Source organism: Lactuca sativa, chromosome 1 (genome assembly GCF_002870075.4).
Source record: "Lactuca sativa cultivar Salinas chromosome 1, Lsat_Salinas_v11, whole genome shotgun sequence".
Classification (NCBI taxonomy): Eukaryota; Viridiplantae; Streptophyta; class Magnoliopsida; order Asterales; family Asteraceae; genus Lactuca; species Lactuca sativa.
The window spans coordinates 92,667,749-92,724,162 of record NC_056623.2 but is presented as its reverse complement, the minus strand read 5'-3'; the positions used below and the strand labels follow the sequence as shown (position 1 = coordinate 92,724,162).

Here is a 56,414-nt window from a genome sequence, read left to right as displayed (position 1 = left end):
CAGATTTCCATCCAATAAAGGGTCGGCCTTAGTGCCTTAGACCCTGTTGATATAGTGAGAATAACTCACCTGCAACTGCCGACTGATAAGATAAGACCAAGCTGCTCCGATCACTGACACGATCTCCACCACTAGCCAATACCAAATAACTGAACTCAATAAATACCAATAATTACTAAAATACCCCTGGAAGACAACTGGTCAACTCTTGGTCAAAGTCAAAGTCAAAGTCAAACTTCTTGACTGACTCTACTCGTCGAGTCAACCCGCTGACTCATCAAGTCCCTATGCTCTGAAAACTCTTAGAACACAACTCAACTCGCCGAGTCACCCCAATACTAGCCAAGTCCAACAATCATCGAGTCCCATCCTGCTCAACTCACCGAGTCGTCCCTCGACTCACCAATTCACGACTTAACCATAAAAAGGTTAGGGTTCCACGACCAAACTCGCCGAGTCCAAGCATAGACTCGCCGAGTCCCAGGTGATCTTCAACAGACCCGCCGAGTTGTTCTTCCAACTCACTGAGTCCATGCACATATTCATACAACTCGTCGAGTGCACCCATGTGACTCGCCGAGTCTCTTCAGTTCTCATTCCAAACAGAGGCTTTTCAAGCCATGCAGGGACTCCAATCCATAGATCCATTCCTTTACAGCCTAACCCTCACATAAAGTTGCAAACTTTACGTGAGAGCAAGGAGATATAAGCCCAAAACACTTCTGGGGCTAGGGTTCAAGACAAAGGGTTTCACCAATGGCTCCTAGACAAGAACTTTATGATCTTCTGGACCATATCAAGTCCAGATCTGAGGTAGCAACCTCAAAATCCAACCTCCAAACCTGAAATAACTCTAGAAATGCCCCAAAACTCAAGCAACAAAGGATCTATACACAAAGGAGCTTAAGCAATAGGTTATTACCTCAAATGAAAACCCCCACTGAAGTAGACCTCGGATCTATACCACTCCATTGATGTAATCCCTTAGTCTTCAAGTTCCCTTTTCAAGATTTCCTTTCTCAGAGCTCCTATTTCACTATCAATGGAGTTCCACTCGATTTCTAGGGTTTGTAGGCTCTCAAGGGTGGTAAGGAGGCTGAAGAAAGGATGTTATGTTCTTTATATAGGGCACAACCCCCGAGATTAGGGTTTTCTCTTTTCATCACCAACTCACCGAATCCAGCCACCGACTCGCCAAGTTGGTCACTTAACACTTGACCAGAACCGCGACTCGACTCGCCGAGTCTCTTCATCGACTCGCCGAGTCGACCTTCCTTATTTACACTAAGAACCCTAGACTTGCACCTCTGAATTCGGGGTGTTACAATTCTCCCCCACTTAAATTAGGCTTCGTCCTCGAAGCCTGCAGCAACACATCCCAGATGATACTCTCACAATACATCCCCTGGTCTCAACCGACCCAGGTTCCTCCAAACACTGCTAGCAAACCCCTATAAAGTCCAACTCTTTCTCACAGAGTCACGACAACTGCTTCAAGCCGGCCACCGACTTCCTTATCTAACAACAACACTTACCAACCAATAATCACTCGATGATACTTCCATCGTTCTAAATCACATAATCACTTGACTCTTACAAACTAGATATCACCCTGAGCCACCGGGTCCTGAACCGGTACCAACTATCATCCCTTTCCTTGCTTGTCACAACTCTATCGAATTTACTGTTGTGACTTATCCCGCTTCCTTTCCGAATCCAACTATTTTATTTCCGTGTTGACCGGATGACACATCCTTCAGCTCCTGAGCAACTCCCATGAGCTCTCCTCTGCAATCACATACACATGTTGAACCTGCTCTAACATCCTCGGGCTGGAAAAACCCGACACGCTGACGATACCTCCAAACATCCCCATGATGAATTACCGCTACATACATAACCTCCTGATTACAACCATACTGAAAATTAAAGTCTCCATCCTTGCCTCCCTTCCGTACTCCTCTGGTTCTATACCACCGGAAATTCATCCGCAACCTCAACAGACACCCAATCCGGATGTGCTTCCATACCACTGGTATTATCACCGTGCTCAACAACCATAATTGAAATACTCTCAATCATCCATTCTCACGACTGCTTTCACTTCCATGAACCAATACTCCCTCCCGGAGTTATATACCTTTCCCTTTCCTTATCCAAGGAAATCTACTTGCCAACCTTACTACTTCAAACAAGTGCCACGGTGCTCACACCCCACTCTACACTATCCCTTGTAGAGTAACCGCTACTCCATGCATCGCACATGCTCTGAATCTGCTCGCAAGGACTCTCGGGTCCATGCACTACCTTCCACTAACATGATCAATACCCGGGGCCAGACCCACTGCTTGCTACTGCATAGCAGCATACTCAAATCACTTTCCGCGTATAGGTCTATCAACACTAACAGAGTCTTCAGCATGACTGGACTGCCTTACCAGGCCTTCAGCCAATCTGGACCACTCCCAGAACCTTCAGCATGTCTGGACCGCCCTCCAGGGCCTTCAGCCTGTCTGGACTGTTTTTCGAGCCTTCGGCCTGACTGGTACGCCTACTGGCCTTCAGTCTCCCTGGACCTCAAACTATCATACTTCATTCTGAACTATTCCTCCTGGGAACCTCTCCCATACATACTGTTCTAGCCCTTCAGGGATTCCGAACTCTAACTCTATTTCATATACTTAGATCTCGGCCTAATCCTAGGCCTCACAACAAGAAATCACCCTTCCTGAAATCCTTGGTATGTACTCCGCCCCATCGGTCTGTCACTTACTCATACCCGCCCACACTCTTCGCTGACTAAAACACTGTTGGATCCAAAATAGCTAATCAAACTCTAACGCTTATCGACCTTCCTGAGAATTTTCCAATTCTCCCCACCTAGAGCACTGACTACCAACCACTGGTGACCCAACCGGCATCACTTAAACAACCCTAGTCAACATATTCCCCTTATCCATGAACTGATTCCCTCTAAAACGAGTAACCTCCACAAAATCACTCCTTCAACATCGCACATCTTGAACTCTAAGGGAGTTTGACTCTTCGCTGAGCACTTCTCAAATCGCAATTTCTATATCCGGCAACAAGACCATACAACCAAATTCTGACCATCAATCCCTTGGATGCTAACCATTTACAACTCCTTACTACTATCACTTTCAACCAACCCATGAAACACACGGAACGGCGAATAAAATACAACACCACAAAATAACAAGATAACCAGACAACAACAAAACGAAAACATACCCGCAACCGCATTCGAATCTGCTCTGACCTCCTCTGCTGTGAGCTGAAAAGCACGCCCCTGAGCCCTCGGAGGCTCCGCTCCACCATGAACCCTGCCAGTAGTCCTCAAAGTGGCCGGTGTTGGGACCTGCACTGGCCTGGAAACAAGTTGTGGACAGTTGGCCCTCATGTGACCAACCTGATGGCACTGATAACAAATCCGCATATCCTGAATCGGGTCTGATTGATGACAATCCCTCGCATAATGGACCTCTCTCCCGTACTTGCAGCACGCACCACCGGTCCTACAAACTCCGGTATGACCCTTCCCGTACTTCTCACAAGTGCGGCTGATCTGACTGCCCAACCTGGAATCAACGGTCTTGGAACATTTCAGCGTCGGCTGCGACTGCATCGGGGCCTGCCTCTGCTCTCTCAATTGTAGCTCAATCTCCAACTCACGCCGCCGAGCGGCCTCCTGCAACTCCATTAAGGTCTCGCACCTCTGCGTAGACACAAACTGCCTGATATCCCTCTTGAGCATACTCAGATATCGGGACATCTGAGCCTGCTCTGAAGCAAACTCAGGACAGAACATCGCCCTCTCAGTGAACATCCTGGTGATCTCCGTCACCGACTCTGAATCCTGCTTCAGCTCCAAGAACTCCTGAGCCAACCTCTCTCTCTCTCTCTCTCTCTCTCTCTTAGCCCGTGGAACATAACGAGTGCTAAACATCTCCCGAAACTGATCCTAAGAAACCGCAGCCCGCTGCGCATCCGAATATGACCCCGTAGTCAACCTCCACCAATCCTTCGCCCCGAGCCTCAATAGGTTCAGAGCACACCTCAACCTCTGATCAGCAGGGCATGAACATGTGAAGAAACATCCCTCCACATCTGACAACCATCGCATAGCAACAATCAAATCCTGAACTCCATCAAAATTAAGGGGCTTCGTATTATCGAAATCCCGATACTGAAAACCTCTACTGGCTCCTCCCCCTGCCGCTGCTACAGCCGCCGTGGAAGCCATCTCTGTAAGAGCTGCACAACGCTCATCAAAATACTCGACCATGGCGGTCTTGATCGACCTAAACAGTTCCGGCAACTCGGCCCGGAACATAGCAGCAACCTCATCATGCAGGATCTCACAAATCCTAGCATCCAACTCGTCTGTGCTTATCTGACCGATAATCTTGGGTGGTGCTGATCCACCATGACCGCCCCCTCCTGCTCCCGATCCTGACCCGGATCCGCTCCCAGCATGCCTCGTAACCACCATACTGAAATTATTGCAAACATCAGATGCTTCGCACTAACCCGGGAACCAACTCCCAACCCAGCCCTAGGGGTTGTGACTTCCTTGATACGCGTATGGGTCCTGTGCTTTCAGTAGTACGGGCCCATACTAGCTTCCACACCTACCCATATTTATATCAAGTATCACCACAACACCCTAGTGATGAACATGCATAACAAGCACTCAACCCTCACTCCTATAGGAACACTGGAAATCTCATACAGAAAGAAACCCTAGGCTATCAGGCATCATAAATCAGACAACTCTATCATGCAATTCCTGAAGATCCCTAGCCTAGTACTAGCATGTTGTTCTATCATATCTCATAAACAAATAACTTGTATGGTATTTTTGGGTTACTTACTGGTTCAGGCTGATCGTACCTCTGCGTCCTCCTTTACTCATTTTTTAAAACCATTTTAAATTCTCTTTTGAAAACTCTCCTTGATTTGAGACTGGATTCACATGAATGCTCCTCCAATTCACTCAAACCAAGGCTCTGATACCAACTTGTAATGCTCTAAAAATTCCAACCAATTTAAACTTTTCAAAAACAACCCAATTTCATTAAGTTATTACAAAAAGGTTTTCAATACATTTATTATCATAGTATTCCCAGAACCATATCATAAAACATAAACATGAGGAGCGGTACGATCATGCCTTTGCCTTGCCACGGTCTCTTGAAGTACCTGAAACGATAAACCACAACTGTAAGCCCGAAAGCTTAGTGAGATACCCCCAAAATACCAACCACATATACCATACACATAACATGTCATATCATAACAAAACAGAACAGCCATGCACTTTAGGTCTACTGTGTGATTGGTCCGCCCGCACCGGGACTTCAATCCACCTAATCCACTCTCTGAGTCTATAGTATGACTGGTCTGCCCGCACCGGGCCTTCAGTCGGCCTGGTCCACTCCCTGAGCCTCGGCATGTCTAGTCCGCCCTCTTGGGGCCTATAGTCTATCCAGACCGCTTGCTGGGCCTTCGGGATAAACGGTCTGCCCTGGGTATGTTAGCCTACATCACAAAGCAGGACCCGCCTCAACCCAACCCTAGTCCAACAACCATGTGCACATAAATATATAATCATACATCAATTCACAACTAATCAAACCGATCTTAGCAGATCACATACATAACACATCCCTACCAGGATTCCGACCTAACCGGTCACTAGCAAAACATCATCCTATAAACCAGGATACCAACCCTAACCATGTCTCTAACATACACCATCCTAACTACCAGGATGCAAACATAACAAAGCAATAATATAACAAACAACTACCCGGATTTCCATCCGATAAAGGGACGTCCTTAGTGCCTTAGACCCTGTTGATATAGTGAGGATAACTCACATACAACTGCCAACTGATAAGATAAGACCAAGTTGCTCCGATCACCGACACGATCTCCACCACTAGCCAATACTAAATAACTGAACTCAATAAATACCAATAATTACCAAATACCCCTGGAAGACAACTGGTCAACTCTTGGTCAAAGTCAGAGTCAAACTTCCTGACTGACTCTACTTGCCAAGTCAACTCGCTGATTCGTCGAGTCCTTATGCTCTGAAAACTCTTAAAACACGACTCAACTCGCTAAGTCACCCCAAGACTTGCCGAGTCCAATGATCATCGAGTCACATCCTGCTCAACTCACCGAGTCGTCCCTCGACTCACGGATTCACGACTTAACCAGAAAAGGTTAGGGTTCCACAACCAGACTCGCCGAGTCCAAGCATAGACTCGCCGAGTCCCAGGCGATCTTCAACAGACCTGCCGAGTTGTTCTTCCAACTCGCCGAGTCCATGCACATATTCATACAACTCGTCGAGTACACCCATGTGACTCGCCGAGTCTCTTCGGTTCTCATTCCAAACAGAGGCTTTTCAAGCCATGCAGGGACTCCAATCCATAGATCCATTCCTCTACAGCCTAACCCTCACATAAAGTTGCAAACTTTACGTGAGAGCAAGGAGATATAAGCCCAAAACACTTCTAGGGCTAGGGTTCAAGACAAAGGGCTTCACCAATGGCTCCTAGACAGGAACTTTATGATCTTCTGGACCATCTCAAGTCCAGATCTGAGGTAGCAACCTCAGATCCAACCTCCAAACCCGAAATAACTCTAGAAATGCCCCAAAACTCAAGCAACAAAGGATCTAGACTCAAAGGAGCTTAAGCAATAGGTTAGTACCTCAAATGAAAGCCCCCACTGAAGTAGACCTCAGATCTATACCACTCCTTTGCAGTAATCCCTTAGTCTTCAAGTTCCCTTTTCAAGATTTCCTTTCCCAAAGCTCCAAGCTCACTATCAATGGAGTTCCACTCAATTTCTAGGGTTTGTAGTCTCTCAAGGGTGGTAAGGAGGCTGAAGAAAGGATGTTATGTTCTTTATATAGGGCACAACCCCCGGGATTAGGGTTTTCTCTTTTCAGCACCAAATCGCCGAGTCCAGCCGCCGATTTGCCGAGTTGGTCACTTAACACTTGACCAGAACCGCGACTCGAATCACCAAGTCTCTTCATCGACTCGCCGAGTCGACCTTCCTTATTTACACTAAGAACCCCGAACTTGCACCTCTGAATTCGGGGTGTTACAAGTAAAGGGTAAAATTATATATAGTGCATATATAATTGTTTTACGACATTTTCGATATTATCCTGGAAAAATGAGATAATTTTATATACAAACGTTTTCATTTCGAAAACACATACACTCATTGAATAAATTTGTGAGACATTGTCTTCATCGTATCTAACTGAGGTATACACGAAAGTCATGTATTATAATCGGAATCTCCGATACGAGAGCGTGATACTTGTGTATAGATCTATACGAGACTGATGATCCCACAGCCTGACTATTAGCTACAGTCAAACCGACATGTTATGGGTGACAAATGTCATAAATATCTCAACGCCTGACGAACGTCGAGGCAAGCAGTTCATTGTTAGCACGGTTATGAAAACTCACATGGGGAAACGACTATACGTATATCATACACAAAAACACATTTCTTCAAACGGTTTTATACATAAATAAAACTATATAATACTACTTTAAGTATGGAAAACACTAGTACATTTCGGTCTTGGAATCTTTAAGACTACAACTAATGTAACACCCGGTCTCAGGTACGCATTTAAATTCAAGTCAAATTCCATATTTTACTCTTGGACTCGGAGAGTTGGGGGCTCAACTTGTCGAGTAGGATCGACTCCGGATTGGGGGATTTAGTGACCTACTCGGCGAGTAGGAGCTGTTTGGGTGAAACCCTAAATTGGAGGGTTTACACCCTATTTAAACATCTTATGAGGCTTCCACCCCAACCTCCATCACTACCAGAGCATTTCACCCGAAACCCTAATCCTCCGTAAGTGATCTTGAGCTTTCTTGGTTGTTTTGAGTGTTTCTTGGTGTATTTTGAAGCTAGAGCAAGAAGTGGAAGATAGAAGACCCAAGGGAGAAGGAGTAGATCCAGAAGCTACACCTCATTTGCCATATTTTCTGGTAATCAAGATTACAACTTGGTCTTTTTCCTCTTAGATCTATTTGTCCCCATATTAAGAGAGTTTTTGCTCAAAACCTTGGTCCTTGATGGTTGGGACATCCCAAGTGGTTCATATATCAAATCTAGGTTCTAGAGAGGAGTACATGGCATAAAGATGCAAGCTTTATGGCCATGATAGCCCCATGCATCCTATAGACCTCATTTTTGGGTCCTTTGAGCTAAAAGTCCCATGCATGTACATGAAGTTCATAACTTTACATGTTATATCGTCTTAAGGAGCCCATATCTACCTTTTGGATGAGATTTGTACATCAGATATCGAGTAATGGATTTGGACAATGGTCGACTCAGCGAGTCGTTCTTGGTACTCGACGAGTCTAAGGCAATCTCCTAACCCATGAAAACGGACTCGGCGAGTTGTTCATACAGAAGATTTATCCAAGACAATGGTCTCCATTTGAGATTCGGAGCTTCCTGGGCTTGGCAGGGTATTACAGAAGATTTATCCAAGATTTCTCCAAGATAGCAGTTCTGCTGACCCGACTGAACAAGAAGTCGGTAGTTTTTTGTTGGGGTCCTGAGCAGCAGACAACCTTTGAGACGCTCAGGCAACAACTTTGCAAGGAGCCGATTCTCACCCTGCTAGAGGGAATGGATGACTTTGTAGTCTACTGTGACGCTTAGATCACGGGTAGGGGAGTAGTGTTGATGCAGCGGGGGCATTTGATAGCTTATGCCTCGAGACAGTTGAAGCCTCACGAGGCTAACTACCCGACACATGATTTAGAGTTGGGGGCGGTAGTGTTCGCCCTCAAGATTTGGCGGCATTACCTCTATGGGGTCCGGTGTACTATCTACACGGACCACAAGAGTCTGAGGTACCTCATGGGTCAGCCGAGCTTGAACACGAGGCAACGGTGGTGGTTAGATGTGGTAAAGGACTACGATTGTGAGATCCTTTACCACCCAGGCAAGGCCAACGTAATGGCCGATGCCTTGAGCCGTGAGGCGGTAGCGGCTCCGATCCGGGATATATGTCTGAGGATGACAGTGATTACTCCACTGCTGGAGCATATTAGAGAGGCGCAGGTTAAGGGACCGAAGGAGGAGCGCCAGAAGAGCGAAAGGATAGTGGGCCGAGTGGCTTCGTTTGATTACAACAGTCGAGGATTGTTGACCCTGCATGGGAAGGTCTGGGTACCATACTGGGGCGAAGTACGACAGGTGTTGATGGATGAGGCCCACAAGTATCGGTTCTCCATCCATCCAGAGGCGATGAAGATGTATAGAGATCTTCGACCTGATTATTGGTGGCCTTGCATGAAGCGGGATGTAGCTTGGTATGTGGAGAGATGCCTGACCTGCAGGAAGGTCAAGGCAGAGCACCAGAAGCCTCATGGAAAGATGCAGCCGTTAGACATTCCACTGTGGAAATTGGAAGATATCACCATGGATTTCATTACTAAGCTTCTCAGGACCGCATGTGGGGTTGATTCGATATGGGATATCGTGGATCGATTGACCAAGATCGCCCACTTTATACCGATCCAGGAGAGCATCTCGGGTGAGAACTTGGCCGAGATATATGTGCGAGAGGTAGTGGCATGTCATGGAGTGCCTGTATCGGTGGTGTCGGACCGAGACGTCCGGTTCACTTCTAGGTTTTGGAAGCGGTTTCACGACGAGATGGGTACTCGTCTCCATTTCAGCACCGTTTTCCACCCCCAGACTGACGGGCAGAGCGAGAGGATGATTCAGACTCTCGAGGACATGCTTCGGGCATGTGTGTTGGATTTCGGTGGTATTTGGGATACGTATCTTCCGTTAGCGGGATTTTCGTATAACAACAGTTATCACTCCAGTATAGACTGACCTCCCTTCGAGATGCTCTATGGGAAGAAGTGCAAGACCCCAATTTGTTGGGGTGCGGTCAGTCGGAAATTCATGGGGAGTACGGAGGTAGTACTCAAGACCACGGAGCAGATTCAGCAAGTTCGGAGCAGGCTCCAGACTGCTTAGAGCCGGCAGAAGAGTTACGCCGACAAGCGGCGTTCGGACTTGGAGTTTTAGGTGGGTGACACGGTCCTCCTGAAAATGTCACCCTAGAAGGGTGTTATCAGGTTTCGGAAACGGGGCAAGCTGGGCCCCAGGTTCATTGGTCCATTTAGGGTTTTGGCCCGGGTGGGTCAGGTTGCGTATCGTTTAGACCTTCCAGCAGAGCTCAGCCAGATCCATAACACGTTCCACATTTCTCAGTTGTGGAAGTGCTTGGTGGATGATTCAGCAGTGATACCTCTTGAGGACATTCAGGTTGACGATAGCCTAAACTAAATCGAGAGACTTATGGCTATTCTATATCGCAAGACGAAGGAGCTGAGGAACAAGAGGGTAGAGTTAGTGAAGGTGCAGTGGCGGCACCGGAAGGGTTCGGAGTGGACGTGGGAGCCCGAGGAGGAAATGAGGGAACACTACCAGAGTTGTTTCCGAAGATAGCAGGCTTCGAGGACGAAGTCTAAGACAAGTGGGGAGAATTGTAATACCCGGTCTCAAGTACGCATTTAAATTCAAATCAAATTCCATATTTTAATCTTGGACTCGGCGATTTGGGGGTTCAACTCGTCGGGTAGGATCGACTCCGGATCGGGGGATTTAGTGACCTACTCAGTGAGTCGGAAGTCAGACTCGGCGAGTCGGAGCTGTCTGGGTGAAACCCTAAATTGGAGGGTTTGCACCCTATTTAAACATCTTATGAGGCTTCCATCCCAACCTCTATCACCTCTAGAGCATTTCACCCGAAACCCTAATCCTCCATAAGTGATCTTGAGCTTTCTTGGTTGTTTTGAGTGTTTCTTGGTGTATTTTGAAGCTAGACCAAGAAGTGGAAGATAGAAGACCCAAGGGAGAAGGAGTAGATCCAGAAGCTACACCTCATTTGCAATATTTTCCAGTAATCAAGCTTACAACTTGGTCTTTTTCCTCTTAGATCTATTTGTCCCCATATTAAGAGGGTTTTGGATCAAAACCTTGGTCCTTGATGGTTGGGATGTCCCAAGTGGTTCATATCTTAGATCTAGGTTCTAGGGAGGAGCATGTGGCATAAAGATGCAAGCTTTATGGCCATGATAGCCCCATTCATCCTATAGACCTCATTTTTGGGTTCTTTGAGCTATTAGTCCCATGCATGTACATAAAGTTCATAACTTTACGTGTTATATCGTCTTAAGGAGCCCAAATCTACCTTTTGGATGAGAGTTGTACATCAGAAATCGAGTAATGGATTTGGACAATGGTCGACTCGACGAGTGGTTCTTGGTACTTGGCGAATCCAAGGCTATCTCCCAACCCATGAAGACGAACTCAACGAGTCACAGTCTAGTAGCACTTATGATGAAGATGAACTCGACGAGTTCAAGGTCGAACTCGGCGAGTCAGTTGAAGATTGTCCCGATATCAGTTGAAGGAGAAATCGTCGAGTTCTTGCTAGACTCGACGAGTAGAGTCGGGTTGGGGGGTAAAGGAAAGAATAAGGATTCGGTGAGTTAGCGGGCCAACTCGGTGAGTCGAGTCAACTGGATGTTGAATTTGACCAGGATGATTGGCTTTGGCCAAACTAAGTGTCTTTATGGAATTTATAAACAGAGAGTCGTCGGAGCAGCAGATAGAGCTATTCCAGGGTCGAGCAGCAGACTTCGAGGATGAAGTCTAAAATAAGTGGGGGAGATTTGTAGCACCTGTTTCCTGGTATGTATTTTATTTAAGTAATTTTGCACTTTTGGCCTGGGACTCGACGAGTTGAAGGCCCAACTCGCCGAGTAGAAGCGGGATGAGACGCGGTATTTAAGTGATGGACTTGTCGAGTCGGGTCCCAGACTCGACGAGTAGGCTTTGTCTGGACAAAACCCTAATCTGAGGGTTTGCACCCTATTTAAACAACCTTATACAGCCTCCATCGTCCCTTTATGCTCCCAGAAACCCTCTATAGAAAACCTTAACCGTTGTTGAAGCAATCTAAGTCATTTTGGTGGACTTTGGTGTTGGTAGTCTTAAGAAGGAAGGAGAAGAGCTTGAGGAAAAAAGAGGAGACCATAGGGGTTCGAGTTTGTGCTTCATTTCCAGTCCTCAGAAGGTATAAAGTTGCTAACTTGCCTGTTCATTTGCTAGATCCCATTTTATGGAGATTAGGGCTTTTATAAGCCATTTTAGGTAGCCAACCATGGATGCAAGCATGGTTGGGGACAAAGCTTCGGATCTAGGTCCTCAGATGGGTCACAAGGCGGAAAGTGGGTGCTTTTACACCCAAGAAAGACTCCACGCAACCCAAGAGCTTGTTTTAGGACCTTTTGGACTCAAAGTCCCATGCATGCACGTAAAGTTTGTAACTTTACGTACTAGAACGATTTTAGGAGCCTAGATCTATCTTTTGGTCATGAGTTGTACATCAGAAATCGAGGATTTAGGGTGTCGATGTGACCAACTCGGTGAGTCCGTTCTTGGGACTCGACGAGTCCAAGGCTTTGAGTCCCATATCTGTTGAGGGTCAAAAGAACTCAATTGGGTGTTAGAAGGGTTGTAGCAGGACAGGAAGAGTGACCCAACGCATTGGACTTAGTTTTAGACCTGGAGTTCATAGGACTCGGCGAGTCCAAGGCAATTTCCCAACCCTTGAAGATGAACTCGACAAGTTGTTCGTACAACTTGGCGAGTCGAGGTCAGGACGTATTCATAGGATGACAATGGACCCGACGAGTGTTCATACCACTCGACGAGTCGGATGAAGGTTCATCCGAGGGTGTGTTAGAAGGAGAACTCGTCGAGTCGATGCTAAACTCGACGAGTAGGGACGTGGATGAGGACGGTTGAAGAGACAGGGCCTCGACGAGTTGACGGCCCAACTCGGCGAGTCGGGTCAATTGGAAGTTGACTTTGAATTTGACTTGGTCCTGGGTAGGGGTAAAATAGTCATTTTACCCTAAGAGTAGATATCAGATTTTGACTGAGTGTTTTGTGGGGATTATAGCCGGAAGATTTCCAGAGTAGCAACAGTCAGAGACTTCCCGAGCAGCTTTCCAGCGGTCAGTCTTACGAGGTGAGTTTCCTTTCAGTAGGAATGGGTCTAAGGCACCAAGGTCGGCTTGTATAAGTGATACGTTAGTATTGGAGTATGGGCAGAGCCCACATCTTATAGTTGAGTTTGATTATGATATAGGCTTGTTTGATAGAATTGCTTATACTTGTGGTATGTGTGATACTGGTATGCTATGGTTTAGTAGCTGAGTGTGGGCGAGGCCCGTATCTCAGAGACAACGGAGTGTGGGCGAGGCCCGAATCTCCATGAGTGTGGTCGAGGCCCGTATCTCCTAGCTGTTCATTATATGTGCATGGTATGTGGTATTGTGGGGGATCTCACTAAACTTCGTGCTTACAATTAACATTTTTGGTCTCAGGTACCTCCTCAACGAAGGGGACAGAGCTGGCCCGGTAGCGGCACATCATACACACAAGCATTGATCTTCCGCACCTGAGATATTCCGGGATTGTACTCTGAGATGTTACTATTATATGTTATGGGTTTTCAAATCTGATACATTGATTCACAAAATGATATATTGTTACATAGTTTTCTTATGAATGTTTTTATAATCCAATAATTAAAATGAAATTTTTGGAATCGAAATTTGGGATGTTACAGATCTAATGCCGAGTCGGTCCCGAGAAGTAGTTATGTATGCTTGATGTCTTTGTGATTCATGCATGTTTATGTCTTATGTGTCATATGTTCCGAACTCTGGTCCGATGTCGGGCAAGCCCGATGTTGTATATGTGATTATGTTATATGCTTTGTGTTCCGGGGTAAGCCCGACGTATGTTAGTCGTTATGCCATGTATTATGTATTCGGGGTAAGCCCGAAGTATGCTAGTTTATGTGTTATATGTTCCGGACTCCGGTCCGATGTCGGGGCAGACCCGATGTAGTTTACATGATTATGTTATGTGTTTATGATATATATGTTATCTTGAGTATGTGTCGGGGTAAGCCCGATGCCAGGGTGAGCCCGATGCCCGATGCGGTTGGATGTCGGGGTGAGCCCAATGTCGGGATTCGTCCCGATGAAGTTGGGAAGAGTCCAAAGTTATGTTATTTGCTATTTGTGCTTTGTATGTTATGTGGTAGTTTAGGGGAGCTCATTAAGCTTCGTGCTTACAGTTTAAGTTTTGGTTTCAGGTACTTCAGCTAGTAAAGGGAAGAGCTCGAGCTGATGACATGGCACACACACCACAGTTGATTAGCCTGGGAGTTTACTCTGATATTTGTTATGAGACCGTATATGTTATCACATTTCATGAGTTTTCAAGATACATGTTTTATGGTTTTACACTATGGCAATGATATCTATGTTTGATCAATGATTTTGAAAACGAAATTTTTGGCTTGTATTTTTGAGATGTTTCAACTAATTTCTGTGGAAAATATTGGATTTTCTGGAATAAACACCATCATTTTACAAGTGAACGACTTACATCTCATTTATTATAAAATATTAGATTTTCTGGAAACGACGCGACATCTTTTCACGGAAAGGGTACTATTTTTATACAAACTCTTATGAACTCACCAACTTAAATGTTGACACTTTTTCAAACAACTTGTATTCTCAGGAAATTAATAAAATAGGTAACCACCAGCTTTTGAGGATGGGGCGCTAAGGTGCCAAACAAATCTTTTGTCATCATATTGTAATTGACTTTTGAAACATGTAACACTTACAATGATGTAACTTTTTCAATTGTATATATATGATGGTTGTATTTTCTTTCTTTACTATTACTCAATTGTTATGATACAATACATGAAAGTCATCCACCATCGGACGTTTCCGCCATCCTGGTTATGGGGGTGTGGCACTTTCTAAAAAGTTGCACGATTATGTTGAATGCAAGGTCAATACACACCCTAATCAGTAGACGTCTCGCTCCCCGCAACGCATTGTTCATACTCTTAGAGATATTTTTTGTCAAGATACCCCATCTACGATTTTTATCATATAAAAGTCATCACTGACTTTTATTGATTTGTTTTAAAATCTACCAAGCTTCAAGTTTGAGTTTTTTGACTTCTCTCATATTTGTAACAAACTTCATTTTCTATGTGGTGCTCCCAATAGTCCAACATAATTTTTTAAGACTAAAGTTCTTGTGCCTTTTCATTAGGTAAAGGAAATGCTACATTTGAGGGATTGAGCTCTGTCACTTTAAAGTTACATAAAAGATCTACATAACTGGTTATAGTAGGAGGCGTTACTTGTTATAGGGGTATTCATTTATTTGTTGTATAAATAGACCTTGGAGGAGTCTTCATTTACTTATTGTACAAATTCAACTTCTAAACCACAATAACATATCCTTAAAGGGTGATAACGCCCTTTTTAATGACTTGTAAGTGAATTTGAACAATTGGACTAACCTTAATTTATTTGTTGTACAAATCAAGTTTCTTAATAGAGCTTCTAAACCACAATAACATCTACTGAATCGGTCAATTTGTTGACATTGCAACAAAATTGTAAATATAATGACATAATTGAGAAAAAAAAAACTTGGTGTCAATATCGAAATTTTGTGATAATATAATGACTTTATTGCAATTTGAAAACTCGGTGTCAAAATCAAAATTTTAGTAAACTTAATGACTTTATTGCAATTCAGGAAAAATGGTTACCGGGAAAACAAATTATTTGGTTGATATTGCAATAAAATTGTAAATATAGTAACATAATTACGAAAAAACATAACTAAGATGTTAAAATCGAAATTTTATGATAATATATTGACTTTATTGTAATTTGCCCAATATATTATGGCCCTCTGTGTATTCTATTTTGCTTTTGGTATTTTTTTTATAATTTCTTAGATATCGGTAAAAATCAAATATATATATATATATATATATATATATATATATATATATATATATATATTTATTTATTTATTTATTTTTTTGAAAAATTTGGATATGATTTTCGGAATGTGGACATATTCTTTGAATTTTACGTATTCCGGAATCCAAAACATATTGTTATTATTGATATGGCATAAAGTTGGAAAGAAAACAATTCGTTTTGGGCTTAGCGTGACTGCTTCGACCTCCTTGTATATCACAAATACCACAGAGGGTGCCCTGGTTTTGAGACAAAGATTATCGACAGAATTTCGAATTTTAGAATTTATACAGCTCATAAAATTTAGGATGGGCTGCTTGTAGCTGTGAATCGAGGCCCAACGATTCGCACCGCCTGTCAATTGTCATCCCAGAAAACAAAATGGAAACTTGAAGCATGCGCATCATCGTCTTCCATACGCCAAGAACCCTAGATTCCTAAATCGGTTTTATCAGATGACTTTGAAATCAAGGTCGGAACTCCTACAGGAACAATCCAAGGTATAATCCGTCACTTCAGTTTTTTTAATTTTATATGCTAGAAATTGATGAAATTTATGTTTATATCTATAATTTGGGATAACTTCCCAGATATTGCTCAAAATCCAGGGTTTTAACTTTATATGCCACATAAGAGATCAAACAGAGAAGCTTGGTTGCTCTCATTAGAAGTCAAGAACTAATTTTGTGCTTTTTTTTTTCTTTAGCCCTTCAGTTTATATATATATTCTGATCAATAAGATTTTGAATTCGGCAAACCCCTGAAAATCTTGTCTTATTCCTTCCAAATATTATGATCATGAAGAGCACTTCTAAACTACAGATTCCCAATTTTGCCTATTGTTTTAAGTTTTCCAATTATGATTTCAACATTGGGATAAACCATTGATCATGCTTGTTGACTTGTTGTGATGCAGACCATGGATTTAATGGATGTGAATCAGGTGTTGGAGGTTCCTGACACACCTGATAGACAACAAGTATCAGCAACACATGATAGTGACTTCAAAGAAAGGCGAAACAATGCTTCCACAAATAATCAAAAACCAAGTAAAGATTATATTAATGGAAGAATGAGAAATCAGCAAATTGAAAATGGGAAATCAGCCACAGTTAGTGGGAACCGAAGATTGTTTATTCATCCCTATAGTTCAACCTCTTTTGAACATCCTAAACCTTCTGTAGACACTACAAGACATGACAAAGGTAAAGGTAAATCTTTGTGTAATTCTGATGCTCAAAAGTTAGCTCATCAAGAAGGTGGTAGTTTTGTTGGTGTATCCAAGCAAAATGGGATTGGGCATTCTGGAATTAGCAGAGTAAATGCTTTTACAAAAGGTGTATTACCCCTCAATCGTATTCCTGCAGTAGAGTCTTTAGATAGATCAAGCAAATCATGTAAAGTAGATAATACTTTCAAAAATGTTGCTCATCATAAAGCTGAAAGTAGTATTCAACCTTGCTCATCTATCAAAGTCCCTCATAAGAGAATGTTGGTTAGAAATGGATGTATTTCTCCTCATAACATTGCAAAATCTAAACACATTGAAAAGAAGGATGAAACTGGTATTGTGGTAAAAGAAGGAGAAAATGGTTCAATTTCAAATACAGTTGATATTAAGGATATGGTAACTGAAGATAAAGATTCACATAGATGTAAGGGAAAAGGAGTATCAGTATCACATTCACATCATCCTTTAAAAGAGCCTGATAGGTACCAAACATGTAATCTTTTTTCAAATTGAATATCTTTTGGTGGGTATTTTTGTAAATTTAACTTTATTGATTGTATGATATATACTTGCAGGAAAACTATTCATAAAGAACAATCTACTGAATCAGAAAGATGGAGAACCACACACAACCATAGGAAACAGAGAGACATTGAACAACAGAAAAAAGGGTTGATGCAAAGGGATCATAGGAATGAAAAAGATTTTGTAAATCTTGTTGAATCAGAGAGAGTGTCTTCTTCTTCTTCTTCAGTGTCCACTTCAAGAAATCTTGGAAAACGTTCTGTGTCACTTGTGGATGATTTTAATGGAGAAACTTCAAATTCAAGACCAAAAAGGAACAAGAATCTTAATGGTGTGGGCCCCTCGAACCCAGTGGTGGAGCCCATTACATGTAATAATGAGGATTCAGGTGTTAGAGCTTTACAGGTCGAGGCAGATGAGATGTTGGCTAGAGAATTGCAACAACAGTTATACGATGAGGAGCTGACACCTGTCCTTGAAGTTAATGAGGTTCTTTCTTTTTACTTTTATTTTTATACTTAGAGTAAATTATAATTTGGTTCTTATTTTGATGTTTCATAACGATTTTGGTCCTTAAATCATTAATTCTAACTGTTCAGCAGTTAACTTTTAAAAAAATGACCTTTTTGCCCTCAAACTGAAAAAAAAATATACCATGTTTTTAAACTACCCTTTCTTCTATGTCCAACGGGATTTGAGTATTGTTGTTTATTTTTTATTAACAAAATCAGTGGACTAAGGACAAAATGATTATTTCAATTGTAACCTAAATTAAAAAAAACTAAATACTTCTTAATATATGATTTAGAAAATAATTCAATAAAAAAACTAAGAAAAATACAAATTTGGTCCCTGTGCTGTGGTATAACTATTTATTTTAGTTTTTGTCCAAGGGCAAAACAGTCATTTAAAAAAATTAACAGCTAATAGTTAGATTCAACGATTCATGGACCAAAATTGTCATGAAACTCTAAAATCAGAACCAAAATTCCTAACCGATGCTTATTGGAACCAAAACCGAAATAAATACTAAACCGAGGGACCAAATTTGTAATTTACTCATATAACTATGAACAAAAAATAGCTTATGTTATATACTTATATAGTTATACTTATATGTCTACCTTTTATTTACTTACAATGTTACACATGCTTTCCCTATTATCACAGATGGATTCAAATCTTCCATTTGCAATGCCAGCTCAGCAGGACAACAGTACACGCCAGGCTGGAGGTCGCCGTCCATATCGCCGTGTATGTCATCATCCAACGAGAAATTATATTTGGATTCGATCTTTTCATAATTAATGTTCCGATATCATTTTTATGCTTAACTTTTTTAAAAAAAAAAAAAAACATTTTTTATTTTTTATTTTTTTATTTTTATGCAGCAAGCTCCATCATCATTAAATGCACGACAACCAAATACTTCACGCCCCTCTTCAATTCAAAGACGCCTTCAACCTCAAGCTCGTGCCTCCTCAAGAATGTCTCAATTGAGAACTCGTTTCCAAACAATTAACCGAAGAAACTCAATATTTCCTCCAAATATGGATGTCGACGTGGTATGTATTATTATTATTTTTTTAAAATCTTTTTATTTAAATCTTTTTATTTATGTGTTTGAATACAGAGAATGCAAATACTTGAAATGTTAGAGGCGGATGGTGATAGGAGAAGGCGTAATGATGTGTCACGAATTAGGCGGGAATTCAATGAGTAAGAAAGTTGACTTGATTTTATCCTTTCAATGCTTTATTTTATAATATTATGTTTTTATTTTTTTTTAATATTTGAGGTGTTTGTGATATTCAGGGATGATTATGAAATGTTATTGGCTCTTGATGATGATAATCACAGACATGGAGGTGCAACTCCTGCACAAATTAATAACTTACCAGAGTCAACTGTTCAGGTAATTTACAATTTGTGGTTATTTTATTTATTTATTAGTAATAAATAAAGAAATACTATTTTTGTTTGCAGGCTGAAAATCTTCAAGAATGCTCAATTTGTCTTGAGACTCCTGCAATTGGTGAAACCATTCGTCATCTTCCTTGCCTTCATAGATTTCACAAAGAGGTAAAAAAACTTTTATGATTAACCCAAAAAATAATTAAGGGCAAATTTTTAAAAAAGGTAGGACTTAATGGGGATAGCCTTACTTTCCTTAACTTTCTCCATTAAGTCGTTGTAACAAAAAAAGAATAAATGACTATAAATGAATTGGAAATTCTTCAAAGAAGACAAATCTTTTACTCATAAACCATTGCTCTTTGTGTGTGTGTGTGTGTGTTTTACAGTGTATCGATCAATGGCTGAGAAGGAAAACATCATGCCCTATCTGCAAATCATCGATTGAATAATTTGTTGAGATTTTTGAATCAAAAGTCAAAGCCAAATATGCCAATAGTCTCATTTCAGAATCCCAAGGTAAACTCAACTTGGTGTTTGTGAGTTATGAGAGGGAAATTAGTTTATATAGTTAGTGTTAGTTTAGTAAGAAAAACCCATGGTATGGGAATGTCATCATAGAAAATTAGTTTAAGCTTTTGAAAATTTAAAGTGTATTTTATTCTATCTTCATTAATTTGTTTTTTTTTATAAGCAGATGTATGCGCAATGGTATTTGCAATTATATCTATGATTTCATTACAAATTTGTAATGTTGTTTGTTAATAAAATATGTAAAAACGCCATAGAAGGGGGTGGTTAGATGTGCATGACTTAATTATTTGGTTATAGTGTTTTCTGGATTAAGATTTAGCGTTTGGGTAAAGTTATTATGATTATGATTCTGATTATTTGATATTTGTATCCATACAATCAATTTGAGTAGCTATAACAAAAACAAACACAAGAAATAATGAATCACTTGTTTTAAACTTAAATTTATTTATTCTGTATAGAACAGCTAACTTACACCGATCTAATCTATTTCTAAATTTACACATTTTGGGAGAGAACTTTTTAAAGATTCATAATCAAATGGCATGTAAATCGTTTTGCTATGGTTTGTTCATAAAAAGCTATCCATCAAAAAGATTTGGTACCAATTGGTTTAGTTATCTCAATTGGTTGTTGCAGGAAAAGTTGAAAAGCACATTGTCCTTAAATTATAAACTGAAAATAAAGTATCTAGTGTTATACTTTCAGTCTTGCCGGTGCTGCTCTTACATATTAACTACAACAAATGGGAACTAAATATATTTACCATGTGATGTGTCCATGCATATTAAATCAATTAGTTTTTTTTTGGCGAATAAGCTACAAAAACAATAAACTTGGGACAAAAAACATGGATGAAAAAGGCTAAAAAAAATAACTATTTAGGGACAAAAATAGCAAACTTCATACCATATAAAAAAAAAATGATAACATAAAAACTATAATTTACTATTTATTCACCCAACCAAAGTTAATTTTACTTCATTTACTCATTTATTCAACTCTATTGACGAAAATACCATTTGAATTCAAAAGAGCAAAATTCATATCCATATATTATTAGAAACTTCAAATTATCAATCTTCTCTTCAATTTTCTTTAAAAATATACTTTTATTATTCGCTCTTCGGTCTTCAACAACCGATCCTCACATATAATGACACATGTAGGATGTCTCATACGTATTAAACTCACAAGGAACATCACAGGAAAAAAACAACTCAACACCAAAACACCACACTTGAAATCATCATACAGAAACATAAGAAGAATAGCCACAAAGTCACAATATCAACGAACTCAACAAATCATAGACACTTCTCAAAATAATTAACTCACAAAGTTGTTCAATGCATGTTGCTTTAGTTATTTCATGTGATAGTCCCCAATAACTGAAAGTATACCAACATAACCAAAATTCATTGTCAGATTATCAATTAGAATAAGCATAATTTTCCAACATGCAACACCAAATACAAATAGATATAGAATGATTGAATTATATTAATCAATTTTTCTTGATTACTATAGGGAGAAGAATATCTCACTATATGAGTAAACAATCACACACCAATTCCAACTAATTTATAAACAAACTAATATAATTAACAGATCTAAAGAAGGAAGAAAAGGCTTAGATTTTGTCAATAAAGAAGGAAGAAAAGACTTAGATTTTGTCAATGTAAATCGGTTTCTAGAATATTTTTATTTTTGAACATACTCAAACATATTCTGTCAGAATGTCCGAATTAAAAACCTTATAATTCGTAAAATCGGATTTTTAAAATTAATAGAATCTATGATCTCTTAAAATATGCAATTTTCCTTTATTAGATCTATATTATTTGACTAAAATACCCTTCTAGTTAAATTAGATGATATTTTTCGATTATATTTAATTCAATAATATGTATTAATCATTTTCTTAAAATAAGTAAAATGATTGGCCCACATTTATGCATACAATAACACAATAATTACTTTGAATATAATAACCTATGCCTATATATAGGTTCAAATGTTTTCACTATCTATTATGTGCATGTATGATTAATTATGGACCAATCATTTTAGTTATTTTAAGAAAGTAATTAATGCATATTAAATGCTGAAGATGTAATTAATATCAATTATATCTTCAACATGTAATATGCATTAATTACTTTCTTAAAATAACTAAAATGATTGGTCCAGAATCAATCATACATGCACACAATAAATAGTGAAAACAAAATAACCTAACCCTATATATATATATATATATATATATATATATATATATATATATATATATATATATATATATATGATCATTTTAGAACTCATAGTTTCATGAGAACCCGGGAACTAAAGGTGGAGCATTGGATCAAAAAATTTAATGGCCTAGATCAAAGATGACATATTTGTAATTATCGACAATCTTAATGGTACCCTTGACTTTATAGATTAAAATATGAGGGTAATTATGGTATTGACAATTTAAATACTTATTAATTAATCAAATTTAAAAATAAAAAAACAAATTCCCAATTAATGTAAAAATCCCTAAATTAATCTTTCACTATCTCGTATCTTTCTCCTTCTCACGATTTCTTCATGTGTTCTTCGACTCCCTCCCTTCTCCATCGACTGCCTCCCTACAACCTCCGAAGACCACCTCCCTCCGCCCTCTGCCCTCCAACAACAACCCCTGCCTTTGTTAAGAAGCTCTAGTACCTTGCTGCACCTGCGATTTTCACTTCCATTTGTCAATACTCACTCAACGCTATCACGCAAACCTTCGTCGATCATGTTGGAACTCTAGATCTCGTCACCGTCTCCATCAAAAACTCCTTCATTGTCGGTTTCTGTTTAGGAATCATGGTTCAAATTTTGTATTTACCCTAATTTCTTCCAGATGTCATCGATTCTGCAAACAAAATTAATGATTTCAAATCAAATTCCGTAAATTGATTGACGATTAATTTGCAACTTGGAATAGGCATCGCGTTGGAAACGTTGTGTGGGCAAGCATTCGGAGCAGGTCAAGTGGATATGTTGGGTGTATATATGCAGAGATCGTGGGTGATTATGTTCGTCAGTGGTCTAATTTTGATGCTTCTGTATATCTTCACGACTCCATTGCTCCTCTTCATCGGACAAACAGAAGATATCTCTCATGTTGCGGGGAAGATGGCGTCATGGATGATACTGCAACTATTCGCTTATGATTTTAATTATCCGATTGCTAAGTTTCTTTAAGCTCAGAGCCTCAGAGTAACATTATGGTGATGGCTTACATATCTGTGGTGTCGGTGAGTCCACATCCTTCCCTGCCGACGCCGACGACTCATCTTCTCCACAGTAGACGTCGTTGATGTTCTTGACCACCACATCAAACAATTTATTTTACTCCTGTAAGTGTTGATATAAGTGTTGAGCCTCATCGATTACGTACATATGGTTATTCGACTCAGGTGCCAGCGAGTCTGCCTCCCCTTCAGCTGACATCGGCGAGTCATCTCCTCCACAATAGATGTCAATGATCTTCTTGACCTCAACATATTCACTGGAATTATGAATATGTTATGAAAATTTGGTGGTTGTCGAGGCCAACAATTCATAAGCACAAATTACCTCAACTCTTCTTAGATATTAAAATGGTTAGAGGAGCTCTAACACACTCCCTTAATTAAAGTCACAAAATCAATGAAGCATATAATCTTGTGAAAATCAATTAGCTTTGAGTTCTAAGAGTTACCAAGTCCATAAGATAATCAAATGCTTACATTATCATTATGGAGGAAACATTCCCATTGTTTAAATGAAATGAAAACAAACATAGAAACCATTTGTTGCTTGCCAACTTCAAAGTACATTATTTAACCAAGAAATTGATCAACAAAAAGAATATTTATTCATCGAAGCTCATGATCAAAGATAAACAAACATAACAAGATGTTTAACTACAAAACATTTCCATAAACTTCAAACACAAGATAACATTTAGTCTTCAAAGTAACCAAATATCCATGGGATTAAATCCTAATCAACCAAATGAGGATTTAGCCAAGCATGGCCAAAATAAAAGAAATACAAGGTAGTTTAGAAATACCAAACATTGTTCTAAGTGTAAGATGAAATGAAATACCAAACTTCAAAATCTTCAAGTTCTTCCCAAGTGTTCTTGATCGCAAAAGAGTAGTTCTCCTCAAGTTTTGATGATGAATAATGCTTCAAATCTCCAGCAAAAAGTGTTTAATCCCATAATCAAAAGCTCCCCGAAAACCATCCACCAACCTTCCTAAAATAGAGTCAAAAAGTCAAAACCCAGATTCACTTTAGCACGATCCACGCGGACCGTTTGTGGATCCACGCGGACCGCGTGGGTCTCGATGATTATGGGACTTGGCCTATTTAGAATATATTCTAACCCAATCTTCTCATTCACACTTCAACCCACATGCACAACTCTTGGGAGCCCAATTGTGTTATTCTAAAGCCTCCAATGATGGTCCAATACTCCTTTTGTCTTCCGTAGCTCGAGTCCTCGCCCAAAGACTAAGCCCAATGCGCTTCTCGCTTATACTAACATCAAGCCTAATTGCACCACCTCAAGTCCACAAGCAATCCACAAGTCCCGCAATCCCTCCATACCTCCAGTAACAAATAGTCTTCAATAAATCCTGCAAAATAAGCTCAAAAGACTACAAAGCACCTGGTAAAGGAGAAAGATAATAAAAAGAGAAAATATGCATAAAGATTAACTAAAATGAGATGGTTTTAACTAAAAATAAACTAAGAAAAGAAGTAATAGAAACGAAACTATCAATTTCTTTTGAAGTGAATCACCAAAAGGTACACATGATACATCTGCATTTCAGGAAAAGGTTCAAACGACTTAATATTTCTTGTATGCATCTCCTTGTTTGTGAAAGTGTAGTTATAATGATGCTTTGATCGGATCAGCTTGCAGTGGAGTGTATTTTTTGTTCAGCTTGTATTCGCTTTGTGGAGTGTTGTTCACCTGATGGACCTACAGGTTTGGCTGTTCTACCATTAGTCTATCCTTAATCCTTGTAAGTGAGGTCATTTTGTTCTAAAACAAGATATGCTTATTGTAATTGCAGAAAAACTATGGAGTGGGCTTGAACATTTTGTATTTGATTGGTTGATCAATACTGATAGGTAAGGGCAAGTTATCTTCATAAACTTGAAGATATCTAGTTGATGTGCTCATTGATTTCAAGTGGCATAGTTGGAATTATGTCATGTGGTGTTGTGTTTATTTGATAAATTTGCTCATTACAGGGTTGTAAGTCAGGTTGAATATCCTTCGTTGGCTGATTTGAGGGGGCTCCTTCTAGACCTAGTTGCACAGCTTGTGGGTGCTCTATCACAGATCAGATGATTGGTAAATTTGTTCAATTTTTTTCTTACTATGTTTTTATTTATGCCTAAGACTGAAGCGCGTTTTAGAATAAAGCAATGGATGTTTTGTTTATTTGTTTATTCGGTATTAGATTGTGCAACTGAAATTCGCCTCTAATCACCATGTTCTCCTTTTCTTTTCAGGGTAGTTGGAAAAGGTTGCAAGTTTGTTGGATATGGTACTACTGTACCTATTCTTGAAGTTTCTAATGATGATCTTTCTAAAATTGTTGGCACAAATGATGAATGGATATATGTTCGAACTGGTATCCGTAATCGTCGAGTTCTTACAGGTTGGTTTGACTTAATGCATAAAGAATAACTTAATATGAAACTTGAGGCGAATTAGTGTTTCCCAATTCCCATTAAGTCCCTAACTTTTTACAAATTTATCCTCATCTTGGCCACACAATAACAAGATTGTCTTCATGTTAAGCCCTATGAGAGAGATTGGAAGAGAACACTGTATAATGAGTTCAACACTTTAATCTGGACAACTATGGTTGCTTCTTTTTTACTTAGCTAAATTTATAAAAAGTTCAACGTTGTAGTTAAATGTGATTCACATGTAAATCACATATGAATTACATGTGATTCACATGTAATTCACATATGAATCACATTTGATTCACATGTAAATCGCATGTAATTCATATGTGAATTACATGTGATTCACATGTAAATCACATATGATTCAAATGTAATTCACATATGAAATACATGTGATTCACATGTAAATCACATATGAATTGCATGTGACTCACATGTAAATCACATATGTATTTTTGTGAGTGTTTTTGCATCAATCAGTTTCTTTTTATATTTCTTGTAGATTTGGAAGAAATTGTGGTGAATATTAAAGATGTGGAAAATGATAAATTGAAAAAAATATGGAAATATTGACACGAAGACATGAAAACACTTTGAAATTTTGTAGCATTTTTTTATATTTTATTTTATATCGAATAAAATTCTTATTGTATTGTTTTTATAGATTAGTAAATAAATGACTCTTCTTATAATTTCCTTACAAATATGTATATGAAATATGCATTTGTAAAAATATGTATAAATGTACATAAAATGTTGATTTTTTTGGTTAAAAAATTATAATATTTTTTTAAATATTCCATTTTTTAATAAGTTTTATTGATTTTAAATGCTTTTAAAATAACTGTAGTTTTTTTACAAAATATTTTTTTTCAAAAATTCATGTTTTCTTTAAAAAATTAAAAAATCTACACTTTTTTAAAAAAAATTGAAAAATACTATTTAAAAAAATCAGAAAATTTGATTTATTATGTAATTTTTTAGACATTTATATTAATATTTACAAGAACAAAAAAAATTAACATTAAATGAGATTGATAAGATTACGATCATGTCCTTAATGAATTAGTTTTGATTTAATGCTCAACTTTTAGTTCTCAGGTTCTCGGGAAACTATAAGTTTTCAACCGATCTCACCCATATATATATATATATATATATATATATATATATATATATATATATATATATATATATATGCTTAGGTTATTTTATTTTTACTAACTATTGTGTGCCAGAATGCACAGATCTGGACCATCGGATGAATAAAATCAACAGTTATGATCTGAGGATCTTTGATATTACAATAGGGTAGCATATATCATATAATCACGCAAATTTCAGTAAAAGAGTATTTTGGTCAATTAACCTACTTTAAAAAAGGAAATTTTCGGATTTTAAGGGATCATTAATTCCCTTATTTTTAAAAAATCTGAATTTTTTAAATTAATTCTAATTAAATTTTATTATTATTTTTACTAATAACCGACTTTATTCTATAAGAATGACAAAAAGTCAATAATAAACTAGTAAATAAATTTGCGGTTTTATTCTGGCATAATATTGTTTCATTCAAACTTAAATACAAATTCATACATATTCTTACAGACTAAAAGTCTTATGCATTTTAATATAATTATACATATTCTAAAAGAATATCAACAAAATTGAATAAAATTCTTAAAAAATAACAACATTCTTAAATCATAAGTATGATCAAAATTTATTTATTCTTCAAGTTATTCCTATTATGTCTTCAACAAATTCTTCCAACCATTCCTATAAAAAATACAACAAAACTAATAATGGTTAAAAATATGTTACTTGCAATTAACTATCACATTATATATTCTGGTAGAATACATAGAATATGACAAAACACATAGAATACATTCTGGCAGAATATATAGATTTTATTCTGCCATAATACATTCTGACAGAATACATAAAATATATTCAAAAGTATTATATTTATTGCTAATATAATTTTAGATTCCAAATGAACAATAACGATGGATAATAGAAATTGGAATTCAAAATCACAAATTGAACCAAAATAATACAAAGACAAATTAGTTACCTTTTTAAACAACTACATAAAACATGTGTTGCTAGTAATTCTGACAGAATGCATACTACAAGGTTAGATTCTCTAGATTCTCTTTCAGGCATTTCAACAAACACTTGTTTGACATTATCATCAAACAAGCTAAAATGGTGTGAAAGGCCATATGAGATGAAAATTGAACTTAAAACCTGAGTTTCTGTGTGTCAATGTATTGATATATGAACGACTCTATTTTTTTATTTTTTATTTTTGTCTTTTTGACCTTGGAAATGCTCCTGATGTCAAAAAAGAATTAGCACATACTATAAATTTGCAACATCATAAAGGCAGTGGCATCTATATAGTTTAAAAATCAATCCCCAAAAGAAAAATGTTATCTAGTGTACCGTTAAGATCAAATGTGAAAATCATCATGAGAAAATCATCTCATATTAATATCCCAAAAATCATCCAACACAACTTCAACCCATTATTGCAGAAAAATGATGCTTTATATGCAGACTGGAACAAAAAATGGTGATGGTGGGTCACTCTTTTATCGGGAAGTAACAGATGGTCGTGATGACAATAGAGACTTTAGAAAGATGTGGTGAATGGTTGTTTCAATTGTATTTTGGGTAAAGATTAGTTAGAAAAACTTACCTCTAGGATTTTCATGTGCATTTGTATCACACTATCACTTCTGGACCTGTATACACACACAAATTAGAAATTTTCTTATGTAGAGAGAGAGATGGCGGTGAGAATTTGAACCTCCGATTTCGAGTAATTCCTATTGTTTCGGATGACCTCCGTTTCCCTTGCCCGTTTTTGTAGTACACAATCTTCACAACAATGTACTCGTTTGTAATTGGGTGAAACCCGAATCCGAACATCACCTCCTGTTCCTGAAATTGCTTGGATTTCGGAAGCTCCAGATAATCCCGAGAAAACGGGATTGACAGTAGTTGGTTGCGGAACTGAATCAAGGATGAAATCGGCATGGAGGTGGAGATCGGAAGTCTGACGACGCCATTGATGCCTTTTTGGGTCCAAGATGGAGGCGGATATGCAATCGACGAGGGGAAAAACAAAGAAGATGGAGGAAGAAAAATAGGTTATGATGCGACTGAATAGAAGGATGCGTATTAGTAGGTTTTTAAATAGGTTAAAAAAAATAGTTGCCTTCGTTGCCTTCCAATTTCTACCGGGTTTGACTTTGATTTCTGGATATTAAATATATTAATTATATACCATAATTAAATATGCAAAGATTACTATAATACCCTTAAGTGATTTATTTAATTATTTATTTTTTTCCTAAATTCCTATTGGTGCATTCATGCATACAATAGTTGTCAAAAACAATTGAACCTCTCTCTCTCTCTCTCTCTCTCTCTCTCTATATATATATATATATATATATATATATATATATATATATATATATATAGTCTATTCTTTTTGAAAAGTTAATATTGGACTTTACATATATCTTTAATTGTATTAGTTTGTGTTCTATATCCTTATTGACTTACAACAAGGCTTCGTTTGATACTCGTCTAACTGGGTTTGAGTTAACGATTTGGTGTAACACCGTGAAAATTTACAACCAATTTAAACTTTTCAAAACAATCCATATTCATTAAGTTATTACAAAAATGTTTTCAAATCTTTTATTATCAGAGTATCCCAGAACATCAACATAAAACTGAGGAGCGGTATGATCACGCTTTCGCCTTGCCACGGTCTCCTGAAGTACCTGAAACAATACACTGAAACTGTAAGCCCGAAAGCTTAGTGAGTTACCCCCAAAATACCAACCACAGTACCATACACATATCATATCATATCATATCATAACAGAGCATTCATGCATATCGAGTCTACAGTGTGACTGGTCCGTCTGCACCAGGCCTTCAGTCCACCCCGTCCTCTCTCTCTTCGAGTCTACAGTATGACTGGTCCGCCCGCACCGAGCCTTCAGTCCACCTGCTCCACTCTCCGAGTCTACAGTGTGACTGGTCCGCCCGCACCGGGCCTTCAGTCTGTCTGGTCTGCTCTCTGAGCCTCGACACGTCTGGTCCGCCCTCTTGGGGCCTTCAGCCTATCCGGACCGCTCGTCGGGCCTTCGGTCTAACCGGTTCGCCCTGGGTATGTTGGCTTACAGCACAAAGCAGGACATGCCTCAACCCAACCCCATTCCAACAACCATGTGCACATAAACATATAATCATATAGCAATTCACAACTAATCAACCGATCTAGCAGATCACACAACAAAGCAACATCCTAACCAGGATACCGACCTAACCGGTCACTAACATAGCATCATCCTATATGCCAGGATACCGACCTTAACTAGGTCTCTAACATATACCATCCTAACTACCATGATATCGACCTTAACCATGTCTCTAACATAGCATCATCCTATATACCAGGATACCGACCTTAATCAGGTCTCTAACATATACTATCCTAACTACCAGGATGCAGACATAGTAGAGCAATAACATAACAAACAACTACCCATATTCACATCCGATAAAGGGCCGGCCTTAGTGCATTAGACCTTGTCGATATAGTGAGGATAACTCACCTGCAACTGCCGACTTGGAGAAATAAGATCACGCTGCTCCGACCACCAGCACGAGCTCCACCACTGAACATTACCAATTAACCAAAACCAATAAGCACCAATAATTACCAAAATACCCTTGGAAGTCAAACTGGTCAACCCTTGGTCCAAGTCAAAGTCCTTAGTCAAAGTCAACCTTGCTGGTTGACCCTACTCGTCGAGTCAACTCGTTGACTCGTCGAGTTCCTATGCTCAGAAGCTCCCATGCCACGACTCAACTCGCTGAGTCACCCCAAGACTCGTCGAGTCCAACAATCTTCGAGTCCCATCCTGCTCAACTCACCGAGTCATCCCTCGACTCACAGATTCACAACTCAACCAGAAAAGGCTAGGGTTCCACGACCAGACTCGCCGAGTCCAAGGCAATCTTCAATAGACTCGCCGAGTTGTTCTTCCAACTCGCCGAGTCCACACGGGACTAATCGGACCAAACCCTACCCGACTCGCCGAGTCTTCTCCCAGACTCGCGAGTCCACACGGGTTATTCCATAATCTGAAATTAGAGAGCTTCTCCTTTGCTCCAAACAATAGATCAGGGTCCTTATGGTTCATTAGCAACATAAAGTTGCTACCTTTACGTGCTTCCATGACCCATTCACCAAAAACCAAGCTATAATGGAACTTAACTCATTAGGATTGGCTTTTGCATAGCTAAACAAAAGGGCTTTATTCACATAGAATCCATATAGAACTCAGATCTGGAGTTTCAACTCCAGATCTAGCTCATGCATCAAGATCTCATCATAAATTCCTCCAAACAAACCCTAAAGCTCCATGAAAGGTGGATCTAGAAGGAATAAAGCCAAGATGACGAATCCTTACCTCAAAACAACCTCCAATTGAAGAGTAAACCAAATCTCCTCAAGCCTCCTTGATCCAAGCTTCTTAATCTTCAAGACTTCCTTCCTAAATCCACTTATCTAAGCTCCAAAATGCTCCCAAGACTCTCACTTATGATTTTAGGGTTGCTGATTCTCAGGGGAGTAATAAGGGGCCGAAATGGGGGCTTAAGGCTCCTTAAATAGGGTGCAAACCCTAGGAATTAAGGTTTCTCATTCCAGCACTGACTCGTCGAGTCCAGCCTCCGACTCGGCGAGTCCAATCACTTAACACGTGTCCGACACACGCTTAGACTCAACGAGTTGCAGCTCTTACTCGCCGAGTTCCTCTTTTCCAAACTTACACTTTGCCCCCTGAACTCTTGATTTTGACTTGGGATGTTACATTTGGGCTGACTCGATTAGATACCACCCGTTTGATATTTGTGTTCTCGGTCAAAATGTATATCCTAACTTTCTTACCCGGTCATCTTGCAACATACGCTGACTGTAAAAAGAACGCTCCTACCCTCTCCATTCTTTCTTCCCTCGTGACCTAAAAAAATACCTAGACCAAAAAAACACTGCCTCCATCGACAGCTCCCTATCGAGGCCAAAGAGAGTTTGCCATCGCCACCCTCTTCCTTCAGTCGAACCTCCGCCCTCCTTATTCCCGATCCCTGACCAGAAATTTGTCAGGTAAGCATAATCTTCTCCTTTCCTCAATATAATTTTTGAAATCATAAATCGTTTATGCATAAGCTATAAAATCAGAATCCGTTTTTGCTTTAATGTTATGAAATTTGAAGTTGTTTGTGTATAAGCTATGAAATCAGAATCCTTTTTTGCTCTAATATTATGAAATCTGAAATTATTTGTGTATAAGCTATGGAATCATAATTCTTTTTTGTTTATAAGCTATGAAATCATAAATCTTGTTTGTTCTAATGTTATGAAATCTAAATCCAAATGTTATGAAATTGTTTAGGTATATGTTGACACTGTTGATCTTAAATTTGCTATTATTATTTAGGATGATGTTAATTTCATTGGTAGAAAATTGTTTTATGTTTAAATAGTTATGTTAGCTTGTTATTTTTGTGAATTGGGAGCAATTTCGGTGTTGATCTTGATATTGATAAAAGTTATGATAAATTAGTTTAAATATTTATGTTTTAGGATGTTGGTTTATACTTTTGTGATGATTTAAATTAGTTGAATATTTATGTTTTAGGATGTTGGTTTGAAATGAGTGTTAGAACAAAACTTTTCTTGATGCATGTATCCACAAACTAACCACTAATGGTCGTGAGAGTTCTGGGCTTAAGGCAAGTTCATGGAAGACAATACGCGAAAAATTGATAAACGAACACAATAAAGAGGTTGATCAGAAGCAAATGAGAAACCACTTTGACTACAACAAATCGAAGTATGTTGTATGGGTGAAACTGAACAGCAAAACAAGCAATATATATGATACTTAAAAAAATAAATTTAATATGACCAATAAACAATGGAAGGTAGAGGGGATCAAGGGAAGGTAATATTTTTATAGTATAAAAGAATTTAAAGAGACAATACCGCTCTTTTGCAATGTCGTTAGTGGAAAAAAAATGAAAGAATTGACAAAAATGAAATAGATAGGGATGTTAATGGAAAAAAAAATGAAAGAATTCTGACAACATGTCATTTTGTAAATAATCTACAAACAACCTAACAACCTATTTGCTTTGAAGTGCTACTTGATTTTTTCTATATGCTATTTAGAAATTAGGTTTGAAAAATATAATATTTTGATATTTTAGTAGTTATATACAAAGCTTTACTATATATTTCTTATAAGCATGCATTTGGTCTTTTTTTGTTAATATCCTTTTAAATACTTTGAATTGAAATCATACAATTAAAAAATAATTAAGTAATCAGTGTCTTAAATTAGAAGTTCTATTTGAAAACGTTTATAGATTCAAATCTAAAACTATTTCATTTTAAAAGTTTTAATACTTCTAAACATTAAAAATATGTGAAGTTACGAAAAGCAACTTGTGATTGCATGACCTTTTTCAAATTTCTTAAAGATCCGTAAAATTATAAAAGAAAATATTTTTTGTACATATAATTGATTAATAATTTGTTAAAGGCTATAATCCATAATTTCCATAACTATTTACTATTTTAAATATATATTTTTTAAACTTTGGTTTTGATGTTAAAAAACTAATATTGTTGTTTTATCATTTTGGAATAATAAGGATGCGTTTGGTTTTGAGAAAATTTTCTAGTTTTCTATGAAAATTTTTAAATAAAAATGAAAATGTTGAAAACGCAAGAAAATGATTTTTTTTCCTTCTGTTTTTCAAGTTGTATGTAAATTAGAAAAATGATTTTTAATGTTCTCCAAAGTTTTCTAAATTTCTAATACAGAAAAATGAAAACTCCACCGGTTAACGAAACACATTTTCTAAAATTTTCATTGAAAAGTAAAAATGAAAACTCAGTTCTATTTTCTGAAAACGTTTTCTAAATAAATAAAATCAATTTTCCACAACCAAACACACCTTAAGTGTTGTTATACCAACAATGATTATCATAAATTGATTATTTAGTATTTAGCAATAAGAATTTATGCAATATTGATCAACATTTATAAAATCGACTACTTTACATCAATGTTTTAAAAATCAGATTTTTACAACCGGTCTGGTAACTGATTCCGGTTCAACCGATTCTACAACCGGGTCAACCTAATTTCTGAAATTTACATAACCTCTGTACCAAACAAAATTATATAATTTAAGTACCAAAAAATGTCATACCATTTAACAGAGCCACAACACTTATGCTATTGATTTATTTTTTTATTTTATTTATTTATTTATTTATTTTTAATCAAAGATCCAATACATAGGAATTCTGTCATTTTGACACTCTACAAAGTTGTTCAATATAAATATTAGAAATCAAGTAAAATATTATATGATTATCTCGTATTCAAAGGGTTTTCATAGTCATTTGAATTGTAAAAAAAATTACTATGAACTAGTTATAAAAAAAAAATACAATAATAAGAAAAGTCTAAATAGATATGAAAATATCATCAAATTTCTATTACACCACTTCAACATGACTTTTATAAGAACCGTCGGATTTGTTTTAGAAATAAACATAAAACCAATGTGGTTAGAGATGTCAAAAACTTCTGAGGAACCCTGATTCCGTACGAGATTAATTTTTTAAAAAATTCGGAGGCGTGAGTGAGATTAAACCCCGTTTTATTTTCGGGACCAATGGTGGGAGTGAGTATTTCCTTCCCGTACTCCCGCGTGGGCCCCGTTTGTATATATATATATATATATATATATATATATATATATATATATATATATAATACATTATCTAATTTTAGGGTTTCTTGATTTTCTTCCGCTGTACATCGTATGACGATGCGATAGTGAATTTGTCATATATTTTTAGATATTTTGTATTTTTTTGCAATGTTGGATTTGTCGTATTTTTTATTTGTAAGTTTGTTGGATTTTTCGTTTTGTAATGTTGAATTTATAATGTTGGATATTTAATTTTTTAGTTGTTAAAAAAACTAGATTTTAAGCTTTAAAGTTATGAAAAATAGTTTTTTAACTCAAAATATAACAATTTTTTTTAGCAAAAAAAATCAATTTTAAGTCTATAAAACGGGGGAATTAGGGCGGGGGCAGGATCAGGGACGACGAAGGTATTCGGGGGCGGCATCGGGGTTATGTAAACGAGGGATTCAGGGGCAGGGGCAATAACTGATTTCGGTGGCAGGACAGAGGCAACTATTTCCGCTACCGTTTGGTCCCTTTGACATCCCTAGATGCGGTTCATTTCTCGATTTTTTATCTAATTGATTGGATTAAAACCGTTTTTTGAAACATTATTTTGTATTGAATATATTTTTCAATTTTAGAAAGATCAAAATAGAAGAATGTATCCGCCCCTAGTTCCACGTTCTAGGTTTTAGATACAGCCCAAACTCCGAATTTTGTTTTAGAGTGTTTTCGCCTTCCAAATCGCACTTTCTTCGCAATTTTGCATTCCACAAACCCTAAATCGTTTCCGCTCCTCTACACCTTCGCCAATCCAGAAATCAGAATACCTGCCCATGGAACCAGAACAGCAGCCATCACAAGAGACCAGCAAAAAAGCGGCAAAAAAGGAGGCTGCGAAAGCAGAAAAGCTCCGCCGCCGTCAGGAAGCCGCCGCCGCATCCGCCGCCGCATCTGGCGTTGCTGGCGTCTCCATCGACACTCCTGACCCTCTCGCCGCCAACTATGGAGACATTCCTATTGAAGACCTTCAGTCAAAGGCTATTTCCGGTCGTGTGTGGACCACCGTTAGCTCTCTCACCGAGGAACTCAAAGACCGTACCGTGCTAATAAGGGGGAGAGCTCAGGCGATTCGCGCTGTCGGGAAGAAGATGGCGTTTTTTACTGTGAGAGAGAAGGGATATACAGTCCAATGTGTGTTGACGGTGGCTCCTGACATTGCTAGCGCTCAGATGGTTAAGTATGCAACTGCGATTAGCAAAGAATCCTTCGTTGACATCGAAGGAGTGGTAACAGTTCCCCCAGAAGCCATCAAAGGTGCCTCTCAGCAGGTGAATTACATTAGTTTTTTTTTCCCTAAATACTCCTCTAACTTTTGCACCAACATCTGCACGCTTTCTGCAATCTTTCAATTTAGTAATCAGTTAGAAACTTAGAATCAGAGAATCAGACTGCTTTTGCAATTATTTGATTCCCAGACTGATTTCATAGTATTTATCATTTGTAGGTTGAAGTTCAAGTTAGGAAGATTCATTGCGTAAACAGGGCTGCTGCTATTCTTCCTATAAATGTTGAAGATGCTGCCAGAAGTGAAGTTGAAATCGAGAAGGCTTTGGAGGTAACATATGAAGAATGCAAACTTAATCTGCTTAACTTTTTGTAGACTTTGTATATGGCACTACTGAAGAAACTGCTATTAATGAACTTATATCCTTTTTTTTACACTAAAATGGTTACTTCACTTATGCAGGCTGGAGAACAACTTGTTCGTGTTAATCAGGATACCCGTTTGAACTACAGAATTTTGGACTTGCGAACTCCAGCAAATCAAGCAATTTATCGCGTTGAGTGCCAAGTGGCAAATGTATGACCTCATAGATGTGTGTGATTGTGTGTGTGTTTAACGATACTGATTTGAAATAATTTTGTGCAGTTGTTTAGGCAGTATCTATTGAATGAAGATTTTATAGAGATCAACACTCCAAAGTTAATTGCAGGAAGTAGTGAAGGTGGTGCAGCTGTTTTTAAACTGGATTACAAGAAACAGCCAGCATGTCTTGCACAATCACCTCAGCTTCACAAACAGATGGCAATTTGTGGTGATCTTGGACGTGTCTTCATTGTGGGTCCCGTTTTTAGAGCTGAAGACTCTTATACCCATAGACATTTGTGTGAATTCACAGGTCTTGATATTGAAATGGAGATTAAAGAACATTATTCCGAGGTATGATTTGTAATCAACGTATATCAAGAACATATTTTAGTGATTTTAAAGTATTTGGAAAGTTAATTTTGAATTTTTAAATGGATTTTTCTAGGTGATGGATGTTGTGGATCGTCTTTTTGTTAATATGTTTGACAAATTGAATGAAAGATGCAAGAAAGAGCTAGAAGCTATTGGGAAGCAGTACCCCTTCACTCCTTTGAAAGTAATTCAGATCCTCTTTTTCTTTCATTTGTGTAATAGCAATATGTTTGGATCATGGATTTTGGCGGAATCCGATGGAACTGGAATCCAGGATTCCATTCTGGGATGTGTTTGGTTGCTAAATGGATTAAAGTCATTTTTATCTGATTCCCTAATGTTCCATTTTAGATGGAATTTGATTATTAGAACATCATAATACAATAAGTATGTATAGATAGTAATATATAAAAGTAACAAATTTAGGAATTATTCAATTTCATCAGGGCAAATTACAAAAAAAAACCATTATATTTTGGGCAGGGTTGCAGTTTAATCATCAATACTTTAATTTTTCATTCAAACCATTAAAAGTTGGATACTATTTTTTCAAATTAACCATTTTGACTTCAAGTTATACTAGTGATTTTCCAATTTCACTATTTTGACATCAGGTCAAATTGGTTAAATTGGAAAAAAGTCAAACTTAAATGGTTTGATTAGAAAAAATAAGTATAAGTGGTTAAACACTAAAATTGTTCAAACAATAATGGTTATTCTGTGATTTGCTCTTTTGTATATTGAATTTCATCTCATTTCCAGCAATTTAAACACACGACAGATTCCGATTCTCCATTTTGGTTTGTGGAATGTTTTAAAAGGAATTTGAATCTCTATAAAGAATTGGAATGTTAAGGAATTTATTTGAATTTGAACCTGTTCAAATCTGTATGGTGAATGGATGGAAAAAATGAAATAGGATTTGGGATGTCAATAACGATAAATCACAAATGACAGAATTACCCTTTGTTTTGGTTTTATATAGTATTATTTGCTTTACAAATGCATGTAGGAAAATAGTTTTTATATAAACTTGTGAAACAACCGATTCCTAATGCCAAAAAAAATTGTTTACTTTGGCAAATATGAAAGAGCTTGATGTGTAAAAAATGTAATTATTGCTGAACATAAACATAAAACCTTTATGGAAAAATAATCTAAATGAGGTATTAATAATGTAGTAATGGAAATTATGTGTCTTGTGGTTTAATCAAATAAGTTTACGAGGATATTCATGTCATTTTAGTAGGAAAGGTTAATGGAATTCAAATTATTCCCACCCCCTTGGAAATGTTAGAATCAATCAAATACAGATTTTGACAACCAAACACATCAGACATCACAAAATGGAACGGCGCATTCAATTCCCTTAAATTCCTTCAGAATATGTGATCCAAACATACCCTTAGATTCTATTCCTCTAAAACACATTTTGTTAATCAAATGTCCCCAAACGTATTTATGTTTCTTTATTTATTTATGTACAATATGTTAATTTCTCAATGTTGGTTGTTATTAAACATGCAGTACTTGCGTAATACCTTGCGGCTTACATTTGAAGAAGGGATTCAAATGCTAAAGGTTAGTAAAAAATATAACATTTGTTTGTTTTGTTTTGTTTTTTATGTTTTTTTAAAATATGCATGAATAGGAAGCTGGCGTTGAGGTGGATCCACTTGGGGACCTCAACACAGAATCAGAAAGAACACTGGGAAAACTTGTTTTAGAAAAGTACGTTGAAATTCTCAAAACTATTGACATACCCTATACTTTTTGTCTTCCAATTTTGCCCTTAAAGAAGTTTTTCTTACTCTCATCATTGTAGGTATGGAACTGAATTCTATATACTACACCGCTACCCTCTTGCAGTTCGACCTTTCTATACAATGCCTTGTCCCGACAATGCGTTGTATAGCAACTCGTTTGATGTTTTCATCAGAGGTAATGAACAAGTAGCCCAAAAAATCTTTCAGCTTTTAAGGGTAAGTATGTAAATTTGGTGCTTAAGTTTCATATGTTGTTTTTTCCAGGGGAGGAAATTATTTCAGGAGCTCAACGTGTGCACATACCTGAGCTTCTAGAGGCACGTGCAACAGCATGTGGCATAGATGTCAAAACTATATCATCTTACATCGATTCTTTCAGGTATATGTTCTTTGGGTATATATCATCTTATTATTTCTTTATTTTAGAGCATTGTAATTTCATTTTTTTTTATTATAGCGTTCTACTTTCAAGTTTTTTCTTATTAAGGGGTCGCACACTGCAAATTTACCGAATTACATATTTTACTTTTCTTTATTATTGAGTCTATTCTTATTAAGTCCTAACTTTTTACAAATTTACCCTCGTGATATGCTGTTTATAATAATAACTAATATGTTGTGGCATTTGTTGAAGGTATGGTGCGCCACCACATGGTGGGATTGGAGTTGGATTGGAACGTGTTGTGATGCTCTTCTGTGGCCTTGACAACATTCGCAAAGTGTCACTTTTCCCACGTGACCCTCGAAGGCTAGAACCGTAATTTTACGTTTTGCAACTTGGGTTTTTTGCCTTTTTGGTATGTCAAACAAAAGCAGTTATATTTTTTTGATAGTATTGTTGCAATTTATTGCTTCAGATGGCTAAGCAAACCTTTTTTAGTTGTCATATACTTTTAAAACCGAATTTATAATGGTGGAACATGAACCTGCTGTTTTGGTTGTAAATCTCCAATTGGAATCTCATGACAGAAAAACTTAGTATGTATGGAGGGAGCTATACGTACTAAAAATAATTACTTTTGCAACATGTATATGACTTTTCTAAGTATATGTAAGCGATAAATTAAGTGATTAACAAAATCGCAAGGCTAAGGTAATCCAACAATATGTAAAACTGCAAATAATGACATGTATAATGCTATATGTTCAAATGCTAAAGGTTTGTTTGGCTTGACAATTGTTGTGGAGGAATTCATGGATCTTATGAATTGGATTTGTAAACCTTGTCTTAATTGTTTTGTGATCATATCTTGATCTATTCAAAGAACAAGAAGGAAGACAATTACCAAATGACCATTAAGCTCTGTTGGATGAGAAACCGTTAGAGATGGCTTCATGGACGGATATACTGGGGATCTCATTTCCCATCCCCATAACCATATATCCCGCCCCCATTTGCATCCCCATCGGGTATTTTCCCCATATAAGTTCAAGTTTATTTATTTATTTATTTAAGTTGAGCTCTAAAACAGATAGATTTTGAGAAGCAAAACTTTCAAAAAAAAAAAAAAAAAAGAAAAAGAAAAATAGACGTCCCTGGTCGAGAAAACCAACCTTAAACTTCAATTGCATCCTTATAAAAAAGAAAATATTTTTATTTAAGATAAACAAGAGTGATATTACCTCTATTTTGGATAGGAAATCAAATTATATATACCACACGGGATAAACATGAAAATTTAGAAAATTAAGGGGTGAAAATAATATTTTATAAAGTTCAAAATGATGGTCAAAGTGAAATTTAAAAAAAAAAAAAGCTTACACCCACACTAACCAATGAAAACTAAAGATGTTTGTAAAAATAATCATTCATTCAAGTTTTGGAAACCACAAGGATCATATTCATAAATTTTTTTAGCAAGGATTAAGTTTGTGATTTTTGATAAATCACATAGACCATTTATATAATTTTGTCTAATAACACCAACAATAATACTAATAATCTAATACTACTGCTACTAATAATAAAATACAATAAAAGGTAAAAAGCAAATATTCAAAGGGTAATAATTAGCATTGGCCAAAGTGCTTAATTTTTTTTACCATGGTAGAGTGAATTGATAATATTCAATTTCGTGACTCTAAGATTCTTATGTGTGGAATTTGATTAATAATGTCTAAGTTTTCGGTGAAAGATACACGTGAAGTGATTGATGACATAGACACATATTGTTACCTCATGGTACAAGTGAAATTAGATGTAATAGATTGGTGCCGATCAAAGTGAATATTTTTAGTTGGAGAGCTATTCAGTGTATTCTTAATTGCCTTCGTACTAAAGATAACTTAATCTCTAGAGGTATTGATGTTCCCGATTCTCTCTGTCCTATTTGCATGGATCAAGTGGAGAGTGTCAATCATCTTTTTCTCGAGTGTATGCTTGCAAAAGATTTGATTCAAAAACTCAATCTGTGTTGCGATCCAGATTTATCCTCGTTAAATTCAGGGGATGTGTTGTCTTTGTTCTTGGAGGCTTTTCATTTAAATATGAATAGGAAGATGATCTTGGAAACTATTAACTACATGAATTGGTGGTTCATATGTAATTTCAGAAATAAATGTGTTTTTGATTAATCGAGGCCTAGACAAGATCAATATTTTTGTCTTTTCTTTTAATTGGATAATGCATCAGAAACATAAATTTTTTATTCCGTGAAATTTATGGCTTTTAAACCCCATTTTGAACATTATAATGTAATTGTTTCATTTCTTCTTTAGCTTCTTGCTAAGACTTTTTTGCTTCTGTATAAAATTCAACCGATCAAAATAAAAAGGTAAAATAAAAAAAGAAGAGAAAAACAATAAAATGCAATGAAAAACAACAAACATTACCATCAACGAAAATACAATAACAAATAGGTGCCTTTAGATCCACTCTTTTAATATTTATCTTTTACTTCAACTCTTCTAAAACAAAAGGTTGAATAGAATGGTTTAAATACTTTATATATATTTCCATATTATATAATATATACAATTGTTGTCTTGTAATATATAAAACATAAATGTTAACATTTTTTTTTTAATTTTGAAAAACAAGTTCATAGGCAAGAACTTCGTCACACTCTATTTATAAGCAAATATTGGTAAGAATGACAAATGCTTATGTGGTGCACGAGACACCAAATTTTGATATACAAAAACATCATCACCCTTCAGCATAGTGGTATCGTGTGTCCTTGCAAACTTGAAGAGTGGGTGTTTGAAATCCACCACTTCATTTCTGTTTAATTTCGCAAATGAATTTTTCAAAACCTAATGTCTTTTAGAAAATTTTTGCAATTATTTTACTAATAACCAGCTATCTTATTATTATTATTATTATTATTATTATTATTATTATTATTATTATTATTATTTACTTTTCTGTACAATATCTTTATATTTCTTATAACATTTTCCTTGATGATTTTTACATGTCTAGCTAGTGATATCATGTAATCTTGCTAGTTTTTTTGATGTTTATATATTTTTTATTTTTTTTCTTACTATTTTTTTTCTTATTTGTATTTCTCCAACTAATTATATGTCGTAATATCATGGAAACAATCTGGTTGTAATAATGATCGAAGCAAAGGTGGTTCAGATTGTCCATACAAAGTTGGGTTGACATATAGTTAATGTATCATATTTTTTTCCAATCATATAACAGATTTTTGGAAACAAATCTTTATAACTTGAATTATATAATTAAAACTATACCATTTTAGATCCTAACATTTTGAATCATATAATTTGGATCATAACACCTCAGATCATTAAATTTTGGACCATATCGTTTTGAATCTTACACCATAATTTTGAAAACAATTTTTTATAACTTTAATCATATTATTGAAATCATATCATTTCGGATCATAACGTTTTTAAACATATAATTTTAAATCATTGGTGGGATGTCAAGCCCACCAAGCAAATTACACCATTTGATTGCTAAATAAACGTAATATAATGGTAAAAAGGGGTATCGATACTCGGAGAAATTAAGCAAGTTGATGAGATGCTCAAAGGTTGGAAATAATTGGTTAACTAAGGCGATTCAACACAATGAACATTTGTGAAATTAAACTAATTAACTACAATTAAACTAAAAGAGGGGTTGTTTGATTACTTGAAAACTAAAATAATTGAATAACTAAAAACTTTGCAATTAAGCAAGTTGATGAGATGCTCAAAGGTTGGAAATAATTGGTTAACTAAGGCGATTCAACACAATGAACATTTGTGTGTTTATCATTAGGATCTAATACAAAGCTTATCCTTCATCCCAAATTGGTTATAGCAATCATGAAGCATGATATGCCAAGATTCCTCATAGGTAGTATGGAGGTTGGGGAAGCCCACAACACACATTCTTAATTAAGATCAAGGGTCAATTGAAGCAATTAATCCCAAGAAATCAATTAGCCTTAAGAATGAAGGAATCCCCAATTCCTAGAGGATGTCAAATGCTTACACATCCATAAAGGAGATATGATTCATAAGCTAGAGATGATTTCTACCATCATAAAGCCTTTGTTCTAGATAAAATTAATGATCCAATGCAAAATCAATGAAATAAATCAACCATTGCTCAATCAAATACTAAGCTCATGATCAAAGCATCAAATAAGCATAAGAATTGCAAACTAGAATCATAAATATGGAATAAATTGATAATCAACATAAATCCTTCAAAACCCACAAACATTCATTGGTTTTCAGCCAAAGTCAACCAAATAAGAGTATTATCCACTCATGGCAACAAAGTAACAAGAACAATAATCTAATTGCATAAAGAAACTACCTAAGATTTGGAAAGATGAAAGGAAATGATTTCTAGCTCCCAAAATCGCCTCTTGTAGGTCTCCAATGGTGGAAAACGTGAATGAGCCTCTAGATCTGATCCCCAAGAGTTATGGTGAGCCAAATGACCAAAATGCCCAAACTGGGCAGTTGCGTGGGTACCCGCGCGTCGAAAATTCCACCCGCGCAAATGTTGATGTAATGCTATTGGTCCTTCCTTCCACCACTCCACCCTTCCACTACCAAAGATTCCTTTGGTCCCCCCTTTGTCCATGTAATTTGAAATGCACCAATCATCATTTAGCCACCAAATGGATGCTCCAAGGCCAAAATTAGAAATTTATGATCCATCTTCACAAGCCCAAATAATCCAAGCTAATAACTTTCAAAGCCCAATTCTTCTTCTTTGATTCCGCCAAGCTAATAACTCGCCACCGCAACAAGCACCGAAAAACCTACAAAATATCTCATGTAACATAACAAGCACCCGGTATGATCCATAATAAAGAAAATAAAGAATATACAATGCAATAATAATAAAAAACATCTAAAAATCTAAAAATAAACTAATAAAATAAGGAAATAAATTAAGCTATCAAATCACCCCAAGCTTAAACCTAACTTGTCCTCAAGTTAGAACAAGACTAAAAATGAGCTCGGGATGAACTATCTAAAAAGGAAAAAATAAAGATACCATAGAACTTGGTCAACATCAGTCAACATGGTTAGAATTAGTCCTTCATGGACCCTACGCATCTTCAAAATGTTCCCCGCTTTAGAGCCATAAACCACATTCTCAACCACTTGATGGGCGAATAGATCACGGTTGGATGCGGTCGCGGTGTGCAAGACAAAGGAAACAAAGATGCGCCTAGTGAGGGCACTTTAAATCACCAATGTAGACCATAGTGCACGAAGGAAAGGCGCCTCTTCACACACTATGATTCCTACATTTATCAGGTCAAAGTGTATAATAATGAAATAGGGTTTTGCAGCACGGCCTCCGGGCAAACATCCGGTTTCAGAGGCTTCTCCCTTGTACCGTCCTTTATAGTCTACCGTCTCATCGTCGGAGCCTTTTCTCACCAAAAATCAAAAATAAAATAATAAAAACTCTACTTATCCTAAATCTAAACCTAACAACCTAAATCTTCAATCTTGAACTTCTGTTATTGGGTCTTCAATCACATTTGCTGCTTGACATTTTCTTTCATTTTTTTTTTCGAATCATATATATAACATGAGTATTGAACTTGGAATCTTGTTCTTCTTTTTGTGTTACTCTTTTTCTTCATTTTTTCTTCTTCTTTGCTTTTGTTGCTTTTCTTAAATCATCTTTAATAGGCTCTTATTTTCTTCACTTTTTCAAATTTCTTCATTCTTTGTGTTGCTTCTTGGAAGGTCTAAGGAGTTTCACCAAGTAACATAGGACTCCAATAGTGAAAATTGAGTGATAGATAGTGGCTAATATGAACACCTAATGATCATTGACAATGTGCCAAGATCAACTAAAAAGGGTGGGGAATGACTCAAAAATGGGTGTTACCGAAAAGACTTGGTCCCAAAAGATGTGAATTGGGGGACCTACTTCAAAGTTCATCAAACACCTCAATGCAAGGTGTGATAAACAAAATCTATCTAGCTATCTACTCTAGACTCCTAAAAAAATGATAACCTATCCTAAAAAGGCGGTGAGAATCTAACTAAGCAAGGCTCAGACGAGACTCGGGAGTACTAAGGGGTACTCCCTCCAAAACCAAGATGCGAGTCTTCAATATCTTCAATGTCTTTAAAATACCTTACCGGGCTAGTCTTTGCTCGCACACATTGGTATGACCAACCACATCCTTCCGCACCTAGACCCAATCAAGTTACCTGCATCTGACCCCCACACAAGCGGTCTCAAAGTGGTATGTGAGGCTCAAAACGTGTCCCATTCATCAAATACAAGGAATTCCATATCAAGACCCGGGACCAATCTGTGATAAGTGTCATAATATACTTGTGGTATCAATGTAAAATGAGAAATTAAATATACTCCTACATTTTCGTCATATTTTTCTTCCTATCTATTTAAGACGATGACAAATGTACAAATTTAACATCCTAATCAAATTTAAATTAAATTTAATGACACTTATCACAATCTAAAATAAGTAGGAGGATAGTTGGAAAAAAGTAGGAATATATTTAATTTCTCATGTAAAATTTTAAAAGCAAAAAACAAACTTTAAATCGAAGTAAACCTCAAACTTTAAACGCAAGAAAACTATAGGTATAGAAAGAGGCTGAGATATGTCCGTTTTTTATAGGAAAGAAAATATAAAAAATCATGTTCATTATTATTATTATTATTAATTTTTTTTTCAGAAAGAAATGGAAAAGAAAAAATCTTTTTTATAGCTTTCCTCCTAAAATGGAGAGACTTGGGGAGAAATTTACTGATTACTAATATTGCTAATAATTATATATATATATATATATATATATATATATATATATATATATATATATATATATATATATATATATATATTTTCAGAAAACCACTACAAGAAAATTACAGTATAAATATGAAAGTTCAATACATATCGATTGAAGGCAAACGGGCAACAAGCTGCGCCGCTAGCCCTTTCTGGATGGCAAAACCAATTCTTTTGAAAACAACATTTGTGGATCTAGGATATATGACATTAGAATGCATGACCCGTTGGACTCTATTAAGGAGCTCCACCGCCTCTGGAGCGAGAAAACCAAATGTATCGAATGCAAAAGGAACAAACACATGTTGATTTTCTCTACATGCATTTTCGTGCTTTACCACTTTGCACGCAGCGGCTTTCAAAGCGGCATGCCCAGCTGCGAAACCCCCGCTCCCCAAACCAACGAGAGGAGAGACACCAGTAAGATCCACACACACATGCTTCCCTCCTATCCATCGAAAGACCAAAATGTCAGCCGGTCTAAGTGTGGGCCTGCCATCTTGCGGGTCCGTAAAAAAGTTCATTGGCGCTTCTTTCTTCACAGAAATACCAGCACGCCGACAAGCATCAAAGAGAACATCTCGAACCACATCATGTCTATACTTGAAACCATAGAGCTCTCTACGATGAACCGCGTGTTCCCCAAAGGTATCCAAACATGCCTTGCGACAAACTGGGCATATCTCGTATACGTATCTTCTATGCATCATCTTCAACAACAATACTCTGCTGCTCTGCTTTGGTGGTCGACTCAGCTTTCATCTTCAGAAGAGACTGTGCGTTCCCTATCTTCTTCTCTGTATTAATGTAGGACTAAACTTTGTAACCTATGATTTTTTAATTTTTCTTGTGCATTCGTAAAACTCCAAGGCACACATGAATTAAATCTTCTGTAGTTCTATATGTAATTCCATTTGAGTTTGCTATATCTATAAAAAATATGTTCGTGATCTTAATCGTTTTTATGAACTCAGAGATAATTATTACTCTAATGTCACAATATGGTGATGTTAACTACTAATTCTATAGATATTCATATTATGAGGTTCTCTTCTAGTTGAATTCATTAATTACTAGATTCGTTAGGATCGAAGCATCAAAATTGTGGTTCCATAATTGCTTCGATCGATTCAAATACTTCTTGTTTGTTCATATCTGTTCATTGAAAAAAAAGGTAAATAAATTGTGTATTAGATAGCACCAAGTGTTAAAGGTATCACATCCTTTTTTTTTTTACTTAATTAATGGGTTAATCACTTAATCTGTAATGTGGGCTAAGTAAAAAAAAACAACTTGGCTTAATGAGTTAAGAGACGTTTGCAGTTATTCTTATTTCACCTTGTCTTCTCTTATGTTCTTATTGTTGAACATTGAGAGATTTTATTTTTTGGATTCCAAGGATTAAATTGTCATTTTATATTTTTATTCAGCGTAGAAAGGAAACATAGTAACATAGCTTATGTATATGTTAACGAAAACTATGAATTTGTGCAGTTATTTGGGAAGTTTTTGGATAAGAAAGGTTTTAGACAGATCCCAACTCCAAAGATAATTTCGGGCACAAGTGAAGGTGGTGCAGCTGTGATTAAACTGGATTACTATAAACAACCTGCATGTCTTGCACAGTCACCCAAACTTCACAAACAGATGGCAATTTGTGGTGATCTTGGACGTGTTTTTATTGTGGGTCCTGTTTTTAGAGCTAAAGATTCTAATACCCATAGACATCTGTGTGAATTCACAGGCCTTGATTTCGAAATGGAGATAAATGAGCATTATTCTGAGGTATGATTTCTGAACGATGTAGTGAATTTACAGTGTATGCAAAGTAAACATTTCAAATTTTTAATGGAGTTTTTTTTAGGTGATGGATATCATGGACTATGTTTTTGTTAATATGTTTAACAAGTTGAATGAAAGATGCCAGGAAGATCTAGAAGCTATTAAGAAGCAATATCCTTTCACGCCTTTAAAAGTAATTCAAATTCCTTCATTTTTCCTTTATATTATAACATATTTGGGTAGTGTTTGGTACGACAGAATCAGAGAAGGAACGGATCAACAATTCATTTCCATTGGAATGAAAAAAAAGTTGTTTATTATATCGTATGGAATGGAATTTACCATTTCGGAAGAAATTTGATTTCTTCCATTTTGCTAACTTTCTTTCCTTAGGTAATGAGCATCTTTTTCCATTACCCCGTGATGGAACGGAGTGAAATTTTTTAAAATAATTCATTTGTTTGTAAAATTCTCACTAATCCCCTATTCTAATAAATAAGAGCAATTTTTCCACGTCGCATTCAATTAGCCCTTCCCTATCGATTTATCCCGCTCAAAATAACAAAGTGAATTTCCACAAATACCCTTCTGCTGGAAATTATCGACGATCAATTCCAAATTTGATTGCAAAAAATCAGGAATTCCATAGCAAGAACTCAATCATATCCAAGCTTAAGCACCAATTCTTGAAGGTAGATTCTCTCTTAAACCCTAATCCTCTTCCCTCTCCATCAATGATTCGTTGCAAGAAACGGCGTTCGAAACGCTACATCTAGGTAATTAGCCTTTGATTTCGGATTTGAACTAAGCTACAACCGATTGGGTGTAAGTTATTTTCTGTAATTGGAGTCACGGTTGACTTTCTGAAAGGAACTTTTGCCCTGCGGATTACTTTCGCTTCACATTCCTCAAATGGTTGTTGTCTTCGTCACAGCCTGGTAAGCTTGATTTCTCTGAAAATCAGTTTAGAGTTTGAATTTCTTCTCCTCCACCTCCGTTTCCATCTTCTGAAGAACATCAAATCACTTTAATGTTAAGAATCATTGATTATTTCTTTAATTTTTAGGATAATATGAAAGAAATCATTTATCAGGTTCATCATCATTTTTGCCCAGGTTCATTTGCTTCAATCTTTATTTTGGTATTCCATTTTTTTTTTTATTTATGAAATAACAATCTTTTTGTGAAATTCATTCATTCTAGGGTAAGTACGAGTATTTGTAGATAATTGTGTATTCTAGGTGTATTTCAATCGTCCTGTGCTTTTACAAATAACAGGGTGGTTTTTATGTTGCAGGTGCGAAGACATTTCCACGAACTCTGGAAACCATTGTCAGTTTAAAAAATTGAGGTTAGTATAATTATTATTCATCTTCTTTCAATTTACACTAAACTATATATGATGAATATATTAATTTTGCTTGATGAAACTTTTAGTTTTTAAGTTTGTAGGTTAACTGTTTGATGAAATGTCTAAGTTAATTGCAACTGCTTTATTTTGAATAACTAATAAATAAGTTGTTGATTGCATGCTCTATCTCAGCTTAACATTAAGAGAACTCCAACCCGGGTATCAATTTTTACCATTTTACAAATTAAACAATTCAAATCTTTGAAGTGATTAAACCATCTTACCTTTATTACTGTTAAATAAATAGTTATTACTTGGATACCTAATTTAATTTGATCCCGGGGCAAAAATATAGAAAATGACAACTTATTTTTACCATTTTATTGATTTACCCATTGAACAATAATAATAATAATAATAATAATAATAATAATAATAATAATAATAATAATAGAAAAATAAATTACTATAAACAGTCAAAAAAAAGTATAATGGCTTAATATTTTCTTTTCCAATGGATTGTTTTCAACTTTTTATTAATGTATCAGTTTTCATCATAAACTTTTTTTTGATAATATTAATTTGGGTCCAAAGGATTTCATTATTTGTCATTATCAAAGGGTATTTTGGGCATTTGTGATATAGACATATAAAGTTGCAATTTTCTTACAAATTTATAACATTAACGACTTGATGGGCCATTTGGTAACATACCTCTATGGAAATTTGCATCTTTCTTCATTAAAATCTGCAAATATTGTCACAAACTTCACGAGTTCTCCAATCTGCTTGCTTTTCTCCAGCATACTCATAGCAGGTGCCAAATTTGGCCGTTTCTTAGCCATCCTTATCTTTTCATCTATTTGTGCTTTGGTAACTTTCTTTCTACACCTAATCACACAAATTTATATTGATTTCATTTATTAATTAGGTAAATAATAAGCATACATAGGGGTTGCTTCTTCTTTTTGTCTGCTAATGTAACACCCCGAGTTCAGAAGTACAAGTTCAGGGTTCTAAGTGAAAGTATGGAAGGTCAACTCGGCGAGTCGATTGATAGACTCGGCGAGTCGGGTCGCGATTCTGGACGCATGTTAAGTGACCAACTCGGCGAGTCGGCAGCTGGACTCGGCGAGTTGGTGCTGAAGGGAGAAAAAAACCCTAATCTAGGGTTTGTGCTATATATAAAGCACATTATCGCCACCCTCAGCCTCTTTACTGCCCATTTGAGTTCCAGAAGCCCTAGTTAGTGTGTGTGAGCCTCCATTGTTGAAGTTTGAGCTTGGAAGAAGAATTTAAGAGGAGAAAGTTAGAAGATCAAGAGGCTAGCATCTGGAGGCCATTGTAGATCCGAAATCTACTCCTTCTTGGGCATATTTCTGAGGTAACAAGTCGTTACCTTGAGTTTTCTCCTTCTATATCCATTCTTGGTTGTTGTTTTGGGAATTTTAGCTTGATTGGAACCCATTTCGGGTTTAGAGATTAGATATGAAGTTGCAACTTCAGATCTAGGTTAATAGTGAACTATGAAAGCTTAAAGCATCAGCCATGGGGTTTGATTTAGAGTATCTTTGTCCCAAAAACCTCCTTATATAGCTTGATTGGAGCTTGTTGAGCCTTGCATGCACATAAAGTTGGAAACTTTACGTGTGAATCTGGCCCTAGGAGTCCAAATCTGTGTATTGGAAGCAATGAAATGGCCTGAAATCTTCTGAATGAAGATGTTACGTGTGGACTCGGCGAGTCTGGGAGATGACTCGGCGAGTTGTATGAAGATGGGCAGGAACTCGACGAGTTGGAAGAACAACTCGGCGAGTCTGATGAAGATTGTCTTGGACTCGACGAGTCTGTTCTTGGACTCGGCGAGTCGGGTCGCAGAACCCTGATCCATTTCAGTTAAAGCCTTGGATTAGTGTTTCGGTTGGGGACTTAGTGAGTTGGTCAGGATGGAACTCAAAGATCGTTGGACTCGGCGAGTCTTGGGGCAACTCGGCGAGTTAAGTGTGTTATGAGAGTTTTCTGGATAAGGGAACACTGCGAGTCGATGCGGTGACTCGGCGAGTAGAGTAAACCAGGAAGGTTGACTTTGACTTTGACCAAGGGTTGACCAGTTTGACTTCCAAGGGTATTTTGGTAATTATTGGTGTTTATTGGTTTGTTTTTTTTGGTGATGATTTGTGGTGGAGTTCGTGCTGGTGGTCGGAGCAGCGTGGTCTTATTTCTTCAAGTTGGCAATTGCAGTTGAGTTATCCTCATTATACTAAGGGGTCTAAGGCACCAAGGCCGGCCCATTGGATTTGATATCCTAGTAGTTATTGATATGTTGAGTTTGAGTTAGTGATGTATGCCAGTTGATATGCTAGTCGGGTAGACCTGTAGGACTACCTGTGATACTGTATGATTATTTGTATGTGCATTAGTTATGATACATGTCGACATGTTATGTGGGATGGGTTGAGGTTGTACTGCTCCGTGCGGTAGCCAACAAACCCTAGAGTATTCCAGATATGAGTTGAGGGCCCGATAGGCATTCCAGACTCATACTGAGGACTCTGGAGTATTCCAGAGATGAGCTGAGGGCCTGGTAGGCATTCCAGACTCATACTGAGGACTCGGGTGCATTCCAGATACGAGCTGAGGGCCCGATAGGCATTCCAGACTCGTAATGAGGGCTCGATGGCATTCCAGATACGAGCTGAGGGCCCAGTAGGCATTCCAGACTCGTACTGAGGGCCCATGGGTAGTCTAGCTTGTAAAGCTATGGACCCAGTGCATGCTGTTCTGTGTTATTGATATGATATGCTAATGTTGATATTGCTATGTGGACTGTATGTGTATCGGTATTTGGGGGTAACTCACTAAGTTTTCGGGCTTACAGTTTCAGTTTATTGTTTCAGGTACATTAGAGGATCACGACAATGCGAAGGCGTGATCGTACAGCTCCTCCTATTATATTTATGTTTTTGGGAAAAACTCTGATAACTAATATTTTGAAAACAAAGTTGTAATGTTTTTAATGAACTTGATATGTGTAAAAAGTTTAAATTGGTTTGAAATTTTTGGGTGTTACAAGTTGGTATCAGAGCCTTGGTTTGAGTGAATTGGAGGAACATTCGTGTGAATCCTGTCTCAAATCAAGGAAAGATTTTCAAAATGGTTTTAAATGGTTTTCAAAATAAGTAAAGGAGGATGCAGGGTGTACGATCAGCCGGAGCCAGTAAGTAGACCCCAAAATACCATACAGTTATTTGATTATGTGATATGTTAGAACATCATGCTAGTGCTAGGCTAGGGATCTTCAGGAATTGCATGATAGAATTGCCTGATTACATGATGCCTGCTAGCCTAGGGTTTCCTTTATATGAGATTGACATTGTTACTGTAGTTGCTTAGCGTATGCATGACGGTTATACATAATTAAGATCTTATAGCCTGAGAATGTTTGATTTGGCCTTATGTTCTGTTGTTGTTTGATTGGGATCTTAGGGTAGGATTGGATATTCGAAAGTCTATGGGGTCCAGCGTTATGTATGGCTAGCATACACTAGTGGTGCAGGGTTGGTGGAAGTTTCATGGATTGGTGGGTTATGTGAGGTCGGTAGATCAGTGGTGAGACAGTTAGCATTCCTCTAGGAGTGAGGATTGAGCGCTCGCCATGTTTACGTATATTATTAGGGTGTTGTAGTGATACTTGAGACAAATATGGGTAGGTGTGGAAGGTAGTAGGGACCCATAATACTGAAAGCACACGACCCATATGCGTAGCAAGGAAGTCACAACCCCTAGGGTTGGTTAGGAGTTGGTTTCCTGTTAGCATATGGGTTATTCGAGATCTTTCTGGTGTATTGCCAGAACGGTTATTACAAGGCGTTTTGAGACCGAATCCAGGTCAGGATCGAGAGCTGTCAGTCAGGATACGTCAGTATTGTCAGGATAGTGTTAGTGAGATCATCCGGGAGGAGGTGATTGGGATTGTTTGGGGTCAGATCCCGAAGATGTATGGGTCTAACAAGACCTCCATGGTTGAGTAATTCGATGAGTGCTATGCAGCCTTGCTGAAATGGCTGCTGCAGTAGCTGCATCAGCTGTAACGATGGCAGGAGGAAGGAGCTGGTCAAGCTTGCAGTACCGAGACTTGTCACTAGGACATATTTTGGTGAGCAGTGGGCTGCAGTTACTTGGGATTGGGGAAATGTTCCATACTCGTTGCACTCCGCGGGTTGAGCGGGAGAAGTTAGTATATTAGTTTCCTGGTTTGAGGCGTCAGGGGTCTTGCTTGAGGTTGGGATTCGAGTTGCAGGGACTCCGAAAGGGAGCGATGATTATGATCAGTTGGAATTTTGTAGCTGGAAGTAGAATGGATAATAGATGGATAAGAATGTCGTTTCCTAGGTCAAGGATTATACTCTTCCAGTTGTTTGATCTCTGAGCATTGAGCATGCTTGCGACCCTAGGATCAGGTTGTGTTCCAACTCGGGTTAGTTGGTCCCCAGGATTGGCGACAATATTTCAGCGCTAGTGAGCATGGGTGGGTCGATGTGGCATGAATATTTTGTGAGGTTCGGTTCGCCTTGGATCTCTTGTATCGGTCTGAAAGGAAAGATTGTACGATCTATTGCACTTTTGGGGACTAGGCACTATGTCTTGGGAGTAGTTTGTAACCCGGTTTAGGGCAAAGGTTGCTTCGGCTACTTTAGTTTAGATATGGATGATCGAGCTAGTGAGTAAGTCAGGGTGCGAGACCCTGAATGATAGTATTTCTAGAGCCGAGGGTGGGAGATTTGTCGAAGAACTTTGGGAAGAAGGATATTATGTGGGAGGTTGCGGACAGAGTCCTATGGAATAGTTATTCGATGTTGTCAGGATTCAATGGTTTTTAGTAATCGTTATTAATTGGCGTATGAGAGCGCCAAGGGAAGTAGCTTGTTGCTGAAGTATTAGTAGAGCATCTATCTGTGAACTTCAAGATTTGAGAGTGGGATCTTTCAAGCATCAGGGATTGTCAGCTAAGTTATGTTGGGCTTCACACCAGTGGGTGGTGGTTAGTGTTCTAAGTGGGGGAGAATTGGTAATTCTCAGGTTGAGCGTTAGCCATTGAAGGTTTTGTCTGTTACTGCTCAAATTATGTTTTCCAAAATGGCCGGACAAACATTAAGTTGTGAACCCTCAGGGAGCAGGAATTCTCCAAATTGGATTCAAGAGGCGACAATTGCGAAGCTAGGATCGTGCCACCCGTTCCCTTATGCAGTGTGTTTATGCTTCCAAAGTCTTTGGGGTATGTCTCTCCCCAATGGTGAAATAGAATTTTGATTTGTATTAGACTCGTGTTGCGGTAACCTTTGGGATAATTATGGAAGTCTTCTCAGACTAGTCTGTATTGGTAGAATCAGATCAGTCTCGATCCAGTATGGGCGTTGTGGCGAGTAAATTTGAAGTTAAAGACTCCCAATTATGTTCATGGTAGTGGTTCTTCATGTGTAATGGCAGGTATTTATGATGGGATTAGAGTCGATTCGATGTACGTGTGATCAGGTCTGGGTTATAGTCTGCAAGTTAGATCTAAAGTTCATCTATCATTCTATTATGAGGTCGAGTGCGACCAAGGGTTGCAGGATTTTGCTTGGATAAGCAACTTGATCTATAGGTGGATCTTGCATAGTAGGATTTCAACATGGTAGCACAGGTTGGTGTTGTAAAGGACGTTGGTTAGGTTCTCTTTTGGATAAGGTTGATAGTTTATCAGGAGCATTCCAATCATGAGCTGTGGGCCAGGTGGGGTATACCAGACTCATGTTGTGGGATCAGAGGCAATCCAGACCTATGTTGAGGGCCTTGTAGGGGTATTCCAGTCATCGGCTGTGGGCCTAGTGATCCTAGTAGTTCATTCTTCTGTTGGAGTGCTTTCGGAATGGAAACATTGTTGAGGTTCGGGCGAGCCGTAATTGACTGCAAGGAATCACAAGATTTGTGCGAAATACAAGGGTAGGTCCTTGAGCTTCAAGTTATGAGTTTAGACCCGAATTTCATATATAGTGGTATTATGATCTCGGGGAAACGGTCCAGACATGCTGAAGGTTTTGAGAGTGGTCCAGATAGGCTGGAGGTCTGGAAAGGCGGTCCAGTCATGCTAAAGACTCGGTATGTGTTAGTGGATCAATACGAGGAGAATGAGTGAATATGTCTCCATGCAATGGTAATCGAGATGGTCTGGCCCCATGTATTGATCATGATGATGGTGTTGGCTGGAGGCCGTGTGTGGGCCTAGTTAGTATGTGATCGGATTCAGAGTGTATGGGAGTTCAGGAATAACAGTTGCTCTACATAGATAGTGTAGAGTGGAGTTTAGCTCAGTGGCACTTATAAGTGCGGTAAGGGTTGGGGAGTAGATTTCCTGGAAAGGGAAGGTATGTAGCTCCGGAAGGAGTATGGGTCCTCTGAAAGGAAAGCAATAGTGTAAATGGATGATCGAAAGTACTTCAGTTATTGATAGTAAGCATTGGGGTTGTACTAGATATATGAAAGCACTTATGGGTGGGATGCCCGTTGAGGTTGTGGCAATGTTGGATGATGCGTAGGCATGTTTTTTTAGTCTCCATGGAAGAGGAGGACGATAGTGGTCCCAGATTGGGGATTGGGACAAAGGAAGGTAAGACAACAGGTTAACAGACTCGGGAGTAGTCTAGACCGGTGCTTAGGACTGTATGAGGATATTACGGTCGGAGTTCAAGGACCAAGAGACCGCGATAGGGAAGTGTGAGTGGGAGTAGCACAGGAGCTGAAGGATGAGTCATCCTGTCAACACAGAAAGAGAAGAGTTGGATTCAGGGAGGAAACGGGATGAGAGTCCATCGTTGCAAGTTGAGAGAAGCGGCGTCAGATGGATGAGAGATAGCAGGATAATACTAGGTCAAGACTCGGTGGTCCAGGGTGATATTTGGCTTTGTATGAGTCAAGCATTGGTTGTGATTGGGAATGATAGAAATATCATCGGGTGATCAGTGGTTGATAAATGTTGTTATCAAAGAAAGAAACTGGTAGCCGACTTGAGGCAGTGGTCAGGACACTGCAAGGGAAGACTTGGGTTGTTAATGTTTCGGTAGTAGTCGTTGGAAGAATCTGGGTCGGTTCGAGATCAAAAGTTGCATTGTGGGAGGGTAATCTGGATGGTGTGCCACAGTAGGCTTCGAGGACGAAGCCTAATTTAAGTGGGGGAGAATTGTAACACCCCGAGTTCAGAAGTACAA

General features: G+C 37.5%; 2 protein-coding genes and 1 pseudogene across 2 annotated transcripts; all 3 read left to right on the top strand.

Moving 5' to 3' along the window:
- The first annotated feature begins 16,162 nt into the window (after positions 1–16,162).
- LOC111915913 (uncharacterized) lies at positions 16,163–20,517 on the top strand. The gene is made up of 9 exons (XM_023911555.3): positions 16,163–16,501; positions 16,918–17,714; positions 17,808–18,246; positions 18,928–19,011; positions 19,149–19,322; positions 19,391–19,476; positions 19,573–19,672; positions 19,744–19,839; positions 20,061–20,517. Exons 1-9 carry the CDS (start codon positions 16,457–16,459, stop codon positions 20,121–20,123), a joined length of 1,884 nt encoding a protein of 627 aa, XP_023767323.1. The 5' UTR covers positions 16,163–16,456; the 3' UTR covers positions 20,124–20,517.
- Positions 20,518–22,800: 2,283 nt separating this feature from the next.
- LOC111915934 (protein DETOXIFICATION 29-like) lies at positions 22,801–25,594 on the top strand (annotated as a pseudogene).
- Positions 25,595–35,421: 9,827 nt separating this feature from the next.
- Positions 35,422–39,754, top strand: LOC111915912 (aspartate--tRNA ligase 2, cytoplasmic). Its single transcript, XM_023911554.3, has 10 exons — positions 35,422–36,089; positions 36,266–36,376; positions 36,509–36,622; positions 36,692–36,982; positions 37,077–37,187; positions 38,531–38,584; positions 38,655–38,734; positions 38,829–38,944; positions 39,034–39,148; positions 39,404–39,754. Exons 1-10 carry the CDS (start codon positions 35,595–35,597, stop codon positions 39,528–39,530), a joined length of 1,614 nt encoding a protein of 537 aa, XP_023767322.1. The 5' UTR covers positions 35,422–35,594; the 3' UTR covers positions 39,531–39,754.
- The last annotated feature ends 16,660 nt before the right edge of the window (positions 39,755–56,414 follow it).

Coding starts and splice junctions, on each gene's coding strand:
- LOC111915913 (XM_023911555.3), top strand. CDS start 16,457: ATGACTTTGAAATCAAGGTCGGAACTCCTACAGGAACAATCCAAG. Junction 17,715..17,807: donor CCTTTAAAAGAGCCTGATAG/GTACCAAACATG, acceptor ATATACTTGCAG/GAAAACTATTCATAAAGAAC. Junction 19,840..20,060: donor TTCATAGATTTCACAAAGAG/GTAAAAAAACTT, acceptor TGTGTTTTACAG/TGTATCGATCAATGGCTGAG.
- LOC111915912 (XM_023911554.3), top strand. CDS start 35,595: ATGGAACCAGAACAGCAGCCATCACAAGAGACCAGCAAAAAAGCGGCA. Junction 37,188..38,530: donor ACCCCTTCACTCCTTTGAAA/GTAATTCAGATC, acceptor TTAAACATGCAG/TACTTGCGTAATACCTTGCG. Junction 38,735..38,828: donor GGAAAACTTGTTTTAGAAAA/GTACGTTGAAAT, acceptor TCATCATTGTAG/GTATGGAACTGAATTCTATA.